Source organism: Vulpes vulpes, chromosome 13 (assembly GCF_048418805.1).
Source record: "Vulpes vulpes isolate BD-2025 chromosome 13, VulVul3, whole genome shotgun sequence".
Classification (NCBI taxonomy): Eukaryota; Metazoa; Chordata; class Mammalia; order Carnivora; family Canidae; genus Vulpes; species Vulpes vulpes.
The window spans coordinates 100,542,963-100,615,051 of NC_132792.1; the positions used below are offsets into that span (position 1 = coordinate 100,542,963).

Sequence of the window (72,089 nt, forward strand, 5' to 3'; positions counted from 1 at the left end):
TTACAAATGTATACAAGAATTAATTCAAAACAGATTAAGCAGTTAAACTTAAGATTGAAACTGTATGACTTACAGGAGAAAACATAGGGAGAAATCTTCATTTCATTGGTCTTGACAATGATTTCATGGATATGATACCAAAGGTACAAACAGCAAAAGCTAAATAGATACATGAAACTATATCAAACTAAAATGTTTCTGCATAGTGAAGGACACAATCAATAGAGTATAAAGGCAACCTATAGAATAGGAGAAAATATTAGCAAACCATAGATCTATTATGGTGTTAATTCCCAAAACATTTAAGGAACTCCTACAATTTAATAGCAACAAAGTGAACTCAGTTGGAAAAAAAAATAAAAGTGAGGAAAGGGACTGAATAAACATTTCTCTAAAGAAGACATACAAATGGTCAACAAGTATACGGAAAGATGCTCAATATCACTAAACATCAGGAAAAAGAAAGCCAAGTCACAATGAGATATCACTTCATACCTATTAGAAGAGCTATTATCCCCAAAACAAAAGACACTGAGTGAAATCAGCCAGTCATAGAAGAATGAATACTGCCTGATTCCATGTATATGAGGAATCCAAAATAGTCAAACACATAGAATCAAAGAATAATAGTAGTTATCAGGGTGTGAGGGAGGGGGAAACGGACAGATGCTAATCAATGACCACAATATTTCAGTTATGCAATTATGCATGTCTGCTTTACAGCACTGTGTCCATGGATGATAATAGGGCGTTTGCAATTCAAAAATTTTTGAGAGGGTAGACCTCATGTTTAGTGTTTATACCACAATAATAAAACAAACTCTGCTATGAACACTGGTGTACTAATTCCTGTGTGAAAATAAATCCTCAGTTGCAGAGTACAGTTAGGGATTTGTAGTTTTGAAATGAACAATTTTCCAGAGCAGCTGTACCATTTTACATCCCACTAGTAATATATAAATGATACCATTTTTCTACTCTTATCCAGCATTTGGCATTATCACTATCTTTCATTGTAGCATTCTGATAGGTGTGAAGTGATATTTCACTGTAGTTTTAATTTGCATTTCTTTCATGGCTAAAGATGTTGAACATCTATTCATGTTCATTCATGCGTCTATTCATGCATTTGACATCTGCACATCCTGTTCAGTTTAATGTCTCTGTAATGTGTCTTGCCCACTTTCTGGTGGGATTGCTTGTTTTTTTTTGAGGGTTTTAAAAATATTATTTTATATTCTAGTCCTTTGTTGACTCCATAGTTTACAAATATTTCCAGTCTTTTCTTTTCTTTTTTTCTTTTTCTTTTCTTTTCTTTCTTTTCTTTTCTTTTCTTCTTTTCTTTCTTTTCTTTTCTTTTCTTCTTTTCTTTCTTTTCTTTTCTTTTTTTCTTTTCTTTTCTTTTTCTTTTCATTCTTTTCATTCTTTCCTTTTCTTTTCTCTTTCTTTCTTTCTTTCCTTTCTTTCTTTTTCTTTTTCTTTCCTTTCCTTTTCTTTTTTAAAGATTTTATTTATTTACTCATGAGAGACACAGAGAGAAGGCAGAGACACAGGCAGAGGGAAAAACAGGCTCCTCACTGGGAGTCCAATGTGGGACTCCAACCCATGCCCTGAGCCAAAGGCAGACGATCAACTGCTGAGCCACCCAGACGTCCCAACTTTTTTTCTTTTTCTCTTTCTTTTTTCTTTTTTTCTTTTTCTTTTTCCTTGCTTCTTTCTTTCTTTCTTTCTTTCTTTCTTTCTTTCTTTCTTTCTTTTTCTTTCTTTTTTTCTTCTTTCTTTCTTTCTTTCTTTCTCTTTCTTTTCTTTCTTTTTCTTTCTTTCTTTTTTTCCTTTCTTTCTTTCTTTCTTTCTTTCTTTCTTTCTTTCTTCTTTCTTTCTTTCTTTCTTTCTTTCTTTCTTTCTTTCTTTTTCCCTTTATCTCTCTTTTCTTCCTTCCTTCTCTCTCTCTTTTTTCTTTGCTATTTTGATCATGCAGTGTTGCATAAATGACTACAAATTGTATGTTCTGTTTAACGAAACATTTCAGAGTCTGTTTTAGTCAAGATACTATAATTTAGCTGCCTACTCTCTAGCTACTCCTCTAATGTCATACTCTTAAGATCTTGAACTAAATGATATCCTTGTGTCTTAGGGCATACAGCCAGCATTTTGTTCTATACCATTTCTAAAGGATGAACCTGGTGTGTATGTTCTCTTGGTAGATAAGCAACTATTGAAAATCAATTGCTACATATCAGACAAATCACCTCTGTATAGTGCTCTGCTGGATGGATTAATTGCTTTTGTGTTCTGCACCAACTGTCAGTTCACAGTGGCATATAATCGGGAAGAGAGAGAATAATGGTTTCATAAACTTCTCAGAAGTTTCTACTTGTTGCTTAATGGAATGTGTAAAGTGAGTCTCACTGGCTCTCAATAGAGGGAATATAACTAGAATTTTTAGGTAGAAATAAATATTAATACTGTCATAAATATTATTTTATATTTACAATAGGTGTTTTTCTCTAGAGTACCATTTTTTCTCTCCTAGGAAATAAAAAATTATGATGCCACGTTAATATTAACTGTTTTCTGAAATGTTTTCATCTATTTCATTTATTAGCAGAATGAAGGTAATTAGAAGTTGTCAGAATGTCTTATTCTAAAGCCATAGGACACAATGAAATACTTTTCCACGCCTGGGTAGAATTGGAACGTTGTCTCTAAGCTGTGACCAATTTCCCTCCCCTGTTACAATCACAGGCAGTGCCTAATGGTTCAAAATGTATGAGATATGGAATTAGACAAGGTTGCTTTGGATTCTAGATCTACTAATTGCCATGTGTGTGATGTTAAACGTGTTTCTAGGGCAGCCCGGGTGGCTCAGTGGTTTAGCGCTCCCTCAGCCCAGAGCATGATCCTGGAGACCGGGATCGAGTCCCACGTGGGGCTCCCTGCATGGAGCCTGCGTCTTCCTCTGCCTGTGTCTCTGCCTTTCTCTTTACCTCTCTCTGTGTGTCTTTCATGAATAAATAAATAAAATATTTTAAAAAATAAAATAAACGTGTTTCTAAACCTCTGTTAACTCAGTTGAAGGCTGAAGTGACAGTTGATGAAGTCATGCTTATCAATAGACACCCTCTTAGGTCCTTGGTATATGAAAGGTATATTTTTTTTTTTTTTCAGTTTTAGCTGAGACTTCTTGTCAGCAAAAATATATTTTTATTTTTTTTAAGTTTTTATTTATTTATAAATGAGAGACCAGAGAGAGAGAGGCAGAGACATAGGCAGAGGAAGAAGAAGGCTCTCTGTGGAGAGCCTGATTCAGACTCGATCCCAGGACCCCGGGATCACAACCTGAACTGAAGGCAGAGGCTCAACCACTGAGCCACCCTGGTGTCCTCAAAAATACATTTTTAAAGTTCAATTTTTATTACAAAAGACTGTTTTTGTGATGCATAAAATACAAATAGTTCATATTGTTTCAGAATAAGCACATGATAAAATTTTGTATTCCAGAGAGTGGAAATCAATGCAAATCCCCCCAACATTCATTCAGTTATTTAACAAATGAATAAATGACATTGTAAATTTGGAAATTTAACCAGTGAACATATAGGCTTGCCAAAAATATAACATACTTTTATATTATTTAGAAACCTTACACACAGGGATCCCTGGGTGGCGCAGCGGTTTGGCGCCTGCCTTTGGCCCAGGGCGTGATCCTGGAGACCCGGGATCGAATCCCACGTCGGGCTCCCGGTGCACAGAGCCTGCTTCTCCCTCTGCCTGTGTCTCTGCCTCTCTCTCTCTCTCTGTGTGACTATCATAAATAAATAAAAATTAAAAAAAATAAGAAATCTTACACACATATGTGCGTGTGTTTGTGCACAGAAACATTATACACATACACAGAACTGCTCTGATTGCAGGAGAGATAGGCAGCTCCCCTTCCCACTTGAATTACTCTTGCACTCTTACCTTCTTGCTTTCCTCTGTCCTGTGTTTCCTAAAAGATCCTAAATAGCCCTAGATAATTAATGAAAAAATTAGAAAATTATTTATCAATTTTATCTCTTCCAGTGATGAAACGGGTTACTCAATCCATAAAATGAATGTGATAAAAGGTTAAGATGATTTTATATTTCAAAATAATGTAGACAATAAGAAAACTACATAATAGAATGAAATTACAAGTCAAAATTATGTAAATGGTTTTCCTAGTTACTTTCAATAGTAGTGAAAACATTTGAGGGGTGGGAGTTTCGCCATACAGTAAGATACAGAAGAAATTAAAAAGTGTCTAAAGATGATCCTACCACATTTTAAGCATAAAATATTGTTTCTTAGTCTACTAAAATTGACGGAATTTTAATTCAGCAACAAAAAAAAGTATCTTAATTTTAAGCTATCTTGAAGAAAGCAGTTAAGTATTAGTATTTAGCAGTTATTTTATAATTTTTAGAGCTTGACCAATGTTTATTCTAAAATAGAATTCATTACATAGACATATTTTACAGGAGGCTTACACTAGCACACTTACCAAAAAAAATTATTGTGAACATTTGTGAAACTCCCATGATTCACATAAATATAAGTTTATTTTCCAGTCTTTCCCTGGCCTTATTCTTCATAAGTGAAAAATTAGCACATCATAACTCAGCCACCGAGAAGAGAAATGGAGCTAACAAGACCATTTCTGACTTTTATTTTCTGTATTCAGTATAAAGTTAATAGTGTGTTTTTGCTGAATAATCTTTAAACAATAGCTCAATTAAAACCATAAGTTTTATAGATGTCCTCTTAAATATATTTGTACTATTTAAGAACACAAGTGTTTGCATTCATCTGGGAAAGTTAGTACCAGCTTTCCAAATTAATATATCTAAACCTGAGCTGATGGGTGAGTTAAATCTTATATATCAATTCTTACTAATTGATAGATAGTGCAGCTTTGTACTGAGAGGTTCATACAAGTATTGGCTAAGGAAATAATAGTCTGGGGCATATAATGAAGAAAGATTGGCAGAAATTCATTATACAATTACTGATTATAAAGGACATTTATTTAAGTGTTTTATATATACATATATATATACACATATATATATGTATATATATATATATATACTAAATGTGGGAATAATGCTGTTTTTTATTATTACAGCTACTAAGATATTTTCTTCAAGGAGGTAAATGTTGTTTTCATTGTTACCCTTTAAAACAGCTATATTTAAGCTATGTTTAAGGCTAAGCATTTAAAAACTCCATAGAATTTTCCAATAAAAATTCTTAATTTGAAATTCTAAGCTTCTTTTCTAATTAGAGTAATTATTTATTTGCTGTGGGTTTCTCTGTGTGCATAATAAGCGGGAGCTTTTGGGTGTGTGAATGTATGTGTAAATATACATTTATATATGGGTATGTACAGACACACACAAACACATACAGACAGGTACTTTGGCCATGACACAACTATGTTTGCCTTAGTGTATCAGTAATTCTCATAGCAGTGGAAAAAGATATGTGGTTATGCAAGCTATTAAGACTTACTACATATGTTCTTTTCCTTTATTAATCCTTTAAGGAAAATATATTGAATTTTTAAGAGTTGAGGTAAACTATTCCATACAGATGGCTTATAATATTCCCATGGCTCTTATAGTTTATATTATTTTAATAATATCATGAGTTATTATAGAACTTTATTTCATTTTATTTTATTCATTTCCTCACTTTAGCAAAGTTTATTTTTTTAAAAAATATGCTCAAGGCTCTTATAAAATTCATTTCTGCTAAACCAAGTCTAAGTTTGCTTTTTTTTTTCTAGGTTTGCTTTAAGTTTATCTACTTTATATGATCCAATGTATTCCTACAGAAATTTTCTTCAATTTTTAGAGCAGCTGTATTCAAAGTCTTGGTCTACCAGCCTCAAAGAAAATACAATTTTGGGTAAACTACTTAAACTTGTATCACCTAATCTAGAAAATGTGGATTACCATCATTGGTAAATGTTCTCAACCCAGAAGCTATTATGAGGATTAAATCATATAGTCAAGGGACTCCTAGGTGGCTCTGGGGGTCAAGTGTCGTATTCTTGGTTTCAGCTCAGGTCATGATCCCATGGTCATGAGATTGAGCACACCACCCCCCCTTGGCTCTTCTATCTCTCTGTATCTCTCTCTCTCAAAAAATATATATGCATATATTTGTTATATGTGTATATATATATGTATATATTTGGTATATATCTCTCAAAAAATATATATGCATATATTTGGTATATGTGTGTATATATATATACATATGTATATATTTTACATATATATATATATATATATATGCCAAAACCAAAACAGACCATTAAAAAAAATCAGATGTTAATTGTCAACTAGTAATCAGAAAACCTGGCATATAGTCAACAAAGATATTTTTGAAATCATTATAAGGCCAAAACTTTCTCAGAGGGAAAGCAGTAAAGTTTTTTCAATATGAAACTTTTGAATGTAATTTTTTACATATTTTAAACTTGGTGAGAACTATAACTAATGATTTAGCCCCAGACATCAGCTTCACCGTCACATTTATTTATCTTCTTCTATGCTTTGTGGAATGAATTTTTCCTATCATGTTTCAAAATTATATTTCCCCCAAACTATACTGCATAAGAACAGAGCAGTGAAATGCATCACTATTTACAAAATTATATTTGGCAGAAAATACTATCTATAGTGTATAAGTTGCTTCACAGGCAGTTTCTGAAATACTAGAAAGTTAACAAGTTTACATGATAAAAGGTTATACATTAATGTAAATTATTTCATTTGGTTTTAATGAACTATTTCCCAATAATCCTTGCTTTCATATTCAGAACTGGGGTCCTCTGAGTTTTCAACACCCAGAAACCTTTGATTAATGATTTTCCAGTCTTATCTACTCATAAACACACCTTAAGATTATCTTTTGACTTATCTGTCCTTCTAGAGGAAGACAATAAAGCATTCATAGTGGCTTGCTATGGCTATAAAAAGGTTCTAAATCCTTTAAACAAATGGTTACAATCTCATTGTCTCATCTACTTCATGGTGCTATAGCCTCCCGTCATTGAGTGCTGTTGAACTTGTAGTGTCTCAGAGTCACAGATAAGCTTTAAAGAGTGGAGATAACTTTTATTTGTTACGGGCAATAAAACCAGCATCTTCACTGACTATCTGACAAGGAGGCATCTGATGATGCAGATCCAGTCAAGCAGAACACAAATCGAAATAGTGTTTGAAGGGCAAGGTAGTAAAGGCATACATAGTATAAAATCTACACAGTGAAATTATATGGCAATGACAGAAAATTAGAGAACAAGGAACAAAGGCTAACACAGATTCCATCATGGGAAGATCTAATAGTAAATATAAATCTTCCCATCAAGATCCTCCGATGATGTCCATTCAATTCATTTTTAATAAAAGAAAATAACTGTTTAACTTTATATTTCTCAGGCCTCTCACTCCTATGTAAAAGTCCTAGTGTGTGTGCATAAATATTCAATTTTTATGAGTCTAGTATGTAGGTATATTCTGAATTTTCCTGCATAACGTGTTAAATTCCATATTTTGGTTTTGGAGATAAACACATCTATATGCATTGCACTTCATATGATTTAATGACTATTATTATTATTTTTAAATTGTTGCTTTTTCATTAATGATGGGTTCCATTTTGCCCTTGTAACCATTTGGGTGAGGGCTGGAAGGGATCTAGAATGTTGAAGCACAATTAAATCCTTCATAAAAGACATCATAACATGATATCCCCAGGTAATCAATTAGAGCAATTAGCAACTTCCATCATGAGGATTTCTTTGGATATCCCCCTCAAATGCCCTTAAATTAGCTCACTCATAATGTGTGGATGGTTAAGGTGGTTGTTAATGTTTTGAATTTTTTTTCTAGGAGACATAACTGAAGACATGCCAAGAAGAATTAAGTATGGTTGCTTGAGAACACAATAGTGGGTCAATAAATATATTAAATATATGTCATATTAATGGCCATGGTTTTACTTCAAAACAACCTGATTCTTACAGAAGATAAAATATAATTATATTTATAACTATAATATTAATACACAAGTACTAATCTTTCTTAAACTTCTTGAAAAATATTGAATGTGAATGCTTCCACTGTACATTGTCGAAAAAGGCAAGTGAAAGGATCTTTGCTTTCTTTCTAAGCCTTTCTTATAAAATCCAAGAGAGTAAATGGAAGGTACTATTAGCTTGAACTATTCAGATAACCATTTAAGTTCTCAATTTCACCCTGTGAGATTTGGCACAGAGTCACTAAGTCTCTTTATTATTCCATTTTCCCTCAGTTTCTTTGCTATGACATCTCTGGCTTTCTTGACTCCATTATCTTCCAGTGACACCTGACTGTGGGTGGAGAGGACAATGAAAACATAAACTTCTGGAGAAATACTGACAGCAACCTGGAGCTGTCACCTGTCCATGTCTGCTTCCTGGCTCCATGGTAAACTGTTCTGGCTGATGACTTTAATTATTTCCTTACCCTGCTTCTTGGGACAACTTCCGTGTTACCTCTATAAAGAATACTCCAAATAACTCACATCTGTTTCTCCTGGTGTGGGTGCAAATTAGATCCAAAAGATCAGTGAAATCTAATTTCAAGCTTAAGTCCTAAACCCTTGGCAGGATACTAGAACAAATTTTTTATTCCTTTCTTGTCTTTGGCTATGCTACTCAATATTTCAGCAGAGTAAGTGCTTTTCTTTTCTCTTGCTCTCTCTCTCTCTTTTTTTTTTTTTTTTTTTTTTTTTTGGAGAAGGGGTTAAATCTGATTTCAAAATGTGCAAATTCTGTTTTAGTTCTTAGATGCTCAACTCTTCTCCTTGCACTCCCTGTTAAAATTTGATCTCTGAAGTCTCTGAATATGTCATTTTTGGTAATGGGAATTTCTTTTTTTTCAGTCCTCTTTCAAGCTGACCCCTCTTAAGGAGAGCAAATATTTTAATTAAGATGAATTTTGCATGGAAGTGTCAGTGTTTCCTTTGGTGATATATTATCCTGATTTTGTCCTATCCTTTCTATTTGTCGCTCTCTTTTTTAAATGCCTGGATAAATAATTATTCTATAGATTATATATTTATATATTATATGATATAGTTATTACATACAGTGTACTTGCACATAATACCTTTAAAAATCTATCTTTTATGTGAATTATTTTTTCAGTGAGAAATAAAAAAACATAAATTGTTCTGAACATTCATATTCTTTTTCTTGAATGTAACAATGGGGATCATCTTCTGAGAATAGTGTTCAGATCACCTAAAATCTTATCTAACCAGACGTTGCAGCCTTGTAACTCATTGCATTCTTTCTAGATTCTGTGCCTCAGACATACTGAGCTACTCAGACATATCACACATTGTCAAGATTCCATATTTTGTTCATGCATTTCTTCATTTAAGCCCGTTGTTACCTGAAAATTTATTTGGTATTTAAATAAAAGGGAAGGTCTCTAATCATAGATTATTGGCAAGTTCTCAGGCTGAGAAAACAAATTTAAACAGGAGTCTTTTTTTTGCAGGGCTTCCCAAAATTGCAATAAACTAATATGTACTGTGACTATCCAAAAAGGAGATCTGATACTGAGCATTTCACACACATATTTGTTCCATGTACTTCTTTGCTTTTTATTGAATACTGATCAACAACTTCAGGACTTCCTGCAATCAGGGAAAGACACCTTGATATTGGCATTAAGGAATCACAATGGAGGGGGGTCTGAATTGTAAATAGATTGCTGCAGTGGTATTTGGAAAGGTAGAGGGGTGCAAGGAATGGATTTTTATTGTGGAAGTCCAAAAAGTATGGCATTAAACTAGGATTGTAGCAGAAGGGATGAAGATAGAGCATATTGGAGACATTTCCAGGTAATAAAATCAATAGAAATGTGTAGCTCATTGAATGAAAGGGGAAAATAAAGCTCAAGAATGACACTCAGCATTCTCATTTATGTAAATGGGTGAATAGTGGCTGTCAATAATGAGACTGGCAGAAATTTGTTTTGAGAAGAGAAAGGTCACTTTGGTTTTGGAAATGTCAATTTTGAGCTTTTAGTGGAAATCCATGTGGACATATTCAGTGGATATATCTTACTTAAAAGTGAGATTTAAGACTTAGGAGTTTGGCAGAGTGATGTGGGCTAAAAATAGTGTTTGTGAATCACCATGTACCTGTGGATTTAGAAGCTATATGAGGTTACCAAGTATTAAAATGATGTTTCTTTTGGTTCTTGGTTTAAAGGTATTTATCCTTCTTTAATAATGACAATTATGGACAACTAAAATTGAATTAAATTGCATTTCTTGAGGAATTTTAAAAACAGTTTTTGATTATTTTCATCTTAGAAACAAGAAAAATAGAATAATACTTTTTCTGGATTCTTGGAGGCCAATATAAACTCTATGAAGAAAGCCAAATAATCACCAAAAAAGAGATTAGACTTTATTGAAGACTATAGCAGGTATCATGGATTAAGACATCTATGGCTTTTCATCCTGCTTGTATGGATCATACATTACATTGAGACCTAAAAGCGCATCATTAGAGACCCTTGCATGACAATGAACATGGAGCTAATAGTAGCCAACAATAGTCAAATGTAAATGAGTCCTGACATACTCATTACCAGTCATATCTATCTTAAGGGTAAATATCTAGCCTCAACTGTGATCCAAGGGTGATAAATTAGTGAGAGATGAGTTACTGGTACCAACACTTCTTCATATAGTACACTTCTTAAAATATTTAGAAAATGTTTAAATGGGTAATTTAGATTAGACTGGAAATTTGCAATATATTTTTTTTCGCATCTCCTGATTTCTACTTGAAAACATCATTGCCTTCTGGAACTAGTATGTAAAAACTGACCTAACATTCTCTTGGATTATTAACATTAATTTTATTATTGACCTGAATCTATGTGAGAATAAGTAGCAAAAATTTTGTAATTTATTGGAGTTATTTATAAGGATTGTAAAGCTGTTTTTCTTTATATTCATGTAAATAAAGCATCTATAAACTTGGAGCTTTGTATTATAACAAAAGTGGTATGTGGGGGGGAATCATTCAATGTGAATACAAAAACAAGTAGAACTAATTAGGGACTGAGATTAGTGAAAGCATTTTATTTTTATGTCATTTTTAGAACAATTCAATTTATTTACTTATACTATAAAGTGAAATATTTAAGGATGGAAAATGGCTCTTTACAATAGATAACAATACATTCAGGTTTTTTGGCAAAGAATTAGGGGGAAAGAGAAAATGATTGCTTGAAAATTACATGCAGGCAGGGGGAAATTTAATGCCATGCGGTCCATTGCAGTTAATTCTGAACAAGACGGAGAATTAGCATGAGCTGTTGACTAACTCCACCAAATCCAAACACAAGAAAGAAACAAAAGTGAAACTAGGTTTCTCATAGTCAAACATAAAGCTATGTGTCCCCACAAATTTTGGGGATAATCAAGGTAGTTATGTCATACTGTGAAGAGGTCTAGGGCCAAACGTAACTGAGCATAGATGTTGTACTTAGACTGGGAAGGTGGCATTTCTGGTTGTGATATTTTCTATTTCTCCATTACTCTAGGAAGATAACTAATGGTCCCATTCCACTTTGGGGCAAAAAAAAAAAAAAAAAAACATAGCAATATCCTAACATTAATCAGAGAGTTGGTAATTTGGAGCTAATGTAGCCTGGCTGAGATAAGGAACCTACAATAACAAGCACAGATTGGTGCCCAGCCTTGAGTGTTTCCTCCACTTAGGTAATCAAAATATTTAATAATTGTCATTAGGCATAGTCACTGACTAGTCAGAACAAACAATAGCTACGGAGGTAACCCATGAAGAAGTGTACTATAACCTACTCCTGACTGATACAAGTGGTATCTTAGAGTGGTGGTTATCAAAATCTCTTCTTCGCCAGCCACTATCTCTTTACTTATAGAAAAGTAGAGTGACAGGTGCAAATGGGGGAGCTCAAAACAGTAGCTTTTAAAAAAATATTTTCCCAATCAATATAGTTGTCGTGGTGTATGATAGCTAAATATGAATCTTACTTCTGTGTCAATCCAACCCCCCTCAAATTCCTATTAGTAGTCTAGTAAATCCCAACAGATGGAGGCTGTACCATCAAAGATCAGTGACTATAAGGAGTTTCTGGGAAGTTTGCTGCAGGGTAATTTTGTCTTGTTAGGTGTCACAGAGTCAGGGAATGACTGAACTCAATTTGATACCTCAAAGGGTCTCTCCAATTCCCAACCATTCCCTCTAAGGAATTCTGAGCTTTTTCCAATGGAGGAATGGGTAAAAATATGTTAGAATATTAGAATCAATGGAATATGGTACATGTGGTATAGGAAGTGTGTATATATTTTCATAAACTATATAATGATTGTGCCTAAAACAATTTACTGAGAAGGAAGATCAATCCAACATTCTCCTGGCAGATATCTAAAAGAAATAGATTTTTAAAAGTGAGACAAGAGATACAAAATTTAGGAAACAAAAGCAGAAGGATCAACATGTCTATAATAGAAGTCTCAAAAGAGACAAAAGTCATAAACAAGAAAAGATGTTAAAAGAAGTAAGTAGTTCCTTCAATTAAAGAAAGAAATTGCTTTTCAACTGCAAATTGGTGTAGAGTCTCAACATGATATTATTAAAAAAAAAGAAAAAAACATTACAAAAGTGAAAATATTATGGGGAAATGAAGATATAAAAAGGGTAAATTCTAAAAACAAAGAGAATTGATTGCTCTCAGACTTTTCAGCACCTTACTGGATGCATTATGACTATCAAGTAATATTTTCAAATTGATAAAGAAAAGGAATTTTATGAAAGGAATTTTATAGTTTGATAAACTATCATCTAAATCTGATAAATAAATAAATGTATTCTCAACTTAGATTTAACTATCCACATTAAGTTTGGTTTTATCTTCCAGGTGAAGGCTGGTTTTGAAATCTCAGCAAAATAAAGAATGTGCCAAAATTTTCTAGGGTTTTATTGAAACACACATTTATTAATAAACATTTTAAAAAATCACAGAGGAGGGGTGTCTGGGTGGCTTAGTTGGCAAGAGGCTAATTATTGATTTCAGCTCAGGTCATGACCTCAGGGTCATGAGATGGAGTCCTGCATTGGGCTCCGACTTGAGATTTCTCTACCTCTCCCTCTGCCCCTCCACCCGCTTGTGTGGTTTCACTCTTGAAAATAAATACAAAAATATTTTTTTAAAAATCACAGAGGAAATTACGGGTATATTTTAAAGATTATTTTAATTATATAACAAAAATTTGACTAACATATTAGAAGGTAGGAAACAATACAACATTAAGCACAAAATAAGATGGGAGAAGTAATTTCTAATATAATAGGAATACAGGAACTATGGGTCAAATCAGTAAAAGAGAGGGAGAGAGACCACCTCTTGGATACAAATATATAATCTAATATTTAGCTTAGAAAATCCTATTTAAGCAGGCACATAAAAAGCTTAAACTAAAAGATAGGAAAATGTGTGCTAAAAGACATTAGGTTCAAAAAGCAAAATTAGGATACAAACATCAGGAAAAAAAACAGGGGTGTTACATTGGTAAAAAGAATACAGGGGAGTAATGCCTTCCTCTGCCTATGGTCCTTCTCGCTGGACTTAGAATCAAATTGACATGAGACAGATTAATAGGAGAAAAATTTAAGAGGTGTATGTACGGGGAATACACATATGTGCAAAATTCCAAAGAAATGAGGCAGCATAAAACTTATATGAGCTAAAGAGAGGGGTAGTGTCTGAGGAGATGAAGAGGAGGAAGACTATCAGCAGGAAGGCTAAAGGAGATGTTTGGGAAAACAAGGTTGCCCTATTATGTAGTTATGTTCCTTGGGTAAAGGTGAATCTCTGTTAATAGCTCTCTTCCTGATACAGGGTCTCCTTTCCAATGTAAATTTAGGCAGTAGAGGCTGAGATCAGGTGTGGGGGTAAACAGAGAGCTTTACCTGCATCTGCTGGGTTTTGGGTTTTTATTACTGTTAACTCAAAATAATCTTTATGCCAAAGTGGCCCATCTTGGGGCAGCCTACCCTGGGTCTCTACAGGAAAAATAAATCATGGTCGTCTATGCCTCTAAATTTAAAAATTAAAAAAAAAAACTAGAACTCAGAAGAGGAGCCAGAATTATATCAAAATGGATAGTGGGAGATTTCAATACCTCCTGTCAGACACTAAGAGATTACTATTATATTTGATATATAAAGATATCACAGATTTGAACAAGAAATTAAGCTTGTACTAATATATATGAATACATGCACATTAAACCCAACACATATGGCTATTCTTTTGGGGGAATCGATGGAATATTCAAACACACACACACAGAGTTGGCTATGTGGTAGGCCATTTGCAAAGGAAGCCTGATATGTTTCTTTTTCTTTCTTTCTTTCTTTCTTTCTTTCTTTCTTTCTTTCTTTCTTTCTTTCTTTCTTTCTTTCTTTCTTTTCTTTTTTTTTTTTAAATCTACGATAGTCACACAGAGAGAGAGAGAGAGGCAGAGACACAGGCAGAGGGAGAAACAGGCTCCATGCACCAGGAGCCGGACGTGGGACTCAATCTCGGGTCTCCAGGATCGCGCCCTGGGCCAAAGGCAGGCGCCAAACCGCTGCGCCACCCAGGGATCCCCTGATATGTTTCAAAGAATCAATACCATGTAGACAATATTTTTAGAACCTACTGCAAAAAACTAGCACATTTATATCCAAGTACACAGCAGTCTGCAATAAAAACGTTACAACTGCATGCTAAATATTTCTCCCTCCATCTTTTTCTATGCATACAGTTTACTCATTACCAAACTCTTCCCTCAACTCTACCTTCTGATCATGTCCCTGCCCTCCTCAAAGTCATGCTCTGACACGCTGGCTGACAAAAATCTCTCTCGGGGAGAGTGTTCTCTTGGTATCCTGGTGACTGTGATTCTCTATCTTATTATAGGTGGAATTAGAAGCAAAGGACTAGCGAGGCTGGAGGTGTAGAAAGGGTGGACGTGGGAGAAGGAAGAAAGGGAGAGAGAGAGAGAGAGAGAGAGAGAGAGAGACTTTATTCCTTTGCCTCTACTATGTATGGTGCTTACACATTTTGTGCTTTTCTTTCATCCTTTCTTTTCCTTTTTATTGATAGAGAGAGAGCTCTTACCTGTGAGAGGAGTGAGAGTGGAGGGGAGGGGCAGAGGCAGAGGGAGAGGGAGAGAGAGAACGCCAAGCAGGCTCCACACCCAGCACTGAGCCCCATGAAGGACTAATCTCAGGACCATGAGATCATGACCTAAGCGGAAATCAAGAATTAGATGCTTAACCAACTGTGGAATTCAGGCACCCCTCTTTCACTCTTTTTAAAAGAGCCGGTTTTATTGGCAGCAAATTCTACATCACTTAGAAAAGAGGTGGAAGATTTGGAGCCTTGCAGTTTTCTCCTTGACTTTGCATAAACTAGAGACTTTTGGATTGGTCTGGAGATTTTCTGTGATGGGGTGATAGGTATGCAGTTCAGGATGCATTCACACAGAGAACTCCATAGGATATCAAGATGGTATATCTGACTGCAAATCAACTACCTGATTCTTAGAATGGTGGGATAATTGACTGGGGATTTTATCTGTTCTTGTGGCTGATGCCAATAAGCAGTGTGTTTATTAACAATTTATTTACAGAACTTAGATTGATTTTGCTAGGGCTGCATGGCCAGCCACTGCAAAGAAGAAATAAATGATTTCTTCCAGAGCATTTAGGAATCTCCTATTATAATAGAGTCAGTATACGTTGAAAATGAATATCAGTGTGTAATAGTAAAGTGATGAGCTTTGCAATATAGAACACAAAATGAAATCTGTCTAGAAAACAAACTAGAATAGGTTTTGATTTACATATAGACAATATAATCTCCACCTTTCTGAATTAAAGGAAAGAGGGCATAGATCAAATAGATTTAATTACCTAATTATGCAAATTATATTGAGGATAATTACAATGGGATTGTGCAGTGGTACAAAGTAAGATTTGGTTTCATATCCCTTAATTAGTGAGAGTGATATTAGTGAAAAATGAAAGGGACAAATTAGGAGAAAACACTATTTGAGTATATAATTTATACAATCTAAGTAAAACAAAAAAAAAAATTACAGGATCAGGATCCAAAGATACAGTATTTTAATTGTCTGATTAGTTTTAATCAAGTGTAAATCTGAAGCTTATTTCAGGAATCTACACTTAAATATATGAATATACAACTAAGTCATTTTTTCATCTGCAACATCATACTTTCAAAGTATGAGTTACAACCTGATTTTAAAAACAAAATAAAAATATAACTTATTTGGGATGCCTGGGTGGCTCAGTGGCTGAGCTACTGCCTTCGGCTCAGGCTGTGATTCCAGGGACCTGGCATCGAGTCCTGCATTGGGTTCCCCGCTAAGAGCCTGCACTCCCTCTGCCTATGTCTTTGCCTCTCTCTGTGTCTCTCATGAATAAATAAATAAAATAAAATCTTTAAAAATATATATAGATGTAAAATTCATTTTGTGAGTATTCCAAATACTGGAGGAAGTAGAATGGATATCTAAAAATACAATGGAAGGTAATGACAAAGTAATATATAAAAAATAAAGCTGAGTATCTATTCACTATTTTCCCCCTGAGAACATGTTTATACTTATCTTGGGAAATATGGAAAAGTAAAGTATCCAAAAGTATTGATAATTTGGCCTGAATTTTCTTTTATTTTATTGCTAAAATGAATCTCCATAGTTCTTTTTCGATTTTTGTTTTTTAGTTCTTTTCAATTAAAACTATACATATGACTTTAGGAGATAATTATGGCATATAAGTTTTGGTTATTATCAGGAAATTACTAGGGAAGGACTACTGTTTTAGCAATTCAAATTATGAGAATATAGTTCACTTTTGTTTCACATTGATGTTTATAAAGATTTGAGCCTTGAAAATAATGTCATCCATGATATTTACTGTAATTCACTAACTGATCAAATGGTAGCTGTAAAATCTATACTCTTGACTCTTGACATAAAAATCATTCAAACCCTGATCCATAGATGTTTTTGATGATACGGGATAGCAAAGTATTGCATTTGAAGAGAGTGTGAATTTTCTGAAAATTAAGCTGAATTAAATTTTCACTCTTGCAGTTCTGTAGTATTTAATAAATATGAAAATGCATGTACTCTATAACATGGGGATTCCATTTGTAGTTATTTTAGAGGAACTTGTGTGAATGTACATAAGGGCACAAATCATTTGCAATACTGTTGATCATAATAAAAAAATCAGAAATAACTCTAACTTCCAGTGGTTTCATAAGTCATGGTGTATCCTGCAACTACAATGAATGACCTAGATCTGTGAATTTAATCTACATTTATCATCAGGGCAACATCTCAAAAACAATGCTAATTAAAAAAAAATAGTTATATGTCCCTTAATTCACCTATGACAATAAAAGAATACACCCCTCAGGAGTGCCTGGGGGGCTCAGGCACTAAACCAGTCAGCTGGTTAAGCATCTGACTCTTGGTTTTGGCTCAGGTCATGATCTCAGAGTCATGATTTCAGGGTCATGAGACTGAGCTCAGGGTCAGGCTCTACACTGGGCATGGAGCCTGCTTGATTCGCTCTCTACCTCTCTCTTTGCCCCTCCCCTCCGACTCACATACACACATGCTCTCTCTCTCTTTAAAAAAAAGAAAAAAGAAAAAAGAAAAAAGAATACACTCTCTAACAAGTTTTTGTGGAGATAAACACAACACACACACACACACACACACATAATGAAAGGACATAACCAAATTTATGATGCCGGGTTCCTCTTAGGAGGGAAAATGAAGGGAATTATTTTATATGTAAAATATTTTGCATCTTTATTTTTTTAAGATTTATGTATTTATTCACAAGAGTCAGAGAGAGGCAGAGATATAGGCAGAGGGAGAAGCAGGGTCCCTACAGGGAGCCCAATGCAGGATTTGATCCCAGGACCCTGGAATCATGACCTGAGCCAAAGGCAGACGCTCAACCCTGAGCCACCCCGGTGCCCCTATTTTCATTTTTAATTTGAAAAAGATGAGCAACAATGATGAAGAGTCAACATTGGTCAATTATAAGTCATAAAAACATGAGAATTCTTGACTATTTAAATATTTTTAAGTGTTTAATCTATTTAAGTATTTTAAAAATTGCTCTTTTAATCACCATTCACAATGCAGGAGTCTGGGTCTATGCTGTTGGACCCTGGCTCACCGGTGCCAACGTGTCCCGGTGGACGCCCCAGAGACTCAGACCCCAGACAGGCAGATGCAATTAGCAAGAGGGTTTATTGAACGTTTGCGCAAACAGGCTCTCCACCACCTCCGAGGAGGAAGAGAGCCCTGATTAGCAATTACAGGTATCTTTTAAAGGTAAAAGAAAAAAAAAAAAACCGCTTAAAGACAAAAGAACCACGGGAGTCGCATACCATCCAGGTTGATTTCTCAGAAGGTCAACATGAACCTATTCAGGGACATTCCAATCAGGGTGTGGGGGGAAATGGTTTTCTTATCACAAACAGAATGCTTTTGCTAAAACTTCAGGAAGGCACCTGGATGGGCTGCCTCTGGATTAGGGCTGATCCTACTTACGGGGGGGGGGGGGGGGGGGGGGGGGGGGGGGGGGGGTTTCTTCAATGCCACATTATGAGTTACAGGGCACAATATTATGAAATAGTACTGATATTACAATGAAGATTATAGTGTTGTGTTATGGAAGCACCAGAGTAAATATTTACTTACAGCCATCGAATTTATAGTAATAATAGAAATATCTGAAAAATGATCTAAAACAGGATAACGTATAATTCCCAAAGTTAAATTTTACGGAAATGACAAGTCAACCTTGACATTTTGAAGGAGGTTAAAGAAATAAACGTGGAGTTAGATTAGCTGATATCTTGGCATTTTGTACTCCTTGAATTCCAGTCGTGCTTTGGTCTGCTCCATCTAGAATTATATTTTCCTGCATTAGAAAATTGAAATATAAATCCTTGTAGGAAGATAGATAATTCTGTGTTATTTGTCATGCAAGACAAAGTTGAGGAATATATGTCAACAAAAATTATTGAGAAAGGATACTTTTGAAGCTGTTGTTGCTTGTAAATTGGCACTCTTCCCACCTGCGTGACTCTCAGAACATTTGAGGAAATTCTGTGTCCATGTCCTAAGAAGCAAATAGCATTTGCAATGGAATACTCCAAGATTCTATTGGAGCAAAGACTAAATGTGACATATACAACCCTTGCACCTATTTTTCTCCACTTCCAAAATTCTAAGGCAAAATCATAGAAAGGGTGGATATTAAGGGGAAGGGGAGGATGTGTGAGTGTGTATGTGTTTGGGAAAGAAAGAAATGGTATCATCTTGAATGAGGAATGAAAATGCCAAATAAATAGTCTCCTCCACAACAAGTGGGCACTACTGCTAATTATACCGAACAGACCTTAGAGCTTTCTGGCTATAAATTTGAGATGGAATGGTAAAATTAATCATGAAGCTGAGTTTAAAAGCCATAAATGACTGGATTACAATTCTGACAGGCATAGTAGTTAGTGATGTAAAGATTATGCATTGTTTCTGTGTTGCTTGGAAAATCTGATCCTGATCCACTTGCTGAAGACATAGTATAACCTAGGCAAAGGTTGATGATTCAAAACATGTATTTTAATCTGACAGCATTGGCTTAAATTTATGGGGAAATGAAGTGTCAGGAGTGGTTACTCTTTCCTGATACCCTGTTCTGTCTCTGCAGCATCTATTGTATTTAACAATTCAAACAAAATATTCTTTCCTCACTGAGTTCTGTGGGAATTCTACCAAAAGAGTAGAGCTCTTTTCTTTTGACTAATTCTAATATTTTCCAGAATTCAGTTCTATGATAAAATTATGTCGAATTGATAGAAGAAAGATTACACATAAAAAATATCATTTGTCTCATTTTAAATAGGCACATTACTTTTTTGAACTTTCTCAATTTACAGAAAGCACATTACAAATTAAACTTTCAGTTTATTTTCTTAATTGAATTAGTATAATGAGAAAATAAATGTTATTTTATTTTTCTTCAAGATACCATTTGGCAAAGTATTAAGTAAGCAAGTAGAGATGTCTGGGATGGGTCACTCTAGATTCTCCATTCTCACATTTAATATTAATTGTTTTCCTCAACGATTCCATTTTTAGGACCTAATATTTGATCTCACTAATTGCTCACTTCACTGTGTTTTATGTATTTATTTATTTTTTATTTTTATTTATTTTTTATTTTTTTTAATTAATTTTTATTGGTGTTCAATTTACCAACATACAGAAAAACACCCAGTGCTCATCCCGTCAAGTGTCCACCTCAGTGCCCGTCACCCATTCCCCTCCAACACCCGCCCTCCTCCCCCCTTCCACCACCCCTAGTTCGTTTCCCCGAGTTAGGAGTCTTTATGTTCTGTCTCCCTTCCTGATATTTCCCAACATTTCTTCTCCCTTCCTTTATATTCCCTTTCACTATTATTTATATTCCCCAAATGAATGAGAACATACACTGCTTGTCCTTCTCCGATTGACTTATTTCACTCAGCATAATACCCTCCAGTTCCATCCACGTTGAAGCAAATGGTGGGTATTTGTCGTTTCTAATCGCTGAGTAATATTCCATTGTATACATAAACCACATCTTCTTTATCCATTCATCTTTCGATGGACACCGAGGCTCCTTCCACAGTTTGGCTATTGTGGCCATTGCTGATAGAAACATCGGGGTGCAGGTGTCCCGACGTTTCGTTGCATCTGAATCTTTGGGGTAAATCCCCAACAGTGCAATTGCTGGGTCGTAGGGCAGGTCTATTTTTAACTCTTTGAGGAACCTCCACACAGTTTTCCAGAGTGGCTGCACCAGTTCACATTCCCACCAACAGTGTAAGAGGGTTCCCTTTTCTCCACATCCTCTCCAACATTTGTTGTTTCCTGCCTTGTTAATTTTCCCCATTCTCACTGGTGTGAGGTGGTATCTCATTGTGGTTTTGATTTGTATTTCCCTGATGGCAAGTGATGCAGAGCATTTTCTCATGTGCATGTTGGCCATGTCCATGTCTTCCTCTGTGAGATTTCTCTTCATGTCTTTTGCCCATTTCATGATTGGATTGTTTGTTTCTTTGGTGTTGAGTTTAATAAGTTCTTTATAGATTTTGGAAACTAGCCCTTTATCTGATATGTCGTTTGCAAATATCCTCTCCCATTCTGTAGGTTGTCTTTTAGTTTTTTTGACTGTATCCTTTGCTGTGCAAAAGCTTCTTATTTTGATGAAGTCCCAATAGTTCATTTTTGCTTTTGTTTCTTTTGCCTTTGTGGATGTATCTTGCAAGAAGTTACTGTGGCCGAGTTCAAAAAGGGTGTTGCCTGTGTTCTCCTCTAGGATTTTGATGGACTCTTGTCTCACATTTAGATCTCTCATCCATTTTGAGTTTATCTTTGTGTATGGTGAAAGAGAGTGGTCCAGTTTCATTCTTCTGCATGTGGATGTCCAATTTTCCCAACACCATTTATTGAAGAGACTGTCTTTCTTCCAATGGATAGTCTTTCCTCCTTTATCGAATATTAGATGACCATACATTTCAGGGTCCACTTCTGGGTTCTCTATTCTGTTCCATTGATCTATGTGTCTGTTTTTGTGCCAGTACCACACTGTCTTGATGACCACAGCTTTGTAGTACAACCTGAAATCTGGCATTGTGATGCCCCCAGCTATGGTTTTCTTTTTTAAAATTCCCCTGGCTATTCGGGGTCTTTTCTGATTCCACACAAATCTTAAAATAATTTGTTCTAACTCTCTGAAGAAAGTCCATGGTATTTTGATAGGGATTGCATTAAACGTGTAAATTGCCCTGGGTAACATTGACATTTTCACAATATTAATTCTGCCAATCCATGAGCATGGAATATTTTTCCATCTCTTTGTGTCTTCCTCAATTTCTTTCAGAAGTGTTCTATAGTTTTTAGGGTATAGATCCTTCACCTCCTTGGTAAGGTTTATTCCTAGGTATCTTATGCTTTTGGGAGCAATTGTAAATGGGATTGACTCCTTAATTTCTCTTTCTTCAGTCTCATTGTTAGTGTATAGAAATGCCATTGATTTCTGGGCATTGATTTTGTATCCTGCCACGCTACCAAATTGCTGTATGAGTTCTAGCAATCTTGGGGTGGAGGCTTTTGGGTTTTCTATGTAGAGTATCATGTCATCGGCGAAGAGGGAGAGTTTGACTTCTTCTTTGCCAATTTGAATGCCTTTAATGTCTTTTTGTTGTCTGATTGCTGAGGCGAGGACTTCCAGAACTATGCTGAACAGCAGTGGTGAGAGTGGACATCCCTGTCTTGTTCCTGATCTTAGGGGAAAGGCTCCCAGTGCTTCCCCATTGAGAATGATATTTGCTGTGGGCTTTTCGTAAATGGCTTTTAAGATGTCGAGGAAAGTTCCCTCTATCCCAACACTCTGAAGTGTTTTGATCAGGAATGGATGCTGTATTTTGTCAAATGCTTTCTCTGCATCCAATGAGAGGATCATATGGTTCTTGGTTTTTCTCTTGCTGATATGATGAATCACATTGATGGTTTTACGAGTGTTGAACCAGCCTTGTGTCCCAGGGATAAATCCTACTTGGTCATGGTGAATAATTTTCTTAATGTGTTGTTGGATCCTATTGGCTAGTATCTTGTTGAGGATTTTTGCATCCATGTTCATCAGGGATATTGGTCTGTAATTCTCCTTTTTGGTGGGGTCTTTGTCTGGTTTCGGAATTAAGGTGATGCTGGCCTCATAGAACGAATTTGGCAGTACTCCATCTCTTTCTATCTTTCCAAACAGCTTTAGTAGAATAGGTATGATTTCTTCTTTAAACGTTTGATAGAATTCCCCTGGGAAGCCATCTGGCCCTGGAGTCTTGTGTCTCGGGAGGTTTTTGATGACTGCTTCAATTTCCTCCCTGGTTATTGGCCTGTTCAGGTTTTCTATTTCTTCCTGCTCCAGTTTTGGTAGTTTGTGGCTTTCCAGGAATGCATCCATTTCTTCTAGATTTCCTAATTTATTGGCATACAGCTGTTCATAATATGTTTTTAGAATCGTTTGTATTTCCTTGGTGTTGGTAGTGATCTCTCCTTTCTCATTCATGATTTTATTAATTTGAGTCTTCTCTCTCTTCTTTTTAATAAGGTTCGCTAATGGTTTATCTATCTTATTAATTCTTTCAAAGAACCAACTCCTGGTTCTGTTGATCTGTTCCACAGTTCTTTTGGTCTCGATATCATTGAGTTCTGCTCAAATTTTAATTAACTGTCTTCTTCTGCTGGGGGTGGGGTCCATTTGTTGCTTTTTCTCTAGTTCCTTTATGTGTAAGGTGAGCTTTTGAATTTGAGTTCTTTCCAGTTTTTGAATGGATGCTTGTATTGCGATGTATTTCCCCCTCAGGACTGCTTTTGCTGCGTCCCAAAGATTTTGAACGGTTGTATCTTCATTCTCATTAGTTTCCATGAATCTTCTCAATTCTTCCTTAATTTCCTGGTTGACCTTTTCATCTTTTAGCAGGATGGTCCTTAACCTCCATGTGTTTGTGGTCCTTCCAAACTTCTTGTTGTGATTAAGTTCTAATTTCAAGGCATTATGGTCTGAGAATATACAGGGGACTATCCCGATCTTTTGGTATCGGTTCAGACCTGATTTGTGACCCAGTATGTGGTCTATTCTGGAGAAAGTTCCATGTGCACTTGAGAAGAATGTGTATTCAGTTGAGTTTGGATGTAAAGTTCTGTAGATATCTGTGAAATCCATCTGGTCCAGTGTATCATTTAAAGCTCTCGTTTCTTTGGATATGTTGTGCTTAGAAGACCTATCTAGTATAGAAAGAGCTAGATTGAAGTCACCAAGTATAAGTGTATTATTATCAAAGTATTTCTTCAGTTTGGTTATTAATTGGTTTAAATATTTGGCAGCTCCCACATTCGGGGCATATATATTGAGGATTGTTAAGTCCTCTTGTTGGATAGATCCTTTGAGTATGAGATAGTGTCCCTCTTCATCTCTCACTATAGTCTTCAGGGTAAATTTTAATTTATCTGATATAAGGATGGCTACCCCTGCTTTCTTTTGAGGACCATTTGAATGGTAAATGGTTCTCCAACCTTTTATTTTCAGGTTGTAGGTGTCCTTCTGTCTAAAATGAGTCTCTTGTAGACAGCAAATGGGTCCTGCTTTTTAATCCAGTCTGAAACCCTGCGCCTTTTGATGGGGTCATTAAGCCCATTCACGTTCAGAGTTACTATTGATAGATATGAGTTTAGTGTCGTCATATCTATTCAGTCCTTGTTTTTGTGGATTGTTCCACTGAACTTCTTCTTAAAGGGGAGTTTTAAGAGTCCCCCTTAAAATTTCTTGCAGAGCTGGTTTGGAGGTTACATATTCTTTCAGTTCCTGCCTGTCTTGGAAGCTCTTTATCTCTCCTTCCATTTTGAATGAAAGCCTTGCTGGATAGAGTATTCTTGGTTGCATGTTCTTCTCATTTAGGACCCTGAATATATCCTGCCAGCCCTTTCTGGCCTGCCAGGTCTCTGTGGAGAGGTCTGCTGTTACCCTAATATTCCTCCCCATAAAAGTCAGGGACTTTTTTTCTCTTGCTGCTTTAAGGATCTTCTCCTTATCTTTGGAATTTGCAAGCTTCACTATTAAATGTCGAGGTGTTGATCGGGTTTTGTTGATTTTAGGGGGGGATCTCTCTATTTCCTGGATCTGAATGCCTCTTTCCCTTCCCAGATTCGGAAAGTTTTTAGCTAGGATTTGTTCAAATACATATTCTGGCCCTCTGTCCCTTTCGGCGCCCTCGGGAACCCCAATTAAACGTAGGTTTTTCTTCCTCAGGCTGTCATTTATTTCCCTTAATCTATCCTCATGGTCTTTTAATTGCCTGTCTCTTTTTTCCTCAGTTTCCCTCTTTGCCATCAGCTTGTCTTCTATGTCACTCACTCGTTCTTCCACCTCGTCAAGCCTCGTCGTTAGGACTTCTAGCTTGGATTGTATCTCATTTAATTGATTTTTAATTTCTGCCTGATTGGATCTCAATTCTGCAGTCATGAAGTCTCTTGAGTCCTTTATGGTTTTTTCTAGAGCCACCAGTAGCTGTATAATAGTGCTTCTGAATTGGCTTTCTGACATTGAATTGTAATCCATATTTTGTAACTGTGGGAGAGAGGGCTATTTCTGATTCTTTTTTTTGAGGTGAGGTTTTCCTTCTAGTCATTTTGCTCAGTGCAGAGTGGCCAAAAACAAGTTGTATTGGGAAAAGGAGAAAAAGAGAGAGAAGGAAAGAAAAGAGAAAAAGAAAAAAGAGAAAGAAGAAAAAAAAGGGGGGAAAGAGAAGAAAAAGAAAGAAAGGAGAAAAAAGAAAAAAAAGGGGGGGGCGTGGGGGACGCAATCAGAAATCAAGAAGAAAGAGAGAAAAAAAAAGCACAAAACAAAACAAAAAAAAAACAAAAACAAAAACAAAAAAACAAAAAAACAAAAAAAAAAACCACGGGGGAGTATCTTCCGATTCTGTGTTCTTTAAGTCCCTTGACTTCCCTTGGAACTTGTCCCTCTAGCTGGTCTTCTGGGGGAGGGGCCTGCTGTGCTGATTCTCAGGTGTTAGCACTTGGGGGAGCTGCTCTGCCCCTGCCTGGTGCAGGGCTCAGTGGGGGTTGTTCACCCCGTGAGGCCCCGGGAGGGAGCCACAGTGGCGGGGGCAGCTCTGGGACCCTGAAGTCAGCCCCCGCAGTAGCTCCGGGGCTCTCCGTCTGCAGGGCCTGGGGGCTCCCAGGCGGGGCCGCTGATCTGCTCAGTTCCAGGCAGGAGCGTCCTCGCTGTCCTGGGCCCTCCCGGCCTCTGCCTGTCCCGGGGGGAGGCCGGATCCTGGGCTGTGTCCCGGCGCCCTGTGCTCCGGGGCCTGCGCTGTTGGATTCGCGCTCCCGGCGGTGCAGCCTCCTCCGCGGAGCCGCCGCCCGAGCCCCTCCGAGCTGTTCCCGGAGTCGCGCCGCCCCCTCCGGGCTGAGCTTCTTCCTCCGCCCGAGCCGCCGCTGCCGAGCTGTTCCCGGAGCCGCGCCGCCCCCTCCGCGGAGCTTCTTCCTCTGCCCCAGCCGCCGCCGCTGAGCTGTTCCCGGAGCCGCGCAGCCCCCTCCGCGGAGCCGCCGCCCGAGCCCCTCCGAGCTGCTCCGGGTCCCGCCGAGCGCCGCAGCCCTTAGGGAGCTCGGCGCATCTCCCGGGGCGCAGTTCCTCTGTTACTGTCCCAGGGAGCCCGAGGGCATCCCCGCCCTCCTGGGGTCCTGCTCTAACTCCCTGCGAGCCCCTTTCCCCCGGGAAGGTCGGTGCAGCTCCTGCTCCTCCGGGACGGGGCTCTCCTGTCCTGGGGACACTCGCCCCGGCCTCAGCCCGGCTCCTCGCGGGGCCCCTCCCCCTTGGAGGCCTTTTGTGTCTTTATTTCTTTTTCCCCGTCTTCCTACCTTGATAGAAGCGCGAACTCTTCTCACTGTAGCATTCCAGCTGGTCTCTCTTTAAATCTCAGGCTGAATTCGTAGATTTTCAGGATGATTTGAATGTTTTCTAGGTAATTTGTTGAGGACAAGTGACTTGGAGATCCTACTCTGCCGCCATCTTGCCCCTCCCCCCCTATTTATTTATTTTTTAAATGAACTATATTATATTTCTCCAACAGGATTAAATTTAAATCAGTGTTTGGAGGAGTGAAGACCGAGAGTACTGCGAGTATGACTATGAAGGAGAAAATGATTACCATCCCTTTCCTATCTCATCATCATCTTTATTTTGTTATGTTTCCAGGACAATTAGGCAAACTGGTGAACTCATATTAGCATTATCTGCAGATAATGGTAGGTTGGAGTGTCTGAGTTTCCCCTTGGGCTTTTCAGAAGCCCTCTGGAGGGAGACTCCTACTTTTTTCAAAATGTCAGGCATGAAGAAAGAGTGGGATCTCAGCAGGTAGATGCAAAGATATACTTATGGGCAGCTAACACCTTGCAGTTCTCAATTCCTAAGGCTGTGTTACACAAAGACTGACTCCTGGAAAGATCTTGTCTGTCTCAGCAAAATGATCTCAGCCATTCTTAATACAGTGATGCTCATGTTTAGGAAGAAGCTGGAGGACACTCATTTTGTAAGGCTTAAAGCTAACTTTGTCACAGGAATTTGTTGGATATTGACCAATTTTAACCCAATATTTATTTTAGATAAGGAAAATTAGCTATATTTCTGTGGTACCACAATGGAGCTTTTAATATCTTTTCAATTGATTATTTAATTGGCACATTGATTACTTAAACAATATTAAATATTGCACAAACATTTATGCATCTAGGGATTTTTTCCTATATCCTACATTCTACATTATTTCAAGACCATTTGGAAGCATCTCAAGGTTTAGAGTGTAGATGACCTTCATTCAAATTCTATAGTATATTTCATAGAACCTGAGGCTAAAAATATTATTTTTTATAAAGGTAAATTCAAAGAATGCCCTTATAAGTATGGGACATTATTTCAACCAAATGACTACAGTATTTGTCCTTTGTTTCTCCTCACCCACTGTTAATGAAACAGTAATTTTTTCCTTTATATCCTCACTGACACTTGTTGTTTCTTATGTTGTTGATTTTAGCTATTCTGACAGGTGTGAGGTGATACCTCATTGTAACTTTGATTTGCATTTCTTTGATGGTGAATGATGTTGGAGTAAGCATCTTTTCATGTGTCTCTTGGCTGTCTTCTTTGGAGAAATGTCTATTCATGACTTCTGACCATTTTTAAATTGGATTATTTATTTTTGGGGTGTTGAGTTTTATATGTTATTTAAATATATTGATTTTTTTCTAATATTTTATTGGATATATCATTTGCAAATATCTTCTCCCACTCTGTAGGTTGCCTTTTCATTTTGTTGATTGTTTCCTTCAGTATGCAGCAGCTCTTTACTTTGAAGTAGTCCCAATAGTTTATTTTTGCTTTTGTTTCCCTTGCTTTAGGGGACCTATCTAGAAAAATGTTGCTACACCTGATGTCAAAGAAGTTGCTGCCTGTGTTCTTTTTTAGGATTCTTATGGTTTCGGCCTCACACATTTAGATCTTAATCCATTTTGAATTTATTTTTTATAGAGTGAAAGACAGTGGTCCAGTTTCTTCTTTTGCATGTGGCCGTCCAGTTTCCCCAACATCATTTGTTGAAGAGGCTGGATTTTTCCCACTGGATATTCTTTACTGCTTTAATTAATCCTGAAGATAATTGACTGTATAATTGTCAGTTTATTTCTGGGTTTTCTATTCTGTTCTATTGATCTATGAATCTATTTTTGCGCCAGTAGCATGGTGTTATTATTATAGCTTTGTAATATAACTGGAAATTGTGATGCCTCCAGCTTTGCTTTTCTTTTTCAAGATTGCTTTGGCTACTCAAGGTCTTTTGCGGCTCCATACAAATTTTATGATTGTTTGTTCTAGTTCTGTAAAAAATGCTATTGGTATTTTGATAGAGATTGCATTAAATGTGTAGATTGCTTTGGGTAATATAGATATTTTAACAATATTTGTTCTTCCAGTCTATGCTCATGGAATGTCTTTCCATTTTTTTTTTGTTTCATCTTTAATTTCTTTCATCAGTGTTTTATAGTTTTCAGGTCTTTCATCTCTTTGGTAGGGTTATTCCTAGGTATCTTATTTTTGTTGCAATTGTAAATGGCATTATTTTCCCAATTTCTCTTTCTACTGCTGCTTCATTATTGAAGTATGGAAATGCAACAGATTTCTGTACATCGATTTTGTATCCTGTTACTTTACTGAATTCATTTATCAGTTTTGGTGAAGTCTTTCAAATTTTCTATATATAGTATCGTGTCATTTGCAAATAGTGAATTTTAACTGCTCCTTTACTGATCTGGATGTCTTTGGGTTTTTTTGATGTCTGATTGCTGTGACTAGGACTTCCAGTACTATGTTGAATAAAAGTGATGAGAGTGGACATCCTTGTCTTGCTCCCACCTTAGGGGAAAAGCTCCCAGGATTTCCCCATTAAGGATGATGTTAGCTGTGGATTTTTCATAAGTGAACTTTATTATGTTGAGATATGTTGCCTGTTTTTTTTTTTTTTTTATCATGAATAGATGTTATACTTTGGCAAATGTTTTTTCTATGTCTATTGAGATGACCATATGATTCTTGCCCTTTCTCTTATTGATGTGACATCATGTTGATTGATTAGTGAATTTTGAACCACACTTAAAACTAAAGACTAAATCCCACTTGATCATGGTGAATGATTTTTTAAAATGTATAACTGGATTTGGTTTGCTAATACTTTTGAGGACTTTTGCATCTATATTCATGAGAAATATTGGCCTGTAGTTATCTTTCTTTGTGGGGTTTTTAAGGCTTAATGTCTTATTTTTTTTAAAGATATTGTCAAATGTCACATGTGATTTTTCACCTACACATAAGCAAACCATAAAATACTGTGCAATGAAATCAGTGATGAAAGAGCCAAAGGTTTGTATGAGCAAGGATTATTCCCAGTTCATCGCAAGCCTCAATCACAATTTTGTCAGCAGCAGAACCAGAAGGAGCAGCAATGTAGGCCATACCACTCCTTTTAGCTCTGTCTACATTATCCCTGAAAGGAAAGAAGGCATCAGAGCTGATAGAAACTTCACTAAGTTTGTCGACCCATTCCTTCTTCTCTGTTTCGGTTAATAATAGAGACTTCCTCAAACAATGCCTTCCACTTTATCAAATCTTCATCATCGCTAATCGTTCCAGTAACATACTGATCAATGGCATTGGAGATTTCTGCTCTCTTTACTCCAGTCTTAAACTTCATTGAAAGCATTGTGGATGATGTCTACGCCACCAACAGTTTGCCTTTTCCCTTGCAAGACATGTGCAGTGGATTCGAGATTGCTGTCCTGCTCCAGTGCCAATAACCTGGCCATTCTTGGCATAGCACACAGAGTTAGACTGCGTGTAATTCACAGCAATGGTGGCTACAATGAGGACTCTGAGTGCAGACTCTGGCAAATCTTTATTCTGGGTCACAACATTGCTAAATAATGACCTGTCAATAACACCATTATTTCTCTTCTGACTTAAATGAAGACCAGAGAGTTCGAAGTTCATTTTCATCTGGATGGAAGACTGATCCATCTGAAGAACACAGTAGTTCCCTTTTTTTTTTTTTTTAGAAAGTATTTCCAAAGCTTCGTCTTCATAGCCTGGGGCAACAATACCATCAGATACCTCTTGAGATAATTTTGACAGAAGGGACATCACAAACATCAGAAAATGCAATAAAGTCACCAAATGAAGACATCCCATCAGCCCCTCTTGCTCTTGCGTATGCAAGAGTGTAAGGGTTTTATACAGATCATAGACCATGCAGACTTTGGCCTCATCTTCACTGAGTGGAATTCCAACAGCAGCACCTGCTGGGCTGACATGTTTGAAAGAGGCAGCGAAAAAATAAATAAATAAATAAATAAATAAATAAATAAATAAATAATAAATAGATAGGCACCGGCTGGAATGCCTAAAGCTTCTTTGAGTTCCTTCACCAGCTGCCAGGCATTCAAAGCATCACATGAGTTTATAAATCCCCGGGCCCCATTTAGAACTGTGACGGGAAGCTTGGGCTTCAGTGTGTATAACTGGGCAGGAGTTTGATGAGGGTTCATTCCATACCTCAAGGGCATTTGTGATATTCCTTTACTATACTGTCTCCTGAAGTAATCTGAAATTGCTTCACCATATTGTGCCATATGAGTGAAAGCCTTCAAGGCTAACTGGCATCTGGTCTCCAAGGAGGTGTCTTTACTGTTGGAGCTCTGCATCTCTTGGACACGGCCACATAGTCCTCGGGTTCACATACTACTGTCACTCAAGCATGGTTTTTGGTTGGTGCTCTCAATAGGGTTACTCCACCAATACCAATCTGTTCAACAGCTTGCTCAACAGTTACATCTGGAGAAGCCACAGTCTTCACAAAGGGTTACAGATCAGACAACAACTCTTATAAGACTAAAATCAAGTCTGGCCATGTCAGCATTATCTTCTGGGATATTACAAGCCAAGATTCCATCATGGACTGCAGGATGCAAGGTTTTCACACACCCTCCACCCCCCTAACATTTCAGGAAATCCTGTGAGCTCAGAGACATCTCTGACTGCCAGCCCAGCATCCCGGGGAGCTTTTGATGTCCCTCCAGAAGCAATGAGATTCAAACCAACAGAAGTGAGGCTTCTGGCAAATTCCACCAGGCTGGTTTCTTCAGAGCCACTAAATAGGGCACTGGGTGGGTGCCATGGTTGTGGGCCGCAAGGTCGGGGCGGGGTGGCTGCGGCAACGCCATGTGCGGAGGGCCCTTTTGTGGGGTTTTTATCTGGTTTTGGTATCAAGGTAATGCTAGCTCATAGAATGAATTTGGGTTTCCTTCCTTTTCTATTTTTTGGAATAGTTTGAAAAGAATACATGCTAACTCTTTAAATGTTTGGTAGAATTCACTTGTGAAGCCATCTGGCTCTGAACTTCTGTTTGTTGGGAGTTTTTTTTTTTTTTTTTCTCTGACTAAATTTTTTTGTGGGTAACCAGTCTGTTCCAATTTTAAAGACACTTTATTTTTTAAAATAAGTTAGTGAATGATTTTTCAAATGCAGTCCAGTGACTATGTACGTTTCACATTCTCTATTTAGTGTTCTCCACTTAGTGGGGCAAGGTGGAAAATACTAAGGGGGGGCAAATAAGAATGATAGAAAAAGGAATATTTGATTTAATTTTCCCTTTGCATCTAGAAGGCAGTCAAGTTAGTGTAAAGCACATGAAATCTGGGGGGAGCTAAAATCATAAGTCAATCAAAAATGTGTAATTTTTAAACCTGAACTTCTTCTTCTTCTTTTTTTTTTTTTTATTTATGATAGTCACAGAGAGAGAGAGAGAGGCAGAGACACAGGCGGAGGAAGAAGCAGGCTCCATGCACCGGGAGCCTGATGTGGGATTCGATCCGGGGTCTCCAGGATAAACCTGAACTTCTTTACAGAGGCAGAATCAAGCATATAACAAACAAGCAGGCACACAAAGATAAAGACTCCAAAAAATTAAGGAGAGATACTTGATAAATTCCAACTCTGACTCTTGTCCTTTGTTCAAGTTAGTAAGATCTATGAAGTATCCGCAAGTATAGCAATGGTTACATTCTGTGGCATTACTTTTTTTTTTTTTTAAAGATTTTATTTATTTATTCATGACAGATGGAGGGATAAAGAGGCAGAGAAACAGGAGAGGGAGAAGCAGGCTCTCTATAGGAGCCCAATGTGGGACTCGATCCTGGATTCCAGGATCATGCTCTGACTCAAGGGCAGAAGCTCAACCGCTGAGCCACCCAGGCATCCTGTGGCATTACTTTTGAGGGGAAGACACAAAATATCACCTCTGAATTACAGAGTAGCATGCATATTTTTTTCATTATATGATAAAAACTAAAATAATAGATTCTCAAAGACATATTCAAGAGTGAATATTGAAATATATATATTTTTTAATAATAAATTTATTTTTTATTGGTGTTCCATTTGCCAACATACAGAATAACACCCAGTGCTCATCCCATCAAGTGCCCCCCTCAGTGCCCATCACCCAGTCACCCCCACCCCCCGCCCTCCTCCCCTTCCACTACCCCTAGTTCGTTTCCCAGAGTTAGGAGTCTTCATGTTCTGTCTCCCTTTCTGATATTTCCCACCCATTTCTTCTCCCTTCCCTTCCATTCCCCTTCACTATTATTTATATTCCCCAAATGAATGAGACCATATAATGTTTGTCCTTCTCCGATTGACTTATTTCACTCAGCATAATACCCTCCAGTTCCATCCACGTTGAAGCAAATGGTGGGTATTTGTCATTTCTAATGGCTGAGTAATATTCCATTGTATACATAATCCACTTTAAATCCTTTAAATCCACTAATCCTCCATTGGAGGGCAAGTGTGAATATTGAAATATTAAAGAAACAAAGAAAAATACCAAAATGGTTTCCTGTATTTCCAATCCTCATTGCTTACCTCCTCATTCACTTTTCCACCCTCTCTAATCTGCCTAAAATTCTGGTTTTTATTAGGATAATTAATGAACTACTTCCTTGTCTTTAATTTTGGTAAGAATCTTCTTGTATTGATTTCAATTGACCTCCTAGAAACATTCAACATTTCTGAATTCTCTTGTTTTGAAATTTTCCCCTCATATTTTTTAATTTCTTCTGACATTTATGGTCAATCTTTAGCTTCTCTTTTGAAAATGATCTGTTATACGTAGTCATTAAATGCTGGGATTATTCAAATTTTATTCCTGTGTGCTCTTCTTTTTTCATTCCATATTCTTTCTCTAATGAATTATATCCGTGTTTCTTCAATTCTTCAACCAACGTTGATCTACTCATACATTACAATCACCATCCTAAAATTTGAATTTATAATCTCAACTTGAATTTTTCAAAGGTGCTTCAAAATTAAGGTATTGAAAATTAAAGTCACCCCACACCCCCAAACCTGTTAAAGTCATATTCATAGGAGTGATACTTAACATACCCATCTCCATATCCTATAATCTATGCATCACCATTATTTATTAATGTTTTTTTTCTAAACCTATCCAAATCCATCCACTTACCTGGATCTTATCACTACCTTAATGCAAATAGTCATCCTCTTTAAATTAGATTGGGGCAATCTCTTCCTAAGTAGGGTGCCCATGTTAATTCTTTTTCCCACTTTTAAATTCTGTTACTCACCACAGCTCACAAGACTTTAATATCTTTCCTTAGCTATTAGGATAAATACCAATTTCCTTAAATGTTGCTCAGGCACTATATTAACTGGTCCTTATCCCATTAGCCTCATTTCATATAGGCTTTTCACTCACAGACTGTATTCCCTGATAATGTCATATATCCTCATGTCTCTGATTGGAAATCTGTACTTCTACACACTTTGCCTGATTGAATACCAACTCATTCTACAGCTCTCCCATCAGTTCTTACTTCCTTAAGTCAGCTTTCCTTGACCTCCATTCTCTAGTTATCTGGTTTCTTTTCTTTTCTTTTTTTTTAGTTATCTGGTTTCAAGGCACTCTGCAACTCTCTTCTGTAGCACATATTATAGGTATAGGCTGAGAAAATTAAGGCCATTCCACCTTAAGTTCAGCGTTAGCACAAGTATAGCCATCTCAGGCCCTTGTGAATAAGAGCTGAACTTTACCTTACATCAGTTACAGGAAAAAAACAGCTTAAAGCCCTTGAAAGCCCCATATCAGAATGTAAACAGAGTTTAAGAAACTCCTCCACCCCTTCTGGAAATTCCCTAGACCAGCCCTTAAAACTAAGCTGGAACTCACCTCAGGGTCCAAGTCCCTGCTCCGCTGTGTCAGGTATACTAGGACCCAAGCTCGAGTTTGTTAATAAACCCTCATGTACTTGCATCGGTGTTTGCTCCTTGGTGGTTTCTTGGATTCACAATCTTGGGGACAACATATATATATGTATATGTATATGTATATGTATATGTATATGTATATATGTATATTTATATATATATACATATACATATACATATATATATATTTAATTATATTTAAGCCATAGGTGCTTAGAAGTCAGAGACTCAAACTGATACTACTTGCTACTGTGCTATTTAGTACCTGGCATAGACCTGGCACTTGGTATTCAAATATTTGTTGATAATGAATGGCATAGGAAAATATACAGGTAAAATACAACATGGAGAGTATGAAATGCTAAGAATGGAATGGCAAGGACAGCAGAGCAGATTAGTAAATAGACAAGAGGAAAGGAATGTGGGTCTCAATGAGTAGAGATGATGAGTTAATATCAAGTTTATCTATATATTTGTTTTGGTTATACTTATGGCATTTATACAGATATATATTGTTTGATGTTATAAAGGATATATGTAGTATAACATATTTCATAGAAAGAACTTAGGTAACTTGTTTAATAAATCATATATCAAGTATACTTCATACACAATGAGCAATCCATTTTTAAAATAGTTTTTTTAAATATATGAGTGAAATATCTTTTCAGGATTTGTCGGAAGTTCTGGCATTTATACTGGTAATTTGGGCCTTTAAAGTGAATAGACTTCATATGGAATATCTATTTCAGAATGATGTACTAACAATTCTCTCTTTCTCAGTTCAGGAACTCGGTATAGCTGAGCCACAGTTATTAGTTTTCAGGTAGAAATTGTAAATTTCTGCCTCAGAATAAACTTCATTTTAAGTAAGCTTCAGTAATAGCATTGTGTTGTCATTGAGCAGCAAGAAAATGTTGAAGATATGTTCTACATTTTTATTTTGAATCTGCACATTTTTTTTCTCTCTTACAACTGCTTTTTATACTATTGTCTTATAGGCAGAAACATAGCATGTGCTATATTTCTACCTGTAAGTTACATTTTCCTCCCTTCTCTTATTGTTAAGTTCTAATAACAACAATAGAAAAAAAAAAGACTTAAAGACAAAGGGAAAAATGGAGCAAGAGGATATGGCTTTGTTTAATTTAATGGTTTTTAAAAATCATTTAAAATCTATTTGTTCTTCTTTGTATTAGCACAATGCATAATGACAGTACTTGGAATTAATGTACATCCACGTGCATTACAATGGGTATTCACTGTAACTTAGCAACAGCTAAGTGTGGCTTCTTCAGCTTGTTGATTTCCATTGATGGACCTGGGAGGCCATAGAAAATTCAATTTACTCTAAATTTCTTATGTTGGCAGTTAAATGTTAAGCTCCTGTTTACAGAAAGCTCTTTTGTGAATTGCCAGTTAGAATGCAGAAAGCTCTATTCCACACAGCGGGAAGTATTAGCCATTTTCTTTTGGGGGAAGGGTAGTAAACAAGTTCCTGCTATAACTCCTTCTTGTCCCTATGTTTTAACCAGGATAGTTCCAAAATAGGAAAAGCAGGTGAGATATATCAGCTCACAAAATTTAAAATGAGCTTTCAATTCAAGGAAAGGTCATAATTCTTCATGGAATAAATATGAAGAGAAACCCTTTTATTTATGTCAGTAAAAGAAAAGCTGAGTTACAGAACTTCTAGGTCATTATTAGTACCCTTCACCCTTGACTTACCTATAGACCCCAGATTTCCATATATTTTGATTTTATGGGTGGGGAACACTTGAGGGGGTGCACAGGATTGCCAATTTCTATTTTAATGAATGGGTGCATTAAAAAAAAAAACCCAACACTTATATCAGCATATCATCACAGCACAATAAATGTTTACACACCAAAAAAATGAGGGAATTAAATTAGAAATTTAATAGGTCCTCTAAATTGAATACAAAAAATTTAAAAATAAATCCTGTATTTTGTCCTTGTTTTACTTGCAGAACAATATTGGTCTGTGACTCTGAATTGAGGAAGGCTTAATCCAAAGGTCATTTAGAGCTGTATTCATACATATCCTATTCTATTCTTCCAAACTGATTAAAGAGTTTAGAGGACAACTGTCCAAAAGTCTTTTCCCATAACTTCTTGAGGAAATAAATTTAATCTGGTTATTTCCTCAAATTTTTTGAACCTCTTTTAATCACTTTAAAATATGGCAAAGAAAGATAACAGGAAAAAGGCTAAGAGGGAAATCAATAAGATAGCTAGTGATCTTAGGGAGATAGTGATACAGTAAGAAATTTTTCATTAATAAGGTAGCATAGAAAGTTTAAAAATAACCCTAAAATTGTAAAAAATATCAAAAAGCATACAAAAATATTATCTGATTACTGATGAGGGAACAGGGCTAGCTGCCAAAGCACAGCTGATATCCCAGAAATGACCCCCACCCAGAGTGGGATATGTGTGACATTCTTCAGGAAGTTTCCAGTTGTCTTAATGTTAATGCCTTGCTAGAGGGAAAAAGCAATCTTTAACTTGACAATGGCAAGGCCTACAGTATCTTGTAGGTCCTCCTTAGCATATGAAAATCCGTTTGAATCTCCCTTTTTGCTTTCCTCCCCCAGCTCTACAAATATGTAATATGCCACCCTTCCCAGGCCCAGGACGGCCAGTCTTCCTGCCCATGGGTTCTGTCCCCATGCCTTAATAAAACCACCATTTTGCACCAAAGATGTCTCAAGAATTCTTTCTTAGTCATCGGCTCTGGACCTCACCTACATTCCAAAACTTCATCAATTACTATGTAATAAATTAGAAATGATAGGGACACCAAAACACTCCCTTCATCTGGAAAATGTAAACTATTTTACCAACCAGCCAAGAAATGGAAATAACAAAACTCAGTAGCCAAAGGAAATGATGCTTCTAAATAATAAAAAGGATAATCAGAACGAGAATTATTATTTTTTTGAAGATTTTATTTATTTGAGAGAGAGAGAAAGAGCACACATATGAGGAGCTCGGGAAGGTGCAGAAGGAGAAATGAAGAAGCAGACTCCCTGCTGAGCAAGAGCTTTATACAGGGCTTGACCCTAGAACCTGAGATCATGACCTGAGCCAAAGTAGGATGCTTAACCAGGCACTTCTAAGAACATCCAGGCACTTCTAGAACAAAAATTATTTAGAAATCAACACAATACAATCTCTGCAAATAAGACCATGTGGGATGTTGCCCAGAGGAAAATTTATTAGGAGATTAAAACATCAACAAATTAGGCATTCATCTTAAAAAAACAAACAAAAGTAGTAATATGAATCCATGCTAAGCAGACAAGATTTGATTTAAATTGAAGTAGATGCAAATTTTTAAAAGATCAGTAAAACAGGAAAAATGGGGAAAAATGAAAAATAGAAGAGAAAAGAGAATGTAAACAATGTTAGAAATGAGAAAGAAAGCATAATCTACTTAGAGAACAAGTGTTCAACAACCACTATGTACTGGATGTTGTTATACATGACAGGAGTACACCGGTAACAAAACAGACAAAATCTCTCTTGTCATGGAACTTACACTAGCATGCAAAGACAGTAAATCAGGAAGATGAATTATTAAACTGTATAACATATCAGACAGTAATAAGGACTACAGAGAACAGTAAAGTAAGAAAGTGGGTTGCAATTTTTAGATAGGATGGTAAGGCATGACCTCAAAGAGGTAAAATTGAACAAAATCCTGAAAGAAATTTATGAGTACACCAGCCACATATTGATAGAGTAGGCAGTTATTTAGACATGAGCTGTAGGCAAATGCAATGATAAACTGGTGACACATTAGAAATCTGAGGGCATGGTATCCTGACTGGCCTTTAACATCTTGGCCTTATGGCTTCCCACTCTTCAGGGCTGACTGATCAAGAGTCACAGGTGCAGAACATGCACTGTCTTATCCAACTTCTGACCCAGGATAACCTATAGCTTCATTAAAATATATTTACATTGTGGTTTTGAACTACCACCCCCACCTCCACCCCTTAACATGGGAGAAAATTAGTGGCCATGACCATTCTGGTAGGAACCTTGTAGGGCTAAAATTCTTCCATTCCCAGCCAGTAGCAATCCTTTGGAAGATTGGAAACAACCTCAGTCAGAGGCCACCCTACTTATGACCCACACCTATGTGAAAACATAAAAAGACAAGACATCCCTAACCCTGCTTTGGTTGCCACCGCTGGGCCTGCTGGCTCTTCCATCTTTAGAGTACATATTGTCCTTAATAAACTGTGCTTCTGGTTATCTTCATTCCACTGAGGATCTTCCTGTAAATACTTCCTGGGGAATTCAAGAACCAAGACCTCCATTCACACAGAGAAGACTCTCCTATGAGCTACAAGTTACAAAATTTTAGGGAGAGTATTTTATGCAAATTGAACTGTTCCCTGAAGTAAGTAAGAGTTCATCTGGTATGTTTGAGGAAAGGCAGAGATCCCTAGCTTAAAATTGAGCAGAGGATAAGGAATATAGAAAATGAGGCCAGACAAGTAATAAAGCACCTGGTCCTTTGGAACCTCTTAAATCATTTTAAGGATTTGAGGTTTACTTGAAATGAGATAGGAAACCATTGGAGAGTTCTTGCAGTAGAGAAATGTGGTCTAAACAAAATTCAAGTTTGGCTGCTTGTGTAGAAAACAATGAGGAATGGCAAGATCAGAAGAAAAGAAGCCAGTTGAGAATCTAGTAAAAACAGTGAGATAGGGGAACCCTGGGTGGCGCAGTGGTTTAGCGCCTGCCTTTGGCCCAGGGCGCGATCCTGGAGACCCGGGATCGAATCCCAAGTCGGGCTCCCGGTGCATGGAGCCTGCTTCTCCCTCTGCCTGTGTCTCTGCCTCTCTCTCTCTCTCTCTCTCTCTCTCTCTGTAACTATCATAAATTTAAAAAAAAAAATTAAAAAAAAAAAAACAGTGAGATAATTGTGGCCTTCTCCAAAAAGTGACAGCAAATGAGTAGTTAATCCTATATAAACTATTAAAATAGAGCTCATGGAATTTTCTGTTTGATTTGAAGTTGTGTATAAGATTTGAAAATATAGTCTGATTGAATTTCTAAGAATACAAACACACATATATTTGACTCAAAAATATATGGGAAACCTAAATTATTAATTTGACAGAGCAATAGCACTTAAATAATTGACAAGGTAATCAAAGATAAAAAAACAAGAAGCTATGTCTGGAATATTTTATGGCCAGGATCTAACATTCAAAATAAGTGTCCATCAATAGAGAACAAATACATTATGGCACATTTATGCTAAAAATAATATGTAGCCACTGGTAGAATGAGGAGAATTTGTGTAACTAGAAAGGTGTTTTTGTGTAATGTGAGAGATGATATATTTTTGAGTAGGACAGTACTATCAGAACAATCGGTATAGTATGTTACAATTAATTTTGTTTGCTTGGTTGTTTCAAAAAATACACAAATAATCAATATCTTTCTTTAGGAGATACAATAAATTTTGAAATTAGATACCGTATTGAGTATAAGTTTGAATTTGGGATGGAAATTTTCCAATGCAACATTTTTTTCAATGCAAATATTTTTTCAATGCAAACATTTATTGATATGAAATTCTTTTTACCATGTATGTGCATATTGCTTTTCATGATAGGCCCTAATAAGTCAAAACCCCTCTCACTATATATTCTTGGTATATGTATATATGTAAATGCTTCAAAATCATTAGAAAGACAGAGATGACATTTAACTGAGAGGTTTTTTTTGGGGGAAAAATTATAAACTTCCTTGAAATTTAGCTTTACTTTCTTCAATAATTTGAAATATGTGATTTTGTAAAAAGATTAATCACTCTACAATGAGTTATCGTTATAAATAATATAGCTATAAATTACATTTTTTTCTTATAATATGTTAGAAGCACAAATTATTTTTTTAAAGATTTTTATTTATTAATTTGATGGAGAGCAAGTGAGAGAAAGAGAGAGAAAAAACATGAGTGGGGAGAGGAGCAGAAGGAGAAGGAGAAACAAACTTCCCATTGAGCAGGGAACCCCTTACAGGGCTTCATCTCTGGATTTAGGGAGCATGACCTAATCCAAAGACAGACACTTAACCAAATGAGCTACACAGGTGCCCCAGAAGTAAAATTATTTTTATATAAAAACTAAGGTGATGGGCAGCCCTGGTGGCTCAGCGGTTTAGCACAGCCTACAGCCCAGGGTGTGATCCTGGAGACCTGGAATCAAGTCCCATGTCGGGCTCCCTGCATGGAGCCTGCTTCTCCCTCTGCCTGGGTCTCTGCCTCTCTCTCTCTCTCTGTATCTCTCATGAATAAATAAATAAAATCTTTTAAAAAAAATAAGACTCATGATCTTTAAAAAAAAAAAACTAAGGTGAATATAGGAAGCAATTCAGCAGGATAGTAGTATTTAATATAATAAAATATTAGAAATTTAGCATGTAAAATACACTTTTAGGTATATGAACCTTGTTTGTTTATAACTTCAAGCTTTATTTATTTAAAGGAGAGGTATTTTTAAATTAATTTTTATAGTTATTTAAATTTAGTTGTTTATACTTGATAGTTTCATCTTCTGTTTCTAATTTTTTCTTCCCTTAGGTCATTTGTGCATTAACTGTAAAATTTTTTAAAATACTAAAGCAAAGGGCGCCATTTCTCTTATTGCTCTCATTAAGTCAGAAATGACTTTGTGTATGTATGTTCACACACATGCATTGGATTTTCCAGTAAAACAGACAAAAATGCTGCCTTTGTGTATCACCGTATTTCATTGTATATGATATATATGTGTGTGTATATATATACGTATATACACACATATATATAAATGTTCACCAGTAGTGATGTTTATCTTCATAATTAAATTATTGGCCTGCCAAAATAATATTTTAAGTTTTTAAGAATTTTTTAACTACTGAAAATGTCACTGAATATTCCATAAAAGCAAAACAAAAAAATCCATGAGTAAATATGGCAGTTTTTAAGAAACAATGCACTTAATGGTGGTGTGATTATCCTTCTTCATTTCTTTTTATCATACAGTAATTCATATTACTTATAGAAAAATGAATATAAAACTAAGTGAGGAAATAGACTTTTGGAGGAATGCTGCAAATTTACAAATGGAGCATTCTAGAGAACTAGCCTTCTCTTTCAAGGCTCATAGTGTCTAAATAAATTGATCACTATCTAATAGAAGGTCCCAACATTTCAGCTCTTGGATTTTATGGACCAAGGGCATAGTCTACCTTGGCACCTTGATTCAGCAAACCAGCTAGACAATTTAAATAGAAGTAAAATGCAAAATTCTTCTAGTCCTGGAACCTCTAAGTATCTCAACGTCAGTTCTTCTGCTTCTTTAAGAGTCTACTCCCATAGTGGTACCCTGAACATAACTCATAACTCTGTGGCCACTGTTGGACCCTGGCTCACGGGCGCCAACGTGTCCCGGTGGACGCCCCAGAGACTCAGACCCCAGACAGGCAGATGCAACAAGCAAGAGGGCTTATTGGACGTTTGCGCAAACGGGCTCTCCACCTCCGAGGAGGAAGAGAGCCCCGATTAGCAATTACAGGTATCTTTTAAAGGTAAAAGAAAAAAAAAAAAAAAAAACGCTTAAAGACAAAAGAACCATGGGAGTCGCATACCATCCAGGTTGATTTCTCAGAAGGTCAACATGAAGCTATTCAGGGACATTCCAATCAGGGTGTGGGGGGAAATGGTTTTCTTATCACAAACAGAATGCTTTTTGTTGCTAAAACTTCAGGAAGGCACCTGCATGGGCTGCCTCTGGATTAGGGCTGATCCTACTTACAGGGGGGGTTTCTTCAGCCACCATCTCCTATTTTTCCATGTCTTTCCATGGCTTTATGTCCTATAAATCTCCTTTGAAAAATCATAGTTCCTCTTAAGTTTCCCTACCCTTGATATTGTTTCTCATTCTGAAAACCATGATGACTCTTTTCAAATATAATATTGTATCTTAATTTCTCAAGTCCTTTCTCTTCTTCAACACCTGATACTGCTACAGGGTGAATCAGAATTCTATGGCTTAGTATGTTGAACTATAGAGTTCACACTCTAATTTAATACAATCACTACCACTGGGCAATAATAATACTTGTCCCAGGTAAAGTTCTTGTAATGCATTTTACATTTACCAGTCTAGTCAAATTTCCTAACACCATCATCTGCATTTTGCTTCTAACAAATGCTTTCTATTTTCCTCTTTAATAAAGAAATAGATACCATGCTTTAAGTTAATTTCTTGCCTTCACTCATTTAGTCATTCAACATAAGGGCTTACCCTGCCTTCTGCAAAATATCAATATTTTATATTGGAAAAACAAGAATATGTCTTTCCCCCTTGGAGGATTCAAAATCTGGTGGAAAACCACATATGTAAGCAGTAATATGTGAAATCATGGTAATTGCTTTGAGGGGCTATGTACAGGAATGGAAAGTAATTTTACCAGAGAAGGCCAAATGAATTATGAATACATACTGGCACACATATTGGAAAGAATATTCCTAGCAAAAACATCCGCTTGCAACAGTTTTGCAAATGTTAAAAGACACATAGTGTCGAGGAACACATAGTGTTCGAGGATAGTTAAGTATGATTAAATCAGGAAATCCGCATTTCAACTCTGTTTTAAAAGGTTAACTTGAGGGCAGCCCCGGTGGCACAGCGGTTTAGCGCCGCCTGCAGCCCAGGGCGTGATCCTGGAGACCCGGGATTGAGTCTCACATCAGGCTCTCTGTATGGTGCCTGCTTCTCCCTCTGCCTGTGTCTCTGCCTCTATGAATAAATAAATAAAATCTTAAAAATATATATATTAAAAAAAAAGTTAACTTGAACAACAGTATAGTGTGGCTCAGAGTGTGAAAAATTGAAACAGGGAGAGAAGTTTGAGGATTTTTACAATTCTATTAAATGGGATAAAATGATGATGTCTAAAATGAGACGAAAACATTGGAAACAGAAAGGTTATAAAATAGATACTGAGGAGCTAGAAATGAAGGAATTTGGGGACTGATTAGATATGGAAGATAAGGAAGAGAAATTTATCAATATTACTATTATTCTTTGAGAATTTGAATATAGGAAGGAAAGCCTTTTTTTGAAAAAATATGTTGAATTTATTTTGGCCTATTGAATTTGAGGTACATTTTAAACATTCAGGAAACTTGCAAGCATTCAAATGCCTTATATCCCTAAATACAATAAGAACTTTACTACCCTCACAGTCCTCCCCCGCCCCAAATTCTCTAAAAGCAGAACTATTTGAAGAAGTATTTGAATTCCTACACCACATTTTTCTTATTATGAGGATATTTTTTCAATTACTTTCTTTGGAGCATTAAAGTAATGCTGAGAGAAGATGCAGTAGCCTGAAATGACTTCAATCAATGCTAATTTGGAAAACTTATAGAGGTCACCAATAGAAAAGTAAAAAAGGAAGCAAGGAAAATTAACATCAATTAGTCCTTATTCCTGAGAGTGTGACCTCACAGTTTAAAGGCCACATGTCACTACAAACAAGCTTGTTAAATAGTTTAAAGAAGCAATAGAGAAAACGGTTATGTAGCAGAGATCACAAAGATATTCCAAGAGAGTAGGAAAAAAAATGTTCTGTTACACAAATGATTTGGTTGTGCTTTGGGATAAAATTTGCAGTGACAGCATAATACATGGATTCAACATTGGCCACCTTTCAGACAAACATAGACGGTCAAGATGAAATTCTGTAGAAGTGTGTTATATTATTCCAAACAGTCACTCTGATAAAATGAGAGTCTCTAATGTTGAAAATTAAAGTTCAAATAAAATAGCTTCATTATTATTTTCAGAATACAGGAATTTAAATAAGTATGTATAGTAGATTAATTATAATTAAACTTTTTGCATATTTAATCTATAATCTGAATGTAGAATATATATTTAAAATTGGGAATTTTATATTTGTGTTTACTTTATCTTTCAGCATATACATTACCTGGATCTGGAGTTCCCAATATTGTCATGTACCATTTATATGTCAAATAAAGAAGTGAAGGACAAACACTGTGCATTAAATTATCAGCCCTTCCTATCATATAACTTTTACCCTACCAACTGTGCTCAGTCCATGCAATTGAAATACTTCAAGGTTTTCTTTTTCTTCTTCAGTTTCCTATTAGAACTTAAGCTTAGCTTTAGAATCAGATAATGGGGCCCGAGTCTGTAGTTCCTAGCACTTTATAACCCCATAACCAGAGTATTATATTGAAAGCTATAACATTTTGAGCTGCTAATTGGTATTCTGCATTTTCACTAATGTGTTAGATATATCCCCTCTGGATGCAAAATACTATTCTTCTCTTAATCCAATGGTGGCAAAGTCAAGAAACCATTGCTGCTGTGCTTTACTCACGAATTAAAATCTTCCAGGATTAAGGTGGTCATTGTAGTTATATGATGAAGAATGAAACTTAAGGTTTTGTCAACAATTGTCATACAACCACAATGGGGAGCCAACTGGCACCATGGAAGTAAGAATGGTCAGAGACAGAAAGAAAATGGGTCCAAGAACCATATTTCACAAACTTTCAATCCAAATCCTGAAGACTGCTTATGTTCTCATTATGCAAGCCAATACTTTTTATTATTTAAATTTTGAGTTGTTACTTTTCTATGTAACCCAATTTAACTTTATCAATATTTAATAAAAATCTACATTCTGCCTTAAATATAGTCATTTTCCTTCATTGTAAAGGAATTTTCCCTGACCTTAGTCCCCATACCCAGCACACTTATTGGCTGAGCTTGTGTGGGTATTTATACGATATCTGTTGACCCTGCCTCTCCTTAGCAGGTCTAAGTTTCATGTTGAAGAAACCTCCCCCCTTGTAAGTAGGGCCAGCCCTAATCCAGAGGCAGCCCATCCAGGCGTCTTCCTGAAATTTTAGCAACTAAAAGCATTCTGTTTACAATAAGAAAACCATTTCCCCCCCACACCCTGATTGGAATGTCCCTGAATAGGTTCATGTTGACCCTCTGTGAAATCAATAACCTGAATGCTATGCGACTCCCGCGGTTCTTTTGTCTTTAAGCGTTTTTTTTTTTTTTTCCTTTTGCCTTTAAAAGATACCTGTAATTGCTAATCGGGGCTCTCTTCCTCTTCGGAGGCGGAGAGCCCGTTTGCGCAAACGTCCAATAAACCCTCTTGCTAATTGCATCTGCCTGTCTGGGGTCTGAGTCTCTGGGGCGTCCGCCGGGACACGTTGGCACCCGTGAGCCAGGGTCCAACAATGTCATTACATTCAAGGTCTTTATTATCAAGTTCCATTTAAATTCCTAGAGACATCCTTTGTCACTCCTTGTTAACACTGACTATGCTTCAGCCATGGTTCCCTGAATGTATTTCTTTTATACTTTGTGGTTTAAATATGTGGACTTCTGTATCAGAATGTCTGTTACTCACTTCTCTAACAGGTAAACATCAACTCATCTTTTGATTCCAGTAGGATTCTGATTTTCCCACATAGAGTACATTATTCTCCTCACTATGTTTCCTTCCACCTTCCATTGAAGTTTTGGACATCTCACTACTGATTAATTATTGATTACTGTCTTTTTTCTATAAATGTTTATTGGATTATAAGATCTTTGATCGCAGAGATTTTATTTTATTCATCTTGTTTTTCCAGAACCTGGTATAATACTTTGTGGATATTCATGTATAGGAGACAGAATAAATGCTAGATGGAAGAAAAGGATGACATGAAAGAGAAAGAGCAAGAGAGAGAAAAGAACATAAAATAGCTTTAATGGAAGAAGAAAATCTGAGCATAGAAGACAGCTGCAAATGAGGAGTAGAACTGGTACTAATCATACATAATTCCTTCAATCCTTCCTGTCCTTCCTTCCTTCCTTCCTTCCTTCCTAAATATTTTACCTATTTATTCCAGAGAGAGAGAGATGAATTGGAGGAGGAGCAGAGGGAGAAGGACAAGCAGACTCTACTCTGAGTTCAGAACCCAAGGCAGGGCCCAGGCTTAGGACCCTGATATCATGATCTGAGCCCAAACCAAGAGCCAGATACAACTGACTGAGTCAACCAGGCATCCTGATAATTGCTTTCTAAGAGATGATTCACGATGTAAATGTTCTTCCACTAAGAATCACAAGTAGAGTTCACTATTTCATTTATTGCTTGATAACTATCTTATTTATTCAAGGGTAATGAAAAGCAATTTAGTTTTAGATTAAAGGTCAAAACATGAAGATAACCTAATATATAACTTTGAATAGCAAATTTGATCAAATAACATACTGTTAGCCATGCATGAGGAAAAGCAAGTGCATAGATTAATAAGATTCATGTAGCTACTCTGACAGAAGAAGATGTTCTCTCATGGTAGCTGTAAGAATTTGCAGAAATCAGTCCATGAATTTACAGAGAATATTTTGACATAGAAAAGCAACAAAACTTTCCAGGGGATCTTAGTTAGAAATATATTTTTCAATTAATTATGAAATATTTTTCAGAAATCAATACCCTTTCTCATTGTGGGTAGTGGATGTTTTTTTGGATGATTTTAAGATTTTTAGTGTTAATCTCAGATCATAAATGTTCACCAAGTGAATTAAAAAAAAATCTATTACTTTGGGAATACCTTTAAACCATCCAAAAGACAGCTGGATTAATTGGACCCATGGATATCCTTACCTGATATATAAAACTAATATTCAAAGGAAAATACAGGAGAATTGATTAATAGTCTGACAGGTGCTATTTAACTTCTCATCAGTGACTATGAACATCTCTTTATTCAGTCTGGGAGCATTTTCCCCTCTAAGAATTCAAAGCCCCAGTATGGTTGGGCCGTTTAACTGAGTAATATTTAATCTCCTAAAGTCACTAAATTTGATATTATATAAGCACAATTCAGTTAATATGTGTTCTTATAAAAATCAACTATAATCAAGTTTCAAGTGTATACCTCGTCCAGTAATTCCTATTTTGATAAATGACATTATTTTCCAAAAAGTCAACCAAACCAGAAAACAAAGTCGACATTATTTTCCAAAAAGTCAACCAAACCAGAAAACAAAGTCGACCCTGGACTCCTCCCTTTCATTCATTTACCAATCAATAATCCTATTATTTCTACTTACTAATTATCTGTCTACTCTTTCTATTTAATGCCTTTATATTTTTATTGTCACTTTGTTAAATCTCTAAACTGTTTCCTACATCCATTCATTCTTGTTTCCTGAAAATCTATTTTCTACAAGTGATATTCAGGCATCATCTCAAACTCAATGGATCAAAGAAAAAATTCTATTTCCACACACTCCAAAGGTTCCATCCTCAATTTTTTTTTTATCTTATTACATGGTAACAGCATTTTTTTTCTTACTTCTCAGTTCACAAAACTATCTCATACAGCATCAAATGCATAAAGACATCATATAGGTTCAATTTCTTTAATGTACCTATAACCAAGTATTTCTCACTACCTTTTTCCGCAAATATGCTTGTCCAACCCACAGTTATCTTTTGCTTCATTTGTTGGGAAGCCTTCTAACTCTTCTGCCTGCTTCTATGCTTGCACTACTGCAGTGTATTGTCTTTTTTTTTTTTTAAGATTTTATTTATTCATGGGAGACACACAGAGAGAGGCAGAGACATAGGCAGAGGGAGAAGCAGGCTCCATGCAGGGAGCCCAATGTGGGATTCCATCCTGGGACTCCAGGATCATACCTTGAGCATGAAGGCAGATGCTCAAACGCTTGAGCCACTTAGTTGCCCCTGTATTCTCCATGTTGTATCTAGAAATTATTTTCTTTAAAGATTTCATATATTTATTCATGAGAGACACACAGAGAGAAGCAGAAACACAGGCAGAGGGAAAGGCAGGCTCCTCCCAGGAGGAGTCCCCCGATGTGGGACTTTGTCCCAGGACCCTGGGACCATGCCCTGAGCCAAAGGCAGACACTTAACCATTGAGCTATCCAGGAGTCCCTAGAAATTATTTTTTAAACATAACTCAGAGCATGCTACTCTCTGTTCTAAATTTTCAATGGTTTTCCACATCACTCGGTCCTAAATTAGGTTTGTAAGAACTTACATTATCTTCTACCAGCTGCTTTTCTAATCTCACTTCCTAATAGGCTTCCCTCTGCTGATTTCATTCCAGCTACTTTGTCCTCCTTGCTATTTCTTTGTAGATGCCAAGCATGTTCCTTTCTCAGGGTCTTTGTACCTAATATAATTTTAGCTTGGAACACTCTTTCTTAAGATAAACACTTGACTTACCTCTTCACATCATTTTGATCTGTACTCAAATATCACTTCATCAAAAAGGTCTTCTCTGATCACCTTCCTAAAACCACTCTTCTCTCATTTTGTATCATCCTCCCGTTTCATTTGTATTCATAGTACTTGTTTTCATCTGATTATTTATTTGCTGATTAATTTCTCTTTCACTAGAATATATATTCACAAAGAGCAAGAACATCATCTGTTTTGTTCACTATTGCATCTCCAGCTTAACAATGGAACAGCAGTTGGCACATAGTCAAAATTAATTAGGTATCTTGATTTTGTTAAATCCTTTAAAATTTATCTTTGTAATATATACATGCATACATAAAATAGATATATGTATATGCACATGTATATTTGTTACTCTTCAATTTCAAAACAGTCAGTGAAACTATCAGCACAACAGTGGGAGGAAATTTTTGACCTAGTCTCCAGTGGAAACTGGTGAAAGTCCTTAAAACACAGACAAATGATCATTTAAAGCCTTTGGAAGTGGTCCTAAGGGAAAGCAATAAATGAATAAACATCTATTCAGGGAAATTTATGAAAATACAAGAAAAGCAAGAATATGGTATTTTAACAACAACAAAATGTTTCCTCCTTCCTTATCCTAGCTCAGTAAGGTGAAGACAGCACTCCAGATTGCTGCAGTCCAGAACATAGGGCTTTCCCCCACCAAATCCCAATCAAAGGGCTTTCTTCTTAAAAAAAGTAAGATATCAGTATTTCTCATCCTGCACCCAACAACTTGTTGCTAAAGCTAACTCCCAGGATGCGGGGTGAAAGTGAGAGCTCCATTTTTCAGGGCAGCTTAAACTCAACTCATGGGATAAAGGTGTGGTGTGCTGAAAATCCTGAGCCCTGATTACCCATGCCCTGGATCATAAAGTGCTGGCTCCATGACAAGAGACAAGTCAAATGGATCTCAAGTTCCTGTCCCTAGCTTCCACTGAGTGCTCAACTCCTAGACAGTGAGTATCAGTCAGAGAGAAGCTTGCCAGTATTCCTAACACCAGCTCAAGATTCAGAGATTTTTGCCTTGGGAGAGAAGCAGACCATAAAAGAGAGGTCCTAATCCCTTCCTGAGAAACTCACTTAATTGCAACAGAGCATGGAGAAGTTCAAGCCTAAGTGTGCTCTCAAAAACAGTGAAGGTTGAGGCCAAAGACAGTTGAAGGAGATTCAAGATACAGGCTAAGTTGTTGGACATCTAATTTCAGATGAAAAATGGAGAATCAGACAGCTGAGTGGAGCCTTCTTGACATCAGAATACATATCAAACACTGACTTCAGAAGCTATTCCTTCACACAAGCAAGAATATGATTTATTGGGCAGCCTGGGTGGCTCAGTGGTTTAGCGCTGCCTTCAGCCCAGGGCCTGATCCTGGAGACCTGGGGTGTGATCCTGGAGTACTGGGTTTGAGTCCCACATTGGGCTCCCTGCATGGAGCCTGCTTCTCCCTCTGCCTGTGTCTCTGCCTCTCTCTCTCTCTCCTCTCTGTGTATTCTCATAAATAAATAAATAAAATGTTAAAAAGAAAAGAATTTGATAAATTAATTCACAGCAATTTATGGCACAGGGAATTGTTGAAATCAATAAGACAGTCAGCTGGTAATTAGAGGAGTTTGGCAGCTGAGTGTGGTTAGAGAGACAGAAAGCCCTACCACAGTCACTGCTATCACAGGATGATTGTGGCATACTCAAAGATGCACTTTCTTCAAGAGAAACATCAGAGGTTTAGCACTACTTAGGGAGAGTAGAGGAGAGAGGGAATAGACTCCACTAAAATAACCCATCTAATCATTAAATGAATAAACTAGGCAATAATCATAGCAAGTTCCAAGCTCAAGAGTTGGGGAGGACCCAAAGTTAGTACAATTCATTATCTAAGTTATCCAGTTAAGGGGTTCCCGGGTGGTGCAATCAGTGAAGGGCCTGACTCGGTTTCAGCTCAGGTCATTAACTCAGGTCATGAGATCATGGACCGCATCTGGCTCCAGGCTCCATGCTCAGTGTGGAGTCTGCTTGGGATTCTCTGTCTCTCTCCTTTTGCCCCTCCCACTCATGCTCTCTCTATATATAAAAGAAATAAATAAATCTTTTTAAAAAATAAACTATCCAGTTAAAAAACAACAACAACTGCAACAATAAAGCCTGACAAGGCATGAAAGAAATAACATATGACTGAGACACAGGGTAATAAGGCAGACAGCAAAAACCACTAGATTATCAGAAAAAACTTTAGCTATTATAAACATACTCACAGAATATAAGGAAATTATGGGTAAAGACATAAAGGAAGTTATGTTGACAATATTGCTTGTTGTAGAGAATATTAACAGATAAATTATTTCCTTAAAAAAAGAACAGAATTGGAACTCAGGAGTTGAAAAGTACAAGTGATATTTAAAAATTACCCTATATCTCAGTAGATCTGACCACCTCCTGACTCTTCAGTAAGACACCTCGAAGGACCATCTAGATTTGCTGGATCATTTCACAATTCCATGTTCTTGCACATATTATTTTTTCTACTTCAAATATATTTTTTTCAATTTTTCATATTTGCTTTGTAAATTAATCCTATGTGACTCCTTTCAAGTGTAGCGTTCTCTGTGAAATTTCTTTTATTCTGTCCCTGAGTTGGTCCTTTGTTTTTCTTTGTAGAAAAGAAGTCCTTATTATGTTAATGTCTAATATTGTATTTGTTACAATGTGTTACAATTATTTTTAAGTAAACAGAGATGATACATTACTCATGACTACCAGTGTCATGAATAAATGAAAAAATTGGTTAATTTTTTAAATTATGGAATAATAAAATACAATTTTAAGCCAATTGATAATTGCTATTACTCATGTTTTCTAGAAAATATAATAGAAATTACTTTATCATTGTGCTTTCTTATTCTCATATTTTGTATTATTTCATAGAATTCAGACTAGATAAGATGAACATTCTATGCATAGTATTTTAGACAATTCATATATATGTATATTAATGGATAGATCTAGATCTCGATATATATCTGTGTTAAGTTTGTTTCATCCAGAATATTTTGTGGATCTTTAAATGGATAAAAATACTGTTTTGAAGAACCATTCAGACTTTTCTGTAAAATTAAGAATATCTTTATAAGTGAAAAAACTTATAATTTCTAAAAATAAGACTACCCATTGTAACTGTACTTTAAGTATCTATCATCTCTAAGAGGAGAACTGGAGAATTTAATTGGAAACTTTTAATAGAAAGCTTTTTCCTGTTCTCCATTTTTAGTGTGGCGGCAGCCATGAAAATGCACAGCTCATTTTTCCCTTCAAAAAAGAGATCTGTTACAAGTAAAACTGACATCCCCTATCTGCTGAACCTTAATCTCCACGACAGCACTCACTCCAAGACTAGTCCCTTCCTGGGCTGCTACTAACCAATGACATAACATGATGAAGGTATTAGAGCTTGGTCATTTTTTTGCACAATGTGTGATTCTTCCACTATGTTATGTTCAGGGTCTACCCATTGGTCTGGCTGTGCAGTCTGAGGCTCTAATGGCATATGCTTCATCTTCGCTTTGTCTTTTCACAGGTCTTAGACCTGCATTGTCAGAAGGTACTCCTTGTCTACTCCCATTTCTTCTCAGATGTCTACCCAATCATCTTCTACATGTACAATTTCATTTTGGTGTCTGAATCTCAGAAGATCCAAGCTTTGTATGAGATACTTAATGTCTATATTTTGATAAATCTTTATTTTTTTAAATGCACATGTTTAAGGCCTATACAAAATAAAAACAAACAACTCATCAGTCAAGAGACTGATGCCATACCTCATATCAAATTCTTACTCTTCAGGTAAATATATTAAAACCTTTTTAATAGTATGCTTATATAGCCATTCCTTAATTTTTCTATTTAACATCAATTTTTTTCTTGATTTTTATTATGTCTTAGTTTTTAAAATTTTTTCTATTTATTTCCCATTGTTGGAGATATTTGTTTTCATATACTCCCTTCCTCCATATATATATATATATATATATATGATTTTATTTATTTATTTATTCATAGAGACACAGAGAGAGAGAGAGAGAGAGGGGCAGAGACACAGGCAGAGGGAGAAGCAGGCTCCATGCAGGAAGCCCGATGTGGGACTCAACCCCAGTACTCCAGGATCACACCCCAGGCTGCAGATGGTGCCAAACCGCTGTGCCACCGGGGCTGCCCCCAATGTATTTTATTGCATAAATATTCAATAATTTAAGAGACTGTAGAATTTTTTTACTGAACAACACAGTGAATTACTTTCTTGCTTACTTTTTCCCTCGGTGTTAATTCCCCATTGTTGTTCTTTGCATGCTTTTCTATGGATCATTTACATGTTTATTCCCAAACTGTCTTTCAAAAGTGTCTATATCATCACAAAACATTTAAGCACTTTAGAGCATCTACCAATTTCATTTTTTTCTTCTTTGGAGACATATTCTCTGGAGTCGTTTCTCATGCTTCCAATTTATCTGGTTGCTATAGCTCTGGGCTCTCTATTACCGGCATCCTGGATGTTTCCTTACATTACTTCTGGGGCAGAAATGCTTGCATTACTTTTTCTTGGTTTAATTCCTTGCATAGGTAGAGCACATTATTTAGTAACTTCTTAAAAGATAGTGTTTGAAATATACACACATCTCTGAACATATTTTTACTCAACCTCTTTCTTCACTTGCAGTTGCATGAATATAAAATTCAAGATTGGAAATGCGTTTTCCTCAAGATTTTTAAAGCGTTTTCCTATTATCTTCTAGAATTTATCTAGGCTAAAGACTTTTGATAAAGTCTTAAGTCATTCATATTTCTTCCTACTCACTATTTTGGAATTTTTTGATTACTTACATTGGAGTAGATCTATTTATACAAAAGTTGCTGGAACTTCTTGTTCTAAAAATTCAGAAAATTCACTTCTAGGGATTTAGTTTTTACTCACTTTATAATTTCCTCCACTAATTTTCTAATCTTTTATTTTTCATCTTCATATTTTTGTCTCATTTTCTGGAAGAATAACCAAATTTTACTTTTAAACTTTTGAGTGATATTGTTCTCAGTTTTGATATCATGTTTGTTTGTTTGTTTTTTATTTTATGAGGCCTATTTTCGTCCCTAAATGTTCTTTTCTTTTATTCTTTTTTTTAATTTTTATTTATTTATGATAGTCACACAGAGAGAGAGAGAGAGAGAGAGGCAGAGACACAGGCAGAGGGAGAAGCAGGCTCCATGCACCGGGAGCCCGACGTGGGACTCGATCCTGGGTCGCCAGGATCGCGCCCCGGGCCAAAGGCAGGCGCCAAACCGCTGCGCCACCCAGGGATCCCTGTTCTTTTCTTTTAAACTTCTATTCTTGTATTGTGAATTTAGTATCCTCTCATATATTTGATGGTGTTTTTATTATTTCTTTGAATTTTTCTTCTACTGTCTGCACAGCATGTTTTGGTTATTTTCTTATATTTATTTAATATCTGTCTGGCAGAGAAGTTTTAATGAAATATTCGGCAACCATTTGATAGGAGGTCACATTTAAAGAGATACACTAAAAAGCTATAGAAGCTGTGTTTGTCCCAATTGTCTAGCTGGAGTGAATAGTTGGGATAATACTAGATATAAATTTCTATAACAGTTTTCCTTGGACTAAGCAGTTTTCCTAGAGAAGATCTCTCTAATCCCTTACTTGAGATGATAGTATTCATGAGCCGAGTGGGAGAAGGGAAACAGTATTTTCATCATTCAATGTCTAGTCTTTTGCTTCCCTTCTCTTTCTGATATGATGCCCCATCCTGTTTTGAGCCTCAGTTCTCTAAGACAGCAGTACCTTGGGGAGGGTATCTGTTGGACCTAAAGTCTGTAAAAATTATTGTGTTTTGAGCTTCCTCCTACACCTCAATGTATGAGAGACCTGATATTCCCATTCTTGATGTTTTATGCTGTTCTTCTGTGATCATCAGTTAACTTTTGTGATTCTTTCACTGACTGCTTGGTTTTCACTTCCTGTGATGTGCTTAGATGACTCCTGTCCATCAATATTGTAACAAGTAACAAATTATCCTTTTTTTTCCTTTTGTCTTTGTCATGATTAACATCATCATCATCACCATTATTATTTTAACAATGTATTTATTTATTTTACAGAGAGAGAGAGCACTTGCATGCACAAGCAAAGGAAGGGGCAGAGGGAGGAGGGAGAGGGACAAGCAGACTGTGCTGAACATGGAGCCTAACATGGGGCTCAATCCCATCACCCTGAGATCATGACCTGAGCCAAAACCAAGAGTCAGATGCTTAACTTACTGAGCCAACCAGGTGCCATCATCATCATGATCACCATCATCATTATTACTATTCCTTTATTTTATGGAGGTTTCAGTTGAAATACTAATAAAAACATTTGAAAAAATTTTGTGTAGAATCCATCATGTTTAACTGAAAGTTGAGTGCTTCTTGGTTCTCTTCTGAAATGTTATTCTTTATAAATATTCTATCTATCTGTATCTATATCTAAATATTCTATCTATATCTATATATATAAACACATGTTATCCAGTCTTATTATAGATTTAACAACTTTACTATTAGATGGATGTTAAAAAATAAACTAAGGAAAAGCATACTGAAAAAGCAGAAAATAAGTGTTATATATAGTAGGGAGAAATTGGGACTTTTACACATTGCTGGGGGCTGTAAAATAATACATAATGCACCTGTGGTAGAAAATAGTATGAAAATTCCTTAAAATTAAATATAGAATTATTATATGATCCAATAATTTTACTTCTAGGTATATATCCCAGAGAAAGGAAAGGAGCGTCCTGAAGAGATTTTTGCATACCCATGTTCTTAGTAGTAGTGTTCACAATAGATAGTATTCATTCAATTGATGAAGGAGTGGATAAATAAATGTGGTATATACACAACATAATATCATTCAGTTTAAAAGGGAAGAAAATTCTGGCATAGGTTAGAACCTGGGTGAACCTTGAGGCATTATGTTAAGTGAAATAAGCCAGTCACAAATGGACAAATATTTTATGATTCTATTTGTGTGAAGTACCTTGCATAGTCAAATTTATAGAGAAAAAAAACTAGGGTGCTGGTTGGCAGAGGCTGGGGTGAAGGACATGGGGAGTTACTATTTAATGGGCACCCAGTTTCAGTTGGGATGAAATAGTTCTAAAGATTGATGGTAGTAATGGCTGCCCAGTAAGGTGAATGTACTTAATGTTATAGGACTATATATTTAAAAATGGTTAATATGCTACATATACATTTACACATACTCACACACACACAAAATGAATGATTAGGATAGCTATCACTAAGAAGGTGCCCTTTGAGCAAATGGCTGAACAAGGGTTAGGAGCTTAGCAATCCTGAAACCCCAGTCTATGCTACTGAAGTGGAATGAAGAGAAAGGAGGTAAGAGATGGGGCCAAAGAATGAATGGGATAAGGCAGACTGATTGAGAAGAACATTAAAGCTAAAAACTGAAAATTGACTCTTAGATTTATTAATATTATGGTAACTATGGTTATTAGCAGATATTGGAAAAGAATACTTTTCATGGAGTGAAGGGCTGAAAACCTACTCATTATAGTGAGTGTATAAGAGAACTGAAGGAAAGTGTATCTTAAAATATAAAATGAAACAAGAGTCATCAATTTTGGATTTAAAAATGAATTGTCTTCCATCTAATCCAATATCCCTTCTTAAGGAAAAGAATGAAAAATAAATTTTGTAAGAGTAAAGAGGGGTTAGAGACTGTCTAAGGTTTTGCAACATAGTTACTCTGAGCAATGATTAATTATTTTCTTCTTTAACATAGAATCTCCTGAGCTAATCTTCATGCAGCTCCTTGTATATTTCAGGAGTCTCAGCTGATTTCTTTTTAGAGATTCAATTTGAATCACAGCCTTTCTTCTTTGCAGTTGAAGGGCAACATAATAATTAAGCCCAGATTTAACTTTACATTTTAAAGATACAACAAACCATTATGAGTCCTATTTAATAAAAACTCCACTTAATATGAGTCCATTTAATTATTATGAATCCATTTAATAAAAAATTTCCCCACTTTCTTCTTCAGCTCTAAGTAAATTAAATGAAATGGCCTCCAAAGTTATTGCTATTGCAGACTATATCAGAGTACAGGGTATTGAACCATATTCTACTTTCATCCCATTAGAGTTATGTCACTCTTAGTCTTCTGTTGTGACTAGACAATTAGATACAAATGGTTTTCTAAAGGATTTACTACAAGACATTAGTGGAGGAAATTTTCATGATCTTAGCTCATTTCTCTTCCTTTTGAAGTGTAAACTATTAACTATTCTAAGAGTCCATTAATTTGACTTTCTTTGAGATAGTAAAGGTTTTCATGATAATATTGACAGATACCAGTAAATTTTTTAATGTAAAAACAAACAAATGAACAAATAAACAACAATTTGATAGGTAGTTAGGGATCTTTGCCTTTTTTTCCTATGCAGGTCATTACTGATACCATGTTTCAAATCTTTATCAAGTTTACATCTAGATTAAGGTAGCAGTCTCCTAACTGGTCTCATTGGCTCAAGATCCTCCTGTCTCCATATTTTTGTGTGGTTAGTCTTATTAAATCAAAGTTCTCCTTGAATCAAATTCTAGTTTTATAAAAGGGTTTGGTGACTGAACACTTGCTTTATTGAGTAGATGAAGAAATTAGATATGTATGTATGTATAAAAATAGCTGTCTACTGCAAAAAGAGCACACTTCACTAAATTGATAGCCAATATTCTTAAAATAATCCATTTCTCGAACATTTTTTTTCTTTTCTTTCTCCCACTTGACAAATTTCTTTTTGAAGTTACAGAGGCTACATAATTAGTTAAAAATTGCATGTTTACTACTTAGGGGACAGTCTCTGGAAGATGCATAACTGCGTAAGATCTTTTAAATAACTATTAAGATTGTGTATGTGTGTGCCTTTTCTAGACTTTCATCATGAAATTGAGTTTGTCTCTAAACAAAAAAGGGGAAAAAGAAGGCATACCAAATTGTATTTTTTTTCCATGACAGTGTAACTCATCCTCTTACTGAAAACAAAGCTTAAACAGCGGGAAACTGGACAAAGGTATAAAAACTCATGACACAATCACATTCATATTTTGGATATTATGCAGAGCAAAACTGGTTACTTAGCGGAGTGAGACAAATGAGATGATTCCTACAGCAGCTGTAGATTTCTTTCTGGATGCACTGCCTAGAAAAGGTAAGGTGATCCAAAGCAGGAGGACATTGCAATCTGCAAAAATAAAGAAATTGTTACCAGGTTTTATGTAGATGGTTGCAGTGGGAACTAGTGGAGTAGGTACTGAAGAGAAATGAAAAACTCTGAGATGTAGCTGAAGAAATCTGCAGAGGTCCTTCAGAATCTCAGGTAAAAAAATACTAATTAGCACATGGGTAGATTGACAAACCAGGCCATAAAGGAAATTAGGAGTTGTTGGGAAGTTATGTAGTGAACAATTCCCAGAACAACATAAGTCTGAATTTCATCTGGCCAGAATAAGACCTTTATTTAAATAATTCCAGAAATTAATAGGGGCCACAAAAAGGGTCATGCCATCGTATTTGGGCTAAATGTGATAACTCATAAAAGAATTTATAAATAAGCTTTGAAAACAGCCTGTTTTGTAAGTAACATAACTTCCTGCCAAATCTACCCAGCATTCTTTTAAGAAAGAAAACTAAGTCTGAACACTCAACAATATTATATTCATAATGTCTGGCAACAGATGAAAACTTACTAGAAATATGTAGTGGGGGCAGCCCTGGTGGCTCAGTGGTTTAGCGCTGCCTTTGGCCCAGGGCGTGATCCTGGAGACCTGGGATCAAGTCCTGCATCGGGCTGCTTCATGGAGCCTGCTTCTCCTCTGCCTGTGTTCTCTGCCTCTGTCTCTCTCTCTCTGTGTGTGTCTCATGAATAAATAAATAAAACTTTATAAAAAAGAAATATGTAGTAGATTTTTATTGTTTTCATAAGAAATTACCACAAATTTAGTGGTTAGAAGTACACAAACCTATTATCCTCAGTGCTGTAGGTCAAAAGTATCATAAGAGCTTCACCAGACTGACATCAAGGTGTTGACAGGCTACATCCCTTTCTAGAAGCTTTAGGAAAGAATTTGTTTTCTATTTACTTGGGTTGTTAGCAGAATTCAGTTCCTTGTGGCTTTAGGACTGAGGTCCCCACCAACCCTACTTATAATCGTCCCAGCTTCAAGTAGCTATCACATTATTTGGCACATAGTCCCCTTTTTCCATCTTCAAGGCAGAAACAGATTCTTTCTAATTTTGTACTTCCCTGACCTCAGGTAGGAAGTTTTCTACTTTTAAAGACTTCTGTAACTAGATTGGTCCCACCTGCCTAATCCAGTATAATTTCCTCACTCCTTAATGTCTGTAACAATAATGGCAGTATCTCCTTTACCATATAAAGTAACATGTCCATAAATTCCAGAGATTAGAACATGAACATCTTTGGGGCAAATGGTAACATTATTTGCCTAGCACATAATATGAAAAAACAAAAAACAAAAAACAAAAAAACAAACTCAAAATCAAAATGAAATCTCTACATATAACCTCATATCTCTCTCATAAACCTCAGAAATGACAGAAATTTCTTGATTTCTATTAAATTCATTGACAGGTAAAGATATATAGTTATAAAATTATAAATATAAGGATTTATAAGAAAAACGTCAAATACATGGAGAGATAAATTGAAGAGATGAAAAGGATATCAAACTGAAATTACAGGGACAAATATATAATGTCTGAAAGGGAATATTGACTCCAGCTTAACAGCAGAGTAGGCACCATGGAAGAAAATATGAGTAAATTTGCATAAATAGTGACAGAAACAATCCAAACGGAGACTAGAAAGGTAGAAACAAAAGCTTGAAAAAAACGAACAGGATTTCAATGACTTATGGCACAATATCATGTGATTCAATATATGTGTATTGAAGGGAAAGACAAAGAGGAAAAGCATTTAACAAAATAGCAGATGAAAAATCTCCAAATGAGATTTTTTAAAAAGTATAAACTCACAGATCCAAGAAATACAAAAACTTATTCAGGGTAACAACAACAACAACAACAACAACAACAACAACACAACAAAGTATAGCATAAGTAAATTGCTGAAAATCAGTAATAAAGAGAAATTCTTAAAGACAATCAGAAAAAAGAGACAATACATATAGAGGAATAAAGAAAATGATCACAGAAACTTTCATCACAATCTATGTTAGTCAGAATTCAGTGACAAGATATATTTAAAGTACTAAAAATATACTCTGAAGCTACAGGTTTTTTTTCTTTTCAGGAAAAAAAAAAAGAAAGAAGAAGAGATCTATTCTCCAAATATTTAAAAACTAAACAATAAAATTTTAAATAAATCTCATATTCAAAATCCAACTTCAAAGAACTCTCAAGGGAAATCAGTAAATTAGTAAATTTGAATGAACATTTGAATGAACAAAACCCACTGTATCTAAATCTGTGGGATGCTGCTTAAACAATGCTTAGAATGAAATATTTAGCACTAAATACTTATATGGGTAAAGAATAGTTTACAACCAGTAACTTAAGCTTGCAACTAAAGCAACAAGAAGAAAAAAAATAGCAACTTAACACAAAGTATGCAAAAGGAAGGAAATAATAAAGATCCAAAGTTCATACAGTAGAAATAGAAAAAAAGATGAGGGACGCCTGAGTGGCTCAGTGGTTTAGTGCCGCCTTCAGCCCAGGGTCTCATCCTGGAGACCCGGAATCGAGTCCCACATCGGGCTCCCTGCATGGAGCCTGCTTCTCCTTCTGCCTCTCTCTCTCTCTGTGTCTCTCCTGAATAAATAAAATCTTTTAAAAAAAAATCCAAATTTGGGGCACCTGGGTGACTGCCCAGTGGTTGAGCATCTGCCTTCGGCTCAGGTCGGGATCCTGGGATCCCGGGACCGAGTCCTGCATCGGACTCAGCCTGCTTCTCCCTCTGCCTATGTTTCTAAAAAAAAAAAGAAAAGAAAAAGAAAAAAGGAAAAAAAAAAAGAAAAAAAAGATGAAAATTCTACAAAAGTATAAACAAATTCTTAAAGATTGGTACAATTTATCAGGGAAAAAAGAGAAAACTCAAACTAATATCAATAAATTAGAAAGTTGGTATCACTACAAACTTCATAGGGTTCACAAAACATCATTATTTTAGAAGTCATAATGGCATATATAGAAAATCCTGAGAGTTGGTGGATGTGATCAAGTTAAGGGCTTTGAGATGGGCTTCTCCTGATTAGCCAGGTGGAGCTAATGTACTCACAAGAATCTACCTATAAATAAGAAAAGTCAGAGACAGAGTGATACAACATGGAAAATATCCTACTGAACATTGCTGGTTTTGAAGGAGCCAGAGGGTCAGAAGCCAAAGAATGTTGACAGCCTCTAGAAATTGGAAAAGGCAAGAGAATGGGAGTCTAGAGCCTCAAGAAGGAATGTAGATGTGCTTACAGAAATAGATTATAGTTCAGGGAGACCCATTCTGGATTTATGGCTTAGAGCTATAAAATAATAAATGTGTGTTGTTTTAAGGCATTCATTTTTATTTTTATTGTTGTCATTTTTATTTTACTATCAGGTAGAAAGACCTTTCATTACCTCTTGGTTGAACTCATTAACTCTTTAATGTTCTGGCAGTAAGTATTTATCTGGCCTGAATGGAGCAGACAATCTATCTGGTGGGAGCTAGGATGGTTTGAAGAGTTTGCATATTTTCTCCTTAGGGAGTAGGGGTTCTCAACTCAACTGCTGCGTAATCTCCTGCTGGAGACCTTGCTGATGCTATTTCTGCTGCTGCTGTTTACTCCTGCCCCCCATCTATGCATTATATTTACCAATATTTTGGCTTATTTCATCTACTCTGTCCACCAGCAACTTTAAGGCACAAATATTGTGGTAAGTTGTTACAGTAGCAAGAAACTAATGCAGAGATCATAGATTTTTCTGGTTACAGATTTATTTTTTATGGTAACAGATTTATTAATGTAGAAATAGACTTTCAATAAGTAACAATGTGTTTTGAAGATTACTTGAAATTTGAAAATATAAAGGGCATATATCATTCCCACTCCTCACTTCACAATCAGGGGAAAGAACAAGGAATTTTTTAAAAAATGTTTTTGTTTTTGTTTTTGTTTTTGTTTTTGTTTTGTTTTGTTTTGTTTTTATTGTTTTGAAGAGAGGTGGATAAAGTTCATTAGCATTTTTCTTTTTTTTTTAAGATTTTATTTATTCATTCATGAGAGACACAGGGAGATAGAGGGGGCAGAGGGAGAGGCAGGCCTCTCCTGGGGAGCCTGATGTGAAACTAGATCCTGGGACTCTGGGACCAAAGGCAAAGGCTCAACCACTGAGCCACCTAGTCATCCCTCATTAGAATTTTTCTAGAAGTAGGTATGCGTGAGAAGAAATTATATAAAAGGTACACTATCGTAGCAACCAGAATCATTGTGAAAATAAGAAGCATATCACTTTAAAAAATCTTTTGTCATTTTATTTATTTTTTATTATTTAATGAAATTTAATTATCATTATGGTTAAATATAATTATCATAGTGTTATATTATTTTCAGCTATACAATATAGTGAATCACCAATTCTCTACATTTCTCAGTGCTCATGATGATAAGTGCACTCTCAACCTCTTTTTCTTAATTCACTCATCCCCCCACCCACCTCCATTCTGGTAACCACAAGTTTGCACTCTATATTTAAGAGTCTGTTTTTTGTTTAACTAATTTTTTCTTTGTTTGTTTCATTCCTTAAATTTCACACATGAGTGAAATCATACAGTACTTGTCTTTCTCCAACTGACTTATTTCACTTAGCAATATTCTCTCTAGAGCTACCCATGTTGTTGCAAATTACAATATCTCATTCTTTTTTATGGCTGAATAATATTCCATTCTCTTTGTCTCTCTGTCTCTCTCTCTCTCCACACACACATATACATACACATGCAAAACTATATCTATACCACATCTTTATCTTTATCCATTCATTTATCAATGGATATGGATTGCTTCCATAATTTGCCTATTGAAATAATGCTGCAGTAAACATAGGGGTGCATATATCTTCAAATTAGTGTCTTTATGTCCTTTAGGTATATTATAGTAGTAGAATTAATGGGTCATATGGTAATTCTATTTTTTAACTTCTTTTAGGAACTCCATACTGTTTTCCACAGTGGCTGCACCAGTTTGCATCACCACCAACAGTGCATAAGGGTTCCTTTTTCTCCACATCCTCACCAACACTTATTTCTTATGTTTTTAATTTTAGCCGTTCTGACCAGTGTGAGGTAATATCTCATTGTAGTTTTCATTTGCATTTCCCTGATAATTAGTGATCTTTTCATTTGTCTGTTGGACATATGTGTTCTGCCCATTTTTAAAATGTGTGTGTTGAGTTGTATACGTTCTTTATATATTTTGGATACTAACCCTTCTTGGATAAAGCATTTGCAAATAGCTTCTCCTATTCATTAAGTTGTCCTTTTGTTTTGTTGATTTTTTCCTTTGCTGTTGAGAACTTTTTTATTTTGACACAGTCCTAGTAGTTTATTTACACTTTTGTTTCCTTTGCCTTAAGAGACATATCTAGAAAAATGTTACCGTGGCTGATGTAAGACAAATTATTGCCTATGCCCTCTTCAAAGATTTTTATGTTTTTTTCAAGGTTTTTATGGGTCTTACATTTAGATATTTAATCCTTTCTGAGTTTATGTTTGTGTATGGTGTAAAGAAGTGGTCCAATTTCATCCTTCTGCAAGTCACAGCACCATTTGTTGAAGAGCATAGGACTATTTTGAGACAATTATGTTTGAAGATAAAATTGAGAGTGTTTCACAGCAATATGTCCTACCTACTTATTTTGTAAATATCCCAAATTTCAAACAGTATTCTATTCCAGAAGCTCATCTGGAACATAAATGGTTTGGATTATGAATGAAAAGTGATAAACATTTGACTACTATTTTCCTGAGTTCTTGAAAATTATTTTTAAATAGTTTTTAATATGTAACTATTAAACATAGGATCTTGAATAAAAGAAATATTCAAGAAGCTAAGTGAAAATCTATAGTATTAACCCAATTTAAAAGAAATCCTTAGCTACCCATGTTTGTATGCAAGGGTTCCTGTGCTTACCCAAAAAATCCTTCTTTCAAATCTCCTACTTTATAAGCATAACTAACTGTGATCCTCAGTTGGTTCACTGGGGAACTCACCACTGCTTCCCTTGGAGACTAAGGATTCTATGGGCTCTTCACAGCCAATGACTGCATATGACAAGTACGCCAAAGCAGGTTGGTTTCTGAGAGACATTAAGTCTCTAGTAGTCAGTTCTGTCTTGAGAACTCCAGTGCTCTACTGAATCTTTCTTAGCACTGTACTCATAGCAAAGGCTTTCCTTCCTTCCTCTCTCATCCATGGAAGTCAGACTGGCACCACCACCTGAAACTCTCTCAACTATTTGCAGCTCTTTCTTCATCTTCCCTTTTCACAGATGGTTCCCCAAACAAATATTTATTTCAGTCTTGGTGAATTATATTTAGAGGACTCCAGCTAATGTATCACCCTATTGGTCTGTCCCTCAATCTTCATTAATATTATTAATAATAATGAATAAAAATGTTAAAACATTTGTAATAACCACTCTATTAAGTATCATTAAGTGAAATAATAAAGTAGATAGAGAAAATTAAAGATGATGACAAGAAAATTATGGCTAGGAAAAATGAAGAATTTCAATTAAAAAAGCTAAAATAGATTGTGCATGTCTTTGGGCAACTGCATGAAATTTTGAGCAATAGATATAGCAGGAAGCCTCAGTTTCAAGTTCTTATTTGGACAATTTACGTAAAGTTAGATTTGGAGTATAAGAGTTAAATCACACAAAAAGTTGCAGTTGTGCAGTACTCTTTAGACAACTCTATGAATATCTTTCTTTTTTTTAAGATTTATTTATTTTAAAGAGAGAGAGAGCAGGAAGGAGGGACAGAGGAGTGAGAGAGATAAGAGAGAGGGAGAGAATCTCAAGCTGACTCCTCACTGAGCACAGAGTCCAATGCTGGACAAATCTGACAACTGAGCCACCCAGGCGACCTAGAGGAATCTATGAATGTCTTAATCACTATCAGGACCTGAAAGTTGAGAAACAAGCTTATTTGCCATTATTCCTGATCATAAAGTCTAAATTTATTTTGGTACTATAGTGTTGTAAAGATTTTTGCAATAATATTATGAAAGTATAACTGACATAAAAATCATTCATAAAAGCAACAGACCTCAGTATAAAGTTGTATAAAATTAATTTCATATTTCTCACTTGTAAAATTCCCAGTGTTAATTCTTGATTTTTTTTCAATTTCTGTGCTTCATATATACAGCACAATACACAATATGCCTGATTTGTGATCTAGCCTATGTCTGTATACTTCACAGGGAGCTTGCCTTGTTGCAAAAGAACTGATCCTCATTTCTTACCCACTAGCACAGTAAGAGGATTCTTGTTTTTGACTGCTGAGTAGTATCTAATTTTTCCATTGCCTGAAATCTAGGACCCAATTTTATCTTATCACTTCTGCGTTGACAGAATGCTTTCCCTACTTTTATGGGAAGCTTTCCCTTTCATTCTTGCCAAGGAGGCAAGATTTACCGCATTTAATCCTTCCTTAAAAGATTTAAAACAACTGACCTGTATTTTTATAATGCCAGTATATATATTTATATAGTTGATCTCGAACAACACATTTTGAACTGTATGGGTTCACTTATACATGGATTTTTTTTAATAAGACAGTACTAATAATGTATCTTCTCCTTCTTATGATTTTCTTAAAACATTTTCTATTCTCTAGCTTATTTTATTGTAAGAATACAGTATACAATACTAGGACATGCAAAAACATGTATTGTTTATATTAACAATAAGACTTCTGGTCAAAAATTTGCTATTAGTAGTTAAGTTTTGGGGAGTCAAAGTCAAAAAGTGGATTTTCAACTGTATGGGGTGTCAGTGCCTCTAACATTTGCCTAGTTCAAAGGTTAACTGTATGTACCTAATTTGCACAACACTTCAATATACCAATTATTATGTTCTAATTGCAAATGAAAAAAAAAACTAAGCATCTAAATTTAGATTTTTTTCAATATCACAGGTTAGTAATATGAAGCATAGGATTATACCCTCAGGCATCAGATGGCAAAGGCAGCATTTTCTTCACTATGTCAAACTTCATTTTGATATTTGCACAATGTATTATGCATATCATGGGTTGAATAAATTTATGATGTTTGTTTTGATAATTATATTATAGAACAGTGTTTAAAAACATAACAGAAAAGATGTACCTACAAACGCTGGTTTCAAATTCAGGTGTTTTCAATCAAGATATTTGAATGTTTTGTGAATTTACTTAACTCTGAGATGCACTAAGGAAGTATTTTGAAGGAAATTAACCATGTGTTCCTTTTATAAAGAGTTGTTTTCACAGTAATTCAAAGGGACACATGCACCCCTCTATGTTTATTGCACCATTAGCCAAATTATGGAAGCAGCTCAAGTGTCCGTTGATAGATGAAAGGATAAAGAAAATGTGGTTGGCATATACATACAACAGAATATTATTTAGCCATAAAAATAATGAAATCTTGCCATTTGCAACAACATGGTTGGAGTTAGAGAATACAATGCTAAGCAAAATAAATCAATCAGAGATAGACAAATACCATCTGATTTTAGTCAGGTGTGGAATTTAAGAAACAAAACAAACAGCAAGGGAACAACAACAACAATAACAACAATAACAACAGACAAACCAAGAAACAGACTCTTAACTATAGGGAACTAATTGGTAGTCACCAGAGGGGAGGTGGGTAGGTGGATGGGATTAAATAGTACATTTGTCATGATAAACACTGAGTAATGTATGGAATTGTTGAATGACTATATTGTATACCTGAAACTACTGTAACACTCTATGTTAACAATACTGGAATTAAAAAAAAAAAAAAAGACTTGTTTCCATGTGATTTTCAAATTTTAGAACTTTTGTTTGTTTTTGGCCAGTCAGCTAACAAGCTTATGAGCCTACTCCAGACAGGGAAGGATGAAGGTTTTAAAAAACAGATCTTGCAAACTTGGTTGGTTGGCTGGACTTACTAAAGATGACAAAAGCCTTTTATTTCACTGTAAAGAGCAACATTATTGCCTATAAAATCAAATTTGTTTTTAAAAGAACTCAATTTCACACAAACAGCTACAGCTGTCAGAAAATATTAAGGAATGAGATTTTGCCTTAAAAAACTGTTGGGATACTGTCAATTGATGAAGGTAAATGAATATCCTAAATGATTACAAATACCACTTTATGTTTAGTATCAACATTATCAGTTACATAATTCATCATTGCTATGCAAAGCAGATTAACTAAAGCAAGTGCCAGCACATATTTTTGCTTTACCATTTAATTATTAATGGAAAATGAGTTTGACAAGTTGTCTTTATTTTTTTTTTGACAAGTTGTCTTTAATTCCCCATTAAGTTGACCATGCATTCAATTTGACAGTTTATATATGTAGATAAACTCCTTGAGTTTAATAAATGTACAGTATTGAAAATTTGATCTAAACTTATATTGTTCATAAAAGAGAGCCTAATGTGAATTATCTGTGCCTAAATTCTACTTTGCCTGTAAATTAAACAAATTCAAACCTCATTAATTTGATCATGTTCCTAAGATACTATTAAGTTATATCTTTGGTACAATGAATGTTGCTCTGACTAGCCACATGTAAATTTCCTGTAAATATAGATAAGACTCACAAGCAATGAGGTTTTATTTTTTAAATTAATTATTTATTACAGATTTTATTTATTTACTCATGAGAGACACAGAGAGAGAGTGGCAGAGACACAAGCAGAGGGAGAAGCAGGACACAGGGAGCCCGATGTGGGACTCAATCCGGGACTGCAGGATCACACCCTGGACCGAAGGCAGGCACTCAACTACTGAGCTACCCAGGGATCCCCACAAACAATGAGATTTTAGACAATGTATAAATTTAGTTTTTCATCTTTAAAAAATTTTCTTCTGTCTGATTTAAAAAAATAAATAGCATTATATGCAAACCTTAAGGTCAGCTTCCTACATTGAAATACATGAGAGACACTGAAAATGTCCCAGATATTTGCCCTGATTTGTCCAATTGTTCTATCTGACACCAAAATTTTACCATTATGATTTCATTGTTTTATTAGGAGTTTGGAATTTCTATTAAAATGTTATTATAAATTCTCAAATACTTTCTTTTTTTCAAATATCTTATTTAAGTTTTAATATAGATGAATTTATGTGAGCCTTTATAATTATATCAGATAAAATAGATTTTCAATCAAATTCAGTAATAACAGACAGAGGAGGCCTTATACACTACTAAAGTAGCCAATTCAGCAAGAGTATATAACAATATATGAATATGCATTTCTCATTGGAGCACTTAAATACTTAAAATAAGTATTAACAAAATTGAAGGCAGAAATAGATAGCAACACACTAATAATAAGGGACTTCAATACTCCACTTTCAACATTGGCTAGATAATCTAGAAAGAAAGTTAGTAAGAAAATAGCATAACTGAATAATACAACAGACAAAACGTACCTAAAAGACATATATACAGCATGCCATCCAACAGCACCAGACCATGATGCTCTTCCCAAGAGCACACGAAACATTATTTTCAGGATATGTCATACATTGGGTTACAAAGCAACTTGTAGTTAATTTAAGAAGACTGAAATTATAGCTAGTATCTTTTATGAGCACAATAGTATGAAACTAGAAATCAATAACAGATGGAAAAATGAAAAATTTACAAACACATAGAAACTAAACAACACATTCTTAAACAACCAATGGGTTAATATTAGAAATCAAAATTAAATCGGAAAGTATCTTGGCATAAATAACAACAAAAAGTATCTTGAGATAAAATGAAAACACAACATATTAAAACTTAGGAGATGCAGTAAAAGCAGTTCTAAAAGAGAGGTTTGCAGTGGTAAATATCTACATAAAAAAAGAAAAATCTCCAATTAACTAAATTCTCAACAATATTCTAGCAAACTGAATTCAATAGCACACTAGAAGAATTATGCAGTGGAATTTAAACTTTGGATGCAGCAGATTAATTAGCATGAGTAAATTAATAAACATCACACATCATATTAATAGAATGAAGGGTAAAAATTATAATCCTCTCCATAGATGCAGAAAAAAGCATTTGACAAAATTTAACATTCTTTCATGATGCTCTCAATAAATTGGGTATAGAAAGAACAGCTCAACATAATAAAGACTATATATGACAAACTAGAGCTAAGATAATATTCAATAGTGAAAAGTTGAAAACTTTCTCTCTATAGCAAGAGTGGGCATCAGGGATAAGACAAGTGCACCCACTCCTACCGTAGGCTCATAGCAAATCCTAGCCAGAACAGTCAGACGTGAAAAAAATAAAGATAGGGGCATTTAAATTGGAAAAGAAGTAATACTGATTCGGTATATATATTTCACCAAAGACAGTTAGATAAAATATTCATAAAAATATTTTAAAATCTGGTAATAATTTATGCATTTAATACAAATAGTATAACAAGTAGTTTTAAAAACATTGTGAGCTGTTCAAATATTAATTGTATTTTTGTAAAGAGAGAACATATAATTTAACTGAATCATTTTTACCAGCAATAAATATCTGAAAATAATTTAAGAACTTTGTATAAAAATTTGTTATGTAAGACATTAAAAATACCTAAATATATTTTTATAAAATAAGCATTAATTAAACATAATATTGTATATTAATTTTTCTAAATTAATCTCTACAGCTAATTCAACTTTAATTTCAATAAAAAATCACATTCAGATTTTGAGAATAACTTGACAAAAATGAAAAACTCAAAAGCAAATAGCCAAGGTGCTCCTGTAGACCAACAACATTGTGGAAGTCTTTATATTTTTAATTATTAAGAAGTTTTAGAAGTTGTAGTAATTAACCTGTGAGTTTTGGCAGAGGGAGAGTCAGAGAAACCTGTGGAATAGCACAGAGCCCAGAACAAATTCACACAGGTATTGGAACCTGCATCTTGACATAGATAACACTAAGATAACACTCCCCCCCCCCCCCCGGGAGGGAAACAATCTTTTCAGCAACTGAGGCTTAAAAAAAATTGTTATCCAAATTAAAAATATAGTATGATGAATTCTTATCTGATAAGAGACATGAAAATCAATTCCAGATCAGTAAAGAATCCAAATTTGGAGGAATAACTTCATCATCAAAAGTGAAATGTGTGTGTGTGTGTATATATATATATATATATATATATATATATATATATATATAAAGGATGGATTTCTTAAACAAGATCCAAGGCATTAACCATAAATGAATAGATTGATGAATTTGAGTACACTGAAATTAAGAATGTCTTATTCAGAAGACATAATAACAAAAGTGAAAGATTAGTTCACAAGTTGGGAGAAGGTATGTGAAACAAATAGGATTTATGAAGTATTTATATTATATATTGCTCCTTTGAAACTATGAGGAAAAGCAACCTTCTTTTATAAATATATTGTAAACAAACAGCCTAAAATGTGCACCAGTAGATACTTATGCAGGTATATACATTTATAACATTATAATAGCAACTAATAACAGTAGCACAAAGCAATAGGAAACAATCAATGTCAATCAACCATAGGATAGAAAAAAATAAATTATTTGTGTACAAAATAGTATTGTATAACAGTGAGAATCAACAAATGGACTATATAAACACACGCATCAGAATGGCCAAGCCTGAAAAACAGAATATTGAACCAACAAAGCAAGTCACAATCAATACCATGTATTTATAACAGATAATCTTCAAAAATCAAAACTAAAAGTTTATACATTTTTTATACATGTGTGTAAATCTGTTTTTGGAAAGTTAATGACTAACAGAAGACAACAGGATTATGTGGTGAAATCAGGGGAAGAAACAGTATGACATTTACCAAGAGTACATAGAGGTCTCTGAAGTATAGGATATATTCTATTTCTTATGTGGGTTGTAAGCTTTATGGAGATACATTTTATTATTTTTTCAACTATACTATTCACCATGAAAAATATACAATTAAACAAAAATAGATAATTTGGAAACGCTAGACATGACAGAGGAATGTATCTCGAACTGATCATGTTGACAGAACACATTTGTTTCCAAATTATATTTAATGTATTCTTAAAATTTGTCAAACATGGTTCACTTTAATATTTTAAAGCACCTTAGGACTATTAGACTGATACTTTTTTCCTTATTAATAATAGCATTCACCAGGGCCCCTGGATGGCTCAGTGGTTGAGCATCTGCCTTTGGTCTTGATCCCAGGGTCCCAGGATTAAGTCCTGTATTGGGCTCTATGCAGGGAGCCTGCTTCTCCCTCTGTCTATGTCTCTGCCCCTCTCTCTGTGTCTCTTATGAATAAACAAAATCTTTTAAAAAAATAATAAAATTCACCAAAATGCACCACCCTCAACAAAGATTATCCCATAATTATTAATATTTCCTTTAAAAAGTTGAGATATTTTGTATTCAGTAAATATGTTGGTCAGGGACATTTCCTAAAGATGGTTAAAATACTTACCACTAAAAATTAGCTGATTAGGTGACAAGATAAACTGACTATAATAGGAATGAAGAAATTATGTCAGACATCAAATTGTATAATGTGCCCAATTTTGGTCAGTGTGGTATAACATAGGTCTGGAAGATTATTCCTGGAGCATACATGTCAGTAAGCAAATCGCCAAAGGATTTTCACCGTGGAGGATTACTCCCAAATTATCAAGATGTCCTTTTATGCTTTTCTTTTTTCAATCCTTTAATTAATTATTTTGTGGTCAAATATATTC

The 72,089-nt window shown here is 35.5% G+C and overlaps 1 pseudogene; it reads right to left on the reverse strand.

The window, feature by feature from the left end:
* Positions 1-29,654: 29,654 nt before the first annotated feature.
* On the reverse strand, positions 29,655-52,545 carry LOC112918764 (bifunctional purine biosynthesis protein ATIC pseudogene; annotated as a pseudogene).
* Positions 52,546-72,089: the final 19,544 nt, after the last annotated feature.